Source organism: Brachypodium distachyon, chromosome 2 (assembly GCF_000005505.3).
Source record: "Brachypodium distachyon strain Bd21 chromosome 2, Brachypodium_distachyon_v3.0, whole genome shotgun sequence".
Taxonomy (NCBI): Eukaryota; Viridiplantae; Streptophyta; class Magnoliopsida; order Poales; family Poaceae; genus Brachypodium; species Brachypodium distachyon.
Genome location: NC_016132.3, coordinates 42,060,345 through 42,129,857, shown reverse-complemented (window position 1 = coordinate 42,129,857; position 69,513 = coordinate 42,060,345). Strand labels below are relative to the sequence as shown.

At 47.7% G+C, this 69,513-nt stretch overlaps 4 protein-coding genes, 2 long non-coding RNA genes and 1 pseudogene across 11 annotated transcripts in view; 4 read left to right on the top strand and 3 right to left on the bottom strand.

Moving 5' to 3' along the window:
- Positions 1-2,426, bottom strand: part of LOC104582799 — a 6,351-nt gene extending 3,925 nt beyond the window's left edge. For 4 of the 5 annotated variants that reach the window (XR_002964157.1, XR_730811.3, XR_001405972.2 and 1 more), the window contains exons 1-3: positions 1,983-2,426; positions 760-805; positions 397-673 (exon numbers count right to left, since the gene is read on the bottom strand). This is a non-coding gene — a long non-coding RNA (uncharacterized LOC104582799). Of the gene's footprint in view, positions 1-194; positions 674-759; positions 806-1,982 lie in introns of those variants that run through there. The other variant, XR_730810.3, reaches the window with a different exon arrangement.
- A 4,911-nt stretch (positions 2,427-7,337) lies between these two features.
- Positions 7,338-14,310, top strand: LOC100840304 (annotated as a pseudogene).
- Positions 14,311-14,634: 324 nt separating this feature from the next.
- On the top strand, positions 14,635-16,062 carry LOC112270990. Of its 2 annotated transcripts, XR_002963741.1 has the most exons (4): positions 14,635-14,750; positions 14,834-15,023; positions 15,289-15,636; positions 15,726-16,062. It is a non-coding gene; the product is annotated as an uncharacterized LOC112270990 (long non-coding RNA). The 2 variants fall into 2 exon arrangements; XR_002963740.1 differs by lacking the exon at positions 14,635-14,750 and having other exon boundaries at positions 14,816-15,023.
- Positions 16,063-18,507: 2,445 nt separating this feature from the next.
- On the top strand, positions 18,508-22,835 carry LOC100822540 (peptidyl-prolyl cis-trans isomerase CYP57). Its single transcript, XM_003569211.4, has 11 exons — positions 18,508-18,848; positions 19,089-19,267; positions 19,361-19,459; positions 19,598-19,701; positions 19,786-19,930; positions 20,287-20,506; positions 20,717-20,756; positions 21,450-21,657; positions 21,808-21,945; positions 22,037-22,201; positions 22,386-22,835. The coding sequence occupies exons 1-10, from the start codon at positions 18,629-18,631 to the stop codon at positions 22,175-22,177; spliced, it is 1,494 nt and encodes a 497-aa protein (XP_003569259.1). The 5' UTR covers positions 18,508-18,628; the 3' UTR covers positions 22,178-22,201; positions 22,386-22,835.
- A 26,593-nt stretch (positions 22,836-49,428) lies between these two features.
- On the bottom strand, positions 49,429-52,445 carry LOC100822230 (U-box domain-containing protein 35). The gene is made up of 4 exons (XM_003569210.4): positions 51,983-52,445; positions 51,762-51,856; positions 51,059-51,670; positions 49,429-50,985 (listed from the first exon to the last, which is right to left on the bottom strand). Exons 1-4 carry the CDS (start codon positions 52,188-52,190, stop codon positions 49,642-49,644), a joined length of 2,259 nt encoding a protein of 752 aa, XP_003569258.2. The 5' UTR covers positions 52,191-52,445; the 3' UTR covers positions 49,429-49,641.
- A 157-nt stretch (positions 52,446-52,602) lies between these two features.
- On the bottom strand, positions 52,603-56,452 carry LOC100821922 (lycopene epsilon cyclase, chloroplastic). The gene is made up of 10 exons (XM_003569209.4): positions 55,930-56,452; positions 54,816-54,987; positions 54,581-54,716; positions 54,266-54,479; positions 53,972-54,115; positions 53,781-53,888; positions 53,599-53,695; positions 53,392-53,523; positions 53,129-53,261; positions 52,603-53,032 (listed from the first exon to the last, which is right to left on the bottom strand). Exons 1-10 carry the CDS (start codon positions 56,260-56,262, stop codon positions 52,867-52,869), a joined length of 1,635 nt encoding a protein of 544 aa, XP_003569257.1. The 5' UTR covers positions 56,263-56,452; the 3' UTR covers positions 52,603-52,866.
- A 5,668-nt stretch (positions 56,453-62,120) lies between these two features.
- LOC100839996 lies at positions 62,121-67,576 on the top strand. The gene is made up of 4 exons (XM_010233648.3): positions 62,121-62,763; positions 62,872-62,930; positions 63,033-63,695; positions 66,326-67,576. Exons 1-4 carry the CDS (start codon positions 62,409-62,411, stop codon positions 67,244-67,246), a joined length of 1,998 nt encoding a protein of 665 aa, XP_010231950.1. The 5' UTR covers positions 62,121-62,408; the 3' UTR covers positions 67,247-67,576.
- The last annotated feature ends 1,937 nt before the right edge of the window (positions 67,577-69,513 follow it).

Below are 69,513 nucleotides of genomic sequence, written 5' to 3'. Positions count from 1 at the left end.
AATGTTTTTTTCCGAAACCTCTCTTCGATCCATAGAATTTGGTACAAATACTTAAATGATTAGATCAAGGGAAAAATAACATAATAGAAGACATGTTGTAAGAAACATATTTTTGTTAACTAATACTTAAATGATTAGTTCAAAGAAATATATTTCTGTTAACTAATACTTAAATGATTAGTTCAAGGGAAAAATAACATAATATCTGTATAGTATCACGTAGATTTCCTTTATAATATCAGATATACATGATTTTTCCTTAGAATTTGGTACAAAGTGAGCATCTCAAATAAAAATAATGACTACAGTATCTAAGAATAAAGTTTATGGACAATTAAAAGCTACTATTATTTAAAGTGGCCAGCTACTTGCATCCCCGAATAAAAAAATACATACCTCCAGCAGGACCACCAGTCCACCACTGTCCATAGCCCCTGTGCCGGTCGTCGATGCATCTACAGCCCTTTGCAAGACTCCAAGCAACAATCAGTTACCAAAATGCCATCATGAATATCACAATCCAGAGAAGTATGGCTGGAATTAGGATAGCTAGCTTAAACGTACCATCTTGCTATCATTTTATGAGCTCGTAAGAGTAGGCATACTTACGCTCAGTGCTTCCAAATAAGTAAATTGTCTTCCCATAAAGCTTCCTCTGTTTTTCTAAAGCTTTCTGTTCATCAACAATAAACCATGTACTATGATGTAAGAAAACTTAATATTAAAAGGAGGACTATGAAGCATATATGTCCATCATACCTCTCAATTTTTGAAGTTCCAACTGAACTCCTTCCTAGTGTAGTACCTAATGAACTCAGTTAAAAAAGCCAAATCATTACACAGCTACTAAAAATTGTCACCGCAGTAAACAAATGAAATGTAGAAAGTTGCAGTAAAAAATCTGCTTATCATTGACCAATTTATTTGTCTCAACAGCACGTGATCCAGGAGATAAGCATTCTGTAGTGAAATTAATATATCCTACTACTTCACCCCTCTCGCAGTTTCTCTCTTATCCCGAAATTAACAAACCGAAGTTGCACAAGCATTACCAGTATCATTTGGAAGATACAGATCTAAGCAGTTCTATGTAGCCAAAATCAGGCCCGACACTATTCATAGCTAGGAAAATGTTTGAAGAAACACAAAATTACTCCATTCCTGTTTGTTTGATGTAAACATGAACTGATCCAAGCATGAGCTTGTTCCAGAATGTTAGACTGAAGCTTTTCTTTTAGACATGTAAGAACCGAAAATAACAAAGAACCTCTAGAAAATATAACAAAAAACCTGAACTGGAGATGTATATTGAAAAAGATGATAACAAATTAAAATGTCATACCACACTAAAAGGCTACCTCTCCTTGTCAATAACCCTAAACCACAATATTCATAGGAGCAAGAACTATGAAAGGAAAAGTAATAGAAGTGGATGACAGCAATCAAAGGAAACAAAAACAAGACAGCTGTTTTGTACTTGAGCAGCCATTTTTTTCAGGCAGGAAGGGGATTACACATGTACAGACGAAAACTACAAGGGAAGATTAATTAAGGAACACTAATTGATTCATTCATACCAGAAGGTTATGTAAAGGAGACTCCAGCAGTCAATAGGCAACAGAATATCATGGTCTTATACAAATATAGGTACTCCCTCCGGCCGGAATTACTTGTCAAAATATTACATGTAGACGCTTTTTAAACATAGATACATCCATATTTGGGCATATTTGAGACAAATAATATGGGCCGGAGGGAGTAACATAATATCATGGTTTTATACAAATAAAATGGTGCAGGGGTGTAAGGCAAAATAATCTCAGTTCACCACAAGGCATATAGATCAAGTGGGGGAAGACGACTGACTACCATGACTCGTTATGGGCATTTCATCAAACACATGACTTGCACACATAGATGCGGCTGGCACTCAACCTTATAAGCAGAACATGGCGACAAATGGGGGGTTCATCATCACCTACCACGGTTTGCGAAAGCCCTAGTTGTCGGCCATGCGTGGATGTTGACGGTACACGGCGGCGCCGGCGCGCGGTGGTGGCTTCGCGAGAGAGCGGAGGATATGATGGCGGCGACGGACGGACGGTGCGCGACGGCGGCGTCATCCGCGATGGAACGCGGGGGCGGCATCCGGAACGACGTCGTCGGTGGCGAGGGAGGGCGGTGGCGTCCCAGGCTGCGACGGACGGCAGCGGCCGCGGGTGAGGGAGGCGGATGCAGCGTCTGTTGGAGGCTTCGTACGCGGCTAAGGAGGGCGACGGGCGTGGGAGACGTCATCTGCGAAGAGGAAGGGCGGCGGCGTCCGCAGCTGTGGAAGGCGGGGTCGGAGTCGGCATGGCGGCGCTGGAGGTGGGAACGACGAGACAGGGAAATCAGGAAGGTGTAGATATTTTTTGCCAGTCTCCGCCCGATCGTGCCGGTGGGAGGCAACGGCTGGTTTTTTAGCGCGGGAGCAACCTAGAGTAACGGAGTACTCCTGCATCCTAAATTTTGTTGTCCAAATATTACACACACTTTTTAAAAATAGATACATTCAAATTTGGGCAATTTGAGACAAGAATTTAGGATCGGAGCGAGTAACATATACTCCCTCCGTCTCATATTAAGTGACTTTTTATTACATGTATCTGGATGCTTTTTAGTCATAGATATATTCATATTTGGCAAATTTGAGACAATTAATATGGATCGGAGTGAGTAACATATTTAGTTACCACCTCTCTCTTTATTCATTTATTACCATGCCATGTCACCAAAATGCTTAGTTGGCACTTATGTTACTACCTAAGTTACTCCCACTATGAGTAGCCTTAGCGAGCGTGCGTGGGTGTACCAGGGACATACGCAACTCTAACAGTTACCGAACCTGAGTGAACCAAACTTGGTTTTCAGTTTTGGGCCGAAAAATGGGCCAGACCAGATACCGAATCAAGGATGTTTAATGCAAACCCAATTCAGGTCACCGAATCGCCTCGCTTCCACGCAGTATATGTAGGGCTCGGAGGGGGCTTTTCAGTTTGCTCTCCGAACAACCCGCCGCCGCAATCCACCCAACTCCGCCGCCGCCGCCACCAACTCCATTTCCGGCGAGCTTCCTAGGCAAAATGCAGCCCCCGATCCCCTCCGACGCTCGAGGCGTGTGTCTGGCCGTCTGTCCCAGCGGTCGTGAAAATCCTAGCGGCGTCCGGGTCACCATCGCCGAGGAAGAAACCCGGCGCCGCGACTCCGAGGCCAGCCGCAATCGTGGAGCCCGCATTTGGGTGAGGTGGCCCGGCCGCAGCGCCCGCCGGGGAGTGGATGGGGACCGCCGCTTCAGCTATTCCTTCACCGGGGAGGGGAGCTCGAGCGGTGTCCACCCCAAGCCGACGAGTGATTGGCTTTGGTTGGCTCCGCCGTCCTCTTCTTCCTCCTCCGATTCGTCGGTGGAGATAGTCGGGGAGGCGCCGACGGTTGCGGTTGGGAAGGTGGATGCGAAGGGGGAGGAGGATGAGGAAGGGGAGGGATGCGGCGAAGGCGGAGGCAGGGTTCGACCCCGAGGACATCGCGCGTGCAAAGGAGGCGTCGAAGCACTCCATCGCCGATGACGATGTGCACCGCCTCGCTATCGAGGAGAGGATGCTCGCAGAGGCCTTCGACCTCTTCAACGTGGCTCTCATGCCTCTGGTGACGACTGCTCCGAGTAAGTAAGCATTCCGGCGAGGGGACCGGAAGCCGGCGGGGCAGGCGAGTAGCAATTTTGTTTTTGGGTGTTTGCTGCTCTAATTCAGCTAACTATTCGTAAATGTCAAACTAGTAGATGTAGTAGAACTTAAGTATGTGGCCAAATGACGAATTCCAATGATCTGCGAGATGAATCGCGAAGAACCAACCCCTATTTATATGAATTTCACGTGGAGTTTCAAATTTTTGTGTTTTTCGGTTTTCGTATTCATTATCTGTTCTGCCGAAACTCTGACGGTACTGAAATCTGGAATTCGGTTGGTCCGAACTCGGTTAGTTCGGATTGGTCGGGTTCGGTAACTGCTAGAGTTGCTCTTAACCGTGGCTTAAAAAGCGGTAAAGATAAAGATTTGGCCTCGTGGGTAGAGGCGGCTAAGGGATGGGAGAGGCAGGGAGTTATGTACGGGGAGAGTTGCACCTACGGTTGAGTTGTTGAAGTAAATGGGCTGGGCCATAATTTTCTTAATGGTGAGTATGGGTCTAGATCTACGTGTGTGAAAAACTGAACCGGGTACACGGTGGATTCGGGTAAGGCAGTACCAGACCCTGACCCGCCAGACCTGACGGGTCGCAAATTTCCCCATTTAGAGACCTAGGGGTCCGATTTTTCCTCAGACCCGCATATAATCGGGTCTAGACCCGTTGGGTAATCAGGTTTCGAGTACCCTTGCCATCTGGACCTCCAGGGTTCAGCCGACCCCTCATGAACTATCATATCAATATGATCCTGTGAATAATGAATGAAATTCATTGAAATATCATCATTCCAATACATAGCAATGCCACCACTTGTACCACTGGAGCTAACAACAAAACTATTCTGAAAACCTAAATAGGAGTACTCCATACAAGATTTGAGGGCTGTTTGGTTTGATCCCATACTAGCCTTGCCAAAAAAATGGTTGAGGTTTTCCTTGTCCGTGAGTTGCCCAACTTTGATCAAAATAATAAATTAGAATTGATAGTGGAAATTTGGCTTGCCAAATAGTTGGCTCTCATCAAACAATAACCAAATCTTGGTTAATTACAAAAAATTTGATAGGGTAAAGTTTGGTCGATCATCCAACTGCCGACCTGAGTCGCGTGAAGACAGAGCACAGACGGAGCAAACGGTCGCACGACGCACATATAGCGCCAGAGAAGAAGATGGCTGACTGGACTGGACTGCGGTGCCCTGCGTGGGCCTGAGGCGGCCTAGTCCCAGTTTAGCTGAAGATTATTCCCATTTCCCTGCCGGATCGGGATTGGTGCTAGTGCTATAGCTGGATTGGTAGCCCGAAGGCGATTGCTCCCGCATGTGGAATTCCGTGATTAGTGGGAATAAGATACAGTATAGGTTCCGCAGAGCCAACCGTGGAGGTAGATGCTCAATTTTGCATTTAGTTCTATCTTTTTTTTTTCCGGAGCACTCTCGTGTCAAGTGAGTCAAATTTGCCTAAATATAAATGTATTTATGTCTAAAAGACGTCTAAATGAGACGGAGGGAGTACTTATTTATACATCAGCAAATTTGTTTAGCAGCATGAGTCTTCGTAGTGTTGATGTATATATACATATTCTCATTCCAGTCAGAGTAATTGGTGCTGGCAACTCGCAATATAATAGGACCATGTATCCATTGGCAACTGGCAAACTGGAGTATTGTGTATTTATAGTTGTTACTTGTTAGGTCGTATCTCTCATCGATATTAGGTTCTGCATCTTCATAATGTTGCTGTATATGTACATATTCCCGTTCCAGTCATATAGGTGCTGGCAGCTCGTAATATATAGAAAAAGGATGCATGATGCATCCATTAGCAAGCAACTGACAAGCTGGGGTACTGTGTATTTTGTATAGTTCTTAGGTCGTACCTCTCATCGATGGAACTTCCATCATGGTCGGCTGGTTCCAAGAGTTGACTTAATATATGAGCTCTTCTACGGTACTCTGAAATTTAGATGAGTTGTTACTCGTTGACACTCCGATTTGGAAGTGTGGAGTATCATGTGAAAGTTGGATGGAGTATTCGTCCACTAGGGTAAAAATGTAAACTCACAAAGACGAGGAAATAAAACGAAACAGTTTTCTTCCCCATCCCACCCTCTCTCGCCGTCGCATGAGAAGCTCTCCTCCGGCGCCCACTGCAGACCTCCTCCACTCCCTCCGCCCCTGCAGACCTCCTCCCGGAGCTCGCCTCGACATGGAGGCACGGCCCGTCGGTGGCGGCCCTCTCGGACCATGGCCCCGTTGTCCGATGAGTTCGGCCAGCGCTGTTCCGCTGCTGCAGAGTGCCAGAGTACCCAAACATCCGCCAACCTTCTCTGTGCTATGGCTACCTCGTGTAGGAGTGGGGTTTCCTAGATGAGATGAACTCAATCCTCCTTCCACTCCTCTGCGGATCTTCCATGTGCTCGTGTACGAATTTGGCTTGATTTATTTTGGTAGAAATTACTTTGCTGCTCAGATCTTCCCATTTCCCTGTCTAGATTTTATTGCTGATGTAAAATTTGATGGGAGATTGCTGAAGAATATGCAGTATAAAGCACACAGAAATGAGCAACTAAAAGCAAATGCAACCCGAAATTCAATTCTCAGCAGCTCTGTCCGAGGATGTGGGATCGCCCTCTGTCCGCAGCTTTGTGGGAGAGCGGTGCAGGTTGGGAGAAGGGCGGCGGCGCGGCGGGCTGGGAATAGGTCAGGATGGAGCGGAGCGGCCGCCCGCTGTGAGGAGGGGTAGGGCGGTGGTGCTCTGTGAGTAGGGAGACGGCGGTGGATGCCTGTAGAAAGGGAGGACGGCAGGGCGCGGGCTGGGAGAAGGGCGGTGGCTCGCTGTGATTAGGAAGAAGGCATCGGGGAAAGCTTAGGGAAAGGATCTGTGATATTTTTTAATTTTTTACTAAGGCGAAAATATGAAAAGACGGAAGTGCCCTTCCCCAATACTCCATCGAAGCCAGGTGGAGTATTGGGTACGGTAGAATTTGCCTAATATATAGGTTAGTACCGAAAAAGAAAAGATACTTTGCGTAAAAAAGAAATGAAAAAAGAAAAGATAAGACTCGAGCAAGTCTAGATCAACACAAATTCTTAATCAACCTTATACAGTTTTGATGACCATACACATTACTGCAGAAATGGCAGTTAAATTCTTATTGATTAATCTCATGCTGAATTGATGATGATGGTGATGTATATAAATTCCAGTCAGATATAGTTTTGATCACCATACACATTACTAATACATGATGGTGCCACAACAAGTGAAGTACTTGTAAGGTCATAAAAAAAAGAATGATGCATCCGTTGGCAGGCTGGACTAGTTATTAAGTACTTGTAACTTGTAAGGTCGCATTTCTCAACAATGAGTGAAGCAGTGGTGGCTACTGGTTCCCAAGAGTTGAAAACAGAAGAAGACCCGAGCGGGTCCAATTAAAAATGAGAGATAATAGTTGTAAGCAAAGCATGCTGATCCAGGCCTGTGCTGATCCATTATAAACGCAGGGAGTCACAAGGCAGCGGCTCCCTACCGCTCTGCTTTCACAATCAGGACAATATACGTACCAGTTTGTGAGAGAGGGAGCAAGAGCTTACCTCCCTGCCTCGCTCTGCGCAGCCTGCCATGGCGGAGCTTGGGGGCATGATTGCAAGTGCCGTAGGGGAACAAATCGATAGCAAGCTTAGCGAGCTCGTGAAAGAGGAAGTCGCTCTGCTGTGGGGGTTCCGGGACGATGTGGAAGCCATGGAGGAGAAAATGAAAGATCTGGAGGCCCTGATGCATGACGCCGATGACAGGCTGCGGCGAGGAGAAAGAGATGGAAAAGCTTTTGGGCGGTGGCTCATGAAATTCAAGGATGTCGTCTACGACGTAGAGGACGTGTTGGATGAGCTGGACGCCAACGAGCTCATCAGCAAAACCCAATCGAAGGTACTCACAGTCACACTTCAAACTCAAAGTTCTTGTAAAAATGTCATTTCAGATGTTGTATCAAATTCTTAAATAGCCATCTTCTCTTATACTTTTGAAATGACTTATCGTATCATTTTTCTTGTATACATTTTCCTCTAGCTGGCCACTTCAAACTTTTTAGAAAAAAAGGAAAAGTTTTGAAAAATGTGTGGAGGAGGGTGGAAGCTAATATATTAAGATTCATATTGCAAATGTTCAATCCTAAAAGTTGACTGTGTCAAAATAACTTCCAACAAGGATTGAGACATTTTTTCTGAAGATCTAGGGTGTTTTCAGAAGATTTTGCACTCTGAAATAATTCTCATGATCACTAAACACTCTGAAGTCTAGTTCACTAACATGCGAGTGTGAGACTTGAAATGAAAAGACAATGGCAAATGATTGTTGTCTTCATTTTTTTACAGTTCAAGTTATTCTTTTCCCGGAACAATCAACTCCTCCAACGAATCAGCATTGCCCACAATATGAAGAGCCTGAAGGGGAAAATAGGCAAAATTGAAATCGAGGGTTGCCAGACTCTCAATCTTGTGCCTCGTGAAACACGGGCAGAGAGGAGCAGAATTGAAGTAACTTTTGCAGCCATCAATGATCAAGGCATGAAAACTGGAATGGTGGGGAGGGATGTTGAGAAGGAAAAATAGTCAACCTGCTACTGAAAAGCGAAGCTAGTGAGAATATCTCTGTCATTCCAATTGTTGGGCTTGGTGGTCTAGGAAAATCAACAATGGCAGAATCAGTTTTGGCGGATGAGAGGGTGAACATCTTCAATTTCCAAGCCTGGGTTCATGTGTCTGAGCAGTTTGATTTGCGCAAAATTGCGAGTTCCATCATGAAAAGCATAAATAGCAGTATCAATGTTGACAATTGCACTTTGCAGTTTCTGCATGATAAATTAAAAATTGAACTTGCTACCACAAGATACTTAATTGTTCTGGATGATCTCTAGGAAGAAGATGGAAATAAACTGGAAGAGTTGAAACGGGTGTTACAATACGGATGCAAGGGTAGCAAGATTATAGTTACTACGTGTAACCAAAGCGTGGTGGCAAAAATGAGCACTGGTGTTCTTGCAAACCATAGGATAGTCCGCCCCGTGCCAGAGTCTAAGCAAGTCAAGCTGGGTATTTTATCAAGTGAGGACTGCTGGCAAGTAATGAAGCAAATGATATTTGGGCCTGATGAGGATCAAAGTGGCTTGGAAGAAGTTGGAAGGGAAATTGCAGCAAAGTGTGGAGGAGTACCACTCATAGCAAATTCTCTCGGAAGAGTGTTGTCCGAGTTAAGAACAGTCAAAGAATGGGAAGATATAAGAGACACAAAGATCGATTTGGGTTCGCGAGACCAAAAGGACACACTAGAACGCCTCATGCTCAGCTATTACTACATGAAGCTGGAATTCAAACTGTGTTTTACATATTTAGCAGCCTTCCCAAAGGGCTTCGTTATGGATGGTGATCGTCTAATCCAGCAATGGATCGCTCTTGGTTATATTCATGCAAAGGATGACGGTGAAAGGTGTATCAAGTACCTTCTAGGGATGTCATTCCTACAAATTTCACGGTCGTCCTCGGTACGTACCAAGCTCTCTCTCTCTCTCTCTCTCATGAAGTAAACTCAACTTATACTTTCTTTCAGACACATGTGATGGTTATTATCATTCTACTCTTTGGAATAAACTCTTTCCATTTAGTATTTCATATGGTATAAATTTTTATTTCAGATATGTGATTAAATATTTTATATCTAAATTTAAATTTCAAATTGCGTTTTTGTAATGGCAGTTTTCAGTTGGTAAAATTTAAATAATTTTACTTATTTTACTTTAGTCGAATTTGCAAAAAATCGAGAAGCATTTAGCTAGTATTTTTCACCTAATGAACATACATTAATATATACAATGATGGTACTTACCAATTATTTGTGCATATTATATTGATTGGAGTAGACATAACTATTTCTTTTAGTCACCCAGCTGTACCAAGGTGAAAATGTTTTTTCAAGCTTGGACTCATTTATTTTTGAAAAAATGAAATCATAGTTCCGAGTTTCAAAAACTTCTGAATTTTTAGTCCAGGTAAATATAGATGAATTCAACATACCTATAAATTTTCATCAAGAAATACTTTAATTTGTGATGTGTGCAAAAATCACAAATTTGTAGATTTCAAATAGATCAACACTTTACTAGTCTAGATCTACAAATTTGTGATTTTTGCACAGAGAAAAAAATCTACGTATCTTTTGACAAAAATGTATAGGCAAATATATCTATATTCACAATGAAAAAAAAATCAAAACCTTTAAGAGTAAAATACACCACTAGTACATGAACTCGGCAAAAATGAACACTTTAGTCCACGAACTCGGAAAACGCACACTTAAACCCCTAAACCGGGACTACTGTGTCACTTTAGTCCAAAAACCGTTAGGCGAGGCTTAAACACGCCACGTGACCGCCACGTCGGCTTCGGCGACCCCTTCATCGGCGTCCTCTCGTCAAAATTGAGCGTTGTGGGCTTGATAGCAACCTCAGGCGAGGCGGCGGTGGCAACGGTGTGGTTCTTAGGGCCCCAGGATCCCCGCCTGGGCGCAGCCGCATGCCCCTCGCGGCGGCTCGAGCAAGGTGATTTTGCAAAAAAATCCTAGAAAATCGAGTAGTAGCCTGTGGTCCTAGCCGAAGCTGACGTGGTGGCCACATGGCATGTTTAAGCCTCGTCAAACCGTTTTTTGGACTGAAGTGACATAGTAGTCCTAGTTTAAGGGTTTAAGTGTGCGTTTTCCGAGTTCGTGGACTAAAATGTTCATTTTTGCCTAGTTCATGGACTAGTGGTGTAGTTTACTCAACCTTTAAATATTATTTTTGTTATTTTAAATAAAGGGTTCCCTTCAGCTCGGGAGGCAAAAGTTCTTGTCCGTTCCAAGGGCCTTATCATTAAATTGATAATCATATTTGATATTTTCATAGCGCTATTGAAATTAACATATGTGCTAATGACATCACGGTTGCCATTTTAATAATAGTGATAAGTCCCCGTGGAAAATTCTAGTATAAATGTAAGACAAACAGTAAACATGGTTAGCAGTATACGATTAATCACTTGAACTAAAACCATGACAAGAATTATGGAACGGAGGGAGTATGTTTATTGGATTCTGCATTTTATCTTGCGATCCTGTTTTAATAGTAGCTATTTCTTCACGTTAGTCCAAGTCCAGTGCATGCAAAAGCTCCTCAGGAGCTCACCACACATGATTTGGTTCATGATCTCGCTTCAACAATTACTACCGGTGAATTTGTTGTTCTGGATGCTAATGAACCTGAACCTAGTACTTGGAGCAAAGCTCGTTATTGCCGACACGCACAACTGTTCAACTACCAGAATCAATCAAAGGTTTTCAGAGATCTGCCAGCTAAAGTTAGATCCCTCCATTTTAGGGATTCAAGTAAACAACAACTTCCCCGAATGGCATTTTCTCGATCCAAGCACTTGCGTGTCTTGGACTTAAATGGGAACTCGGTTAGAGGGCAATCTATTCCAAGCAACTTGGAACATGGTGGATGTTCAGTTGAAGGTCAATCCACTCCAAGCAACATAATGCTGTCATCTTCCATTCATCAATCAAAGCTACTTAGGTACCTTGATGCTACTGCCTTGCCAATTTCATCCCTTCCAATGTCTTTCCACACACTTCAATACATGCAAACTCTAATTCTGTCCAAATGCTTACTTGAAACCTTGCCTGACAAAATCTGTAGCCTGCACAAACTTTGCTATTTGGACCTATCTGGTAATAGCAGCCTCAGTAAGCTACCTGTATCATTGGAGAAACTCTCTAAACTTTCTTTCTTCAACTTATTGGGATGTTATAAACTCCAAGAGTTGCCCGAGTCAATCTGTGAGCTGATATGTTTACGGCACCTGGACATGTCAGAGTGCCGTGCCATTCAAAAGCTCCCTGATGAATTTGGTAGCCTTCCAAAACTCGTATTCCTAAACTTGTCAGGTTGTTCGAAGCTAACCAAATTACCTGACAATGTTAAACTTGACTCCTTAGAGTATCTGAACCTATCAAATTGCCATAAGCTAGAAAACCTGCCACAAGATTTTGGGAACCTTCAAAAGCTTGGGTTCTTGAATCTCTCTGATTGCTACAAGGTGACCATGCTCCCAGAATCATTTTGCCAGCTTATTCGTTTGAAAGAACTTGATCTTTCAGACTGCCATGACCTTAGTAAACTCCCTGACTCGTTTGGAAACCTTTCAGAGCTTGAATCTTTGAACCTAACAAGTTGTTGCAAGCTGCAACAACTGCCCGATTCGTTGTGCAACATGTTTAAGCTAAATCATCTCAATTTTGCATATTGTATGAGGCTCGAAAAGCTCCCCTCCTTGTTAGGTGACCTTAAGCTTCAATCATTGGACATCTCTTCTACTTCGTCTCTCATTGACTTGCCAGATATCATCAGTAGAATGACTAGTCTTACTCAGCTTAAGGTCACATCAGCACAACCTAAAGTGTTTGACAAGGCTCAAGAGATTAGAGATAATCTAAATTTGCCAGAAAGTACACTACATACTGTACATGAGATAGAACATAAAGGCTGTAGCAGTATAGTCGAGCTTGCGCAGCTGACTTGTCGTGAGCTGTATGTTGAAGAACTTCAGAATGTCAGGCATCCAGCGGATGCCGAGAGAGCCAAGCTGCGTGATAAATCAGATCTGAGAATGCTAATTCTTGGATGGGGATCTCAAGGAGATCAGGATAGATCTGTGTTAGAGAGACTTGTACCTCCTCGGACCATTGAAAAATTTATGCTGACTGGGTATATGTGCAAGGATTTCCCAAACTGGATGTCCGAGATCTCCTCCTACCTCCCTTCACTCACCTACCTTGGACTTTCTGATTTTGGAACATGCGATGCTCTTCCTCCATTTGCGCGGCTCCCAAATTTAAGAAGCCTGAAAATGGAAAACATTCCTAACATCAGGAAAATTGGCAGGGAATTCTACGGAGAAGGTGGAACTTGCATGAAATTAAGAGCTGTGACATTGATGTCAATGGAGAATTTAGTGGAATGGTGGACAACACGGTCAGGTGAAGAAAATGAAGAATTTTTAATCCCAAATTTGCATAGCGTGGAATTAGTAGACTGCCCAAAGTTGAAGTTCCTACCATATCCCCCAAGATGTATGTTGTGGTCCATAACAAACAGCGACGAGGTATTGCCACAAGGAGGATTTGGGATGCTTCTGTCCTCCACTCTTCCCTTTGAAATGGTAATAAGAAACTGCAACTTTTCGCTGGACAAATGGGATGGACTTCAGCACCTCCCCACCCTTGAGATACTTCAAGTTGCATCATGCTGCGGATTTAGGGTCTTGCCAGAGGCCATTCGATGCTTCATGTCTCTGAGAAATCTATATTTGGGATCGTTGAAGGACTTGGAGTTACTGCCGGAATGGTTGGGGCAACTCGAAACATTTCCATCGTTGATTGCCCCAATTTGACATCTTTGCCTGAAAGCATGAAGAACCTTACTTCTGTCAGAGCACTACTGTTGGATCAGTGCAAAGTCCTAGATGTATTACCAGAAGGGCTGGGACAGGTCACTTCCCTACAAGAATTTTCGATCATCTGTTGCCCCAATTTGACATCTTTGCCTGAAAGCATGAACAAGCTTACCAGTCTCAGATTACTTTCGTTGAATGAGTGCAAAGGTCTAGATATATTGCCAGAATGGCTGGGACAGCTCATTTCCCTTCAAGAATTTTACATCGCAGATTGCCCCAATTTTACATCTTTGCCTGAGAGCTTCCGCAACCTGACCGCCTTGAAGGATCTCTCCATTTGGGGCTGCCCAACTCTGGTTGATAGGTGCCAAGGGGAGGATGCCGACATGGTTTCTCACATACCAGAAGTCATATTAATTAAAGGTGCGAAACTCCCAAAGGCCCAGTAAATCTTCTCTTCTCTTAGTTACTTATGGCATCATTTGCACATGCTTTTGCAATAATTTGTAATGATCTCGGAATTCAAAGTATTCATTCTTCGGTATATGTTAATGTGTCGCTCTTTGGCCTTATGTCCTTATATGAGCCATGCTTTACCATCATGTAGCTTACTGATTAAACCGATACGCTGTAATCTGGATCAATGCATTCTTGCTGTACTTTTTTATTACTAATCGTTTTCAGTTTGTTCTTTTTCCTACACAAGGGCTGTGGTTAAGTGATTACACTGATTCGGAAGCTTAACCGAAGGAAATAATAGCTTGAAATTGTTTGCTGATCTGTTGTACAAAACTCTTGGTCTTTTTCAGAGCCTTGGTCGACTTTTCTAGACAGGTCAAAAGAAGAGGTGGGTTCGAATTCTGAAGATGCAAGTGAGGAAGAAGAGGCGGGCTCGACTTCTGAAGACCCAGGAGAGGAAGAAGAGCTGCTATTGCAACAGGCTTAGAAGGAGAAATATGCAATGCTTTACTCGTTATTGGTTGTAGCCTGTAAGTTGTTTCCTTTCCGTTTATTTTTTTGTGACGGCTGTCAGTTGTTTTCCTGGTGTGAGTAAAAACCTGATGGTGGCTTATTTTTTTTATCCTTTCTCTGCAGTATAAATGTTGTGCAGCATAATTCCCGCAGCAAAAGCGAGTTCATATGTAAGCTTTCTTCCTCAGCAACTTACCTTTCCAATGCAGTGATTTGCTCGACTATGTTCAGTGCATAAAATTTGGATTGACCGGAGTATAGCAGCTCTGATATGAAGTGCTATTACGTGTGCTTGTTAAACTTTATCTTACTTCTGGAAATTATCCATTATTCTGTGTGAAAGTATGCACTGATGGATGCTGTAGATCCTTGCTAACATGTGTCCAGTCTCCCAGCAGATAGGACAGTACTAGTACTGTTGCCACTGCTGCTGCACTACGCCGACCTGAACTTAAGTAGGGTATCTGTTTTCAACCATCTTGTGTCACCCTCCTGTGGTCTGCTTACACTTCGGCAATTATCACTCAAGCAATTTTGCAGATTCCAAAGCATCGAGTTCCTGGAAGAAAAAAAGGATTAGGTTCGCTCTGCATTATAAACCACTTTGCTGCGTGCTGGAGATGAGATTAGATGCTTATGGTTTTAGTCGATTTGATCTTGCAGTGCAGTGGAGAGAGCGCATCAGCACAGTCGACCATGGCCCTTCAGCATCACTACAGCCCGAAGCCTCTACCGGACTTAGACTGCCAGATCTTCTAGCTGATTGATAAGACCTGAGGTCTAATGAGGCTTCTGCAGCAGCCATGTGACCTTCCTGCAGCATCTACAGGTCAGGACGTCGTCGAGATCACTTGTAAGTCTGCAGAGTTCAGAATTTTGTTTTGCTTCTAATATCGTTGCCAATTCAGTTTCTTTATTTGCTTCTGCCATGTTTTTCCCCATGGTCAACTGTTTTACAGAGTTCAGAACTTTGTTTTGAATTCTATCTTCTAGAAATCATCTATTCAAAAGTATGTACCGATGGACGATGTAGGGAGGTTCCTGAGGAACTGTAACTGATAGCCCGTTGATGTATAATCGTTGATGTATAATAATTAACACGTTCATTCTCCCTGCAGTTAGACCAAACAACTACTGTTGCTACCGCTGCTGCTTTGCCACCAACCTGAATTTAACTGCAGTGTATGTACGTCCTCAATCAACTTTTTTTTTTGGAGTAAAGAGAGTTTCGTTAATCAACGAAACAGGGGATTACACATTGTTCTAGCTGTCTAGAGCCGATGATACACAAGGGATGAGATGATCCAACCGTCATTTTGATCTTGCGCAGCATGCTGCACACGAGATGATATGGTTTTTGGTCGATTTGATCTTGTGTTGCACTGAAGTCAGCCATGGTGAGTCCGTCATGATTTGATGGCATGGTCCAGCCTGGCAGTATCACTTCGAGATCGATGATCGTCAGAGTAAGTGCATAACTACAGCCTCCAGTTGCTCGTATGTGTGATTTCAATGGGTTCTAATGAGAGTTCTGTTTGCTTGTATATGGTTCTAGAAGTTGCTCTTGACTGCATTCCGGCATGATGTCGGTATTCCAGGCTGTGTCAGTGATCATAGAATCACACTTGTACTTGTTCTTCACTTCTTCCAAACAACATCAGCTAGGCGTAGTGCCTGCCTGGAGGCTTCCTACTGATGGCATCTCTTCCCTTAGCTCACTATTGCAGGCTCGTGTGCCCCCTACAAGTAAATTACAGAAGAAACTCTAGAAAGAATGTTTAATCCGATTGTAAAGAGCGATCTGAAGCACAATGTACTGTAGATATTGTCGAATGTGTATGTTATTTGGGTCGGGTAATCAAGCCAATACGTCCTGCGGTCTCCATTTTTTTTCTCACGACGTAGGCATTGTCGAGTCCGATCATTCACACTTTCTGGAACGGGCTCTATGATCAGTAGATGAGCGTCGTCTTGAGAAATCTGTAGCCAAGGTACACAAATGATCAAGAGAGAGGCAAGGTTTTGGCTGTGGATTGGACTGGGCACGTGCGTCGGCCAGAACCAGTCCACTAGTTTGTATCTGTACTACTTATAAATACGTATCTGTATTTGTATATGTACTGGCACCAACTTGGCAAGAAAATAAAATCCGATCCATACGCGCAGATCAAACGGCCCACGTACGTTCCTCTGTTCTCCCCACCTCCTCACTTGCTAATTATGGCAAGCTAGGGTTCTCTCTTTCCCTCTCTCAACTAGGGTTTCGCGCTTGCCTCCCCTCCACCGGCAGGCCCCGTCTCCGCCGCCATCTCTGGCGCTCTCATGGTCGCAGCCCACATATACACTGCCCTCCCCGATGCTGGCCTTCCCAGCGCCGCTAACCGCACCTCCGTTGCCCCGCTGCGCTGTCACCGCAGTCCCTCGTCTTCCCTTGTTGTGACAATAGGTCCTCATGAACGTCAAGCACAATTTTATAAAGGCAGAGTAAGCTTAGTTTTGGTCACTTTCTCCCTTCTAATTTGTAGAAACATGCCTTGTTCTTCTATGGAAGTAAAAATGAATTGCTTGGAAGCCCAACTTAGTTAGTGGTTATTGGTGTACTGAATGATTGGTCCGGTGTGCCAGTTTTTTTTTGAGAGATCGGGGAGGGGGGGGGGGGAGAATCCCCACCTAAATATATTCCCAGAAGGAAACCTGAGGGGCAAAGCAAGAACATAAGAAAACAAAAAAACTCAGTTCATGATTACAACACAACGCCAATGAACCCATTAAGGAGCTAAGCTATGTAGGTGTGCCAATTTTATTTAAGATATGTATGAGTTTCTAACCTAGGGGCATCTTCATTTAGGGATGAAGATTAAAACAGACGCCGACCCCAAAAAAGGCAAGGGAGAGTCATGGACATCTTGTTGATGAACCATCCACTAGATTGCCATATCTGTGGTCAGGCCCTTAGGGAGGGTAGTGTGACCTCCGGGACCAACTGGAGCTGGCATGGTCAAATATGAAGTGGTTAGTTGTGGATAAAAATTTAGGCCCCTTGTAAAGACTGTGACAACCCGTTGGGAGAATGCACTTTTTGCAGAAATAAATAGTTGAATGTTCATTCCATTGTTTATATTGCTTGTTGCTTGTTTGGCGACATTCATTTTAGTTCAAATTTGAACTAAACCACGACAAGAATTTAGAATACTTACACAAAGAGAAATGAAACTTGAAATAGATGTTAAATATTATGGGACATCACGTACACACTTAGAACATCTTCAATGCAAGGTGCTTGTACACGGTGCTTAAAGAAAAAGAGCCTTGCCATATCACTAAACACCTATCTAAAATTAATTTACTTCAATGTTGAGAAGTCTAGACAGATGATTAATTAGTGCGAGCATTTTTGTAGCATTCACTCGGACACCTTTGTTGTACAATGCACAAGTGCTCCATTAAAAAAAATTTGGCTCGGCCTGCATCTTCTAGCTCGTCTTTGGCATGGACCTCACAGGCTAGATGCACCTCCGCCCCCAACTCGTCCGGGATTCGAGCTCGCCGGCTTGCTGTGCCTCCGCCCCCAGCTCGCCGAATAGCTGCGCCTTCACCCCTGCTCGTCCCAGACGCAGCTCACCCGCTCGTCCAAGGTGTGCAGCTTGCTGCGCCTCCACCTCCAGCTCGTTCGAGGCGTCTAGCTGCGCCTCCGGCTCCTAGTCGCTTCCTCTGCTCCCCTCTGCGACTGCTGCTGCCACTCACGCCGCCGCCGCTGGTCTCCTCCGTGACTACTGCTGCCGCTCGCGCCGCCGCGGCTCCCCTCCGCGCCTGGTGCTGCGCCGCCGCTCCCCTCCGTGCCTGCTGCTCTCGCGCCGCCGCCGCAGCTCCACTCAAGGCTGCTGCTGCTCGTGGAGTCGTGGTCTCGGTCCCCATGGACAAGGAGAGGAAAGAAGAAAGCAGGTCGTCGGGCCGCAGGAGCAAGCAGCGAAGCCAGGGGCAGAGCACCGTGTGGAGCACTCGACGGCAGTTTTTTTCGAAGGCACCGGGTAAGAGTCGAAGCAAAAGCTAGCACATCGAGCCTCCTTCAAGCACTCCGTCCAGCTGACGTGACAAAATAAACTGAAATAAACCTGGGTTTTTTCTTAAGCACTGCCTTTAAGCGCCTGCGTCGGTGATGCTCTTATTAGTAGTATTAATAAATCAGAGCACTAAAGGTGCTACCGCTAGCAGGCAGCAGGCTAGCAGCAGACCCTCAAATTACGTTTTCCGCACACGTAAACAAGTCCGACGCCTTTCTGCTGGAAGCGGAGACGTACACCAGAGGACCCACATGTCGCCGGTTCCGGAACGACGGGTTCGACCCAACCACGACCAGACGAACCGGACCAACCGAACCACAAACGTCGAGAGAGGCCGACCTGCCGGAGCGCGAGCGTCTCGGCGGCGGGCGGCGGCGGCGAAAAGGAGGCCGGCAAGATGTCGTCGGTGTACGTGCTGGAACCGCCGACGAAGGGGAAGGTGGTGGTGCAGACGACTGCCGGCCCGATCGACATCGAGCTGTGGGCCAAGGAGGCTCCCAAGGCCACGCGCAACTTCGTTCAGCTCTGCCTCGAGGGCTACTACGACGGGACTCTCTTCCACCGCGTCATCAAGTCCTTCCTCATCCAAGGCGGCGACCCCACCGGCTCCGGCACCGGTGAGACCCTAAACCCTAAGCAGACCTATCTAGGGTTTCTAATTCCAGATTTCACTGCCGGCTTTTGCCCAAACTGAATCGTGGATTCTGGATGAAATTACTGATTGGTGACTCAAAATTTAGAATCTTGTGTCTGGTTAACTCGAGGTCGGTTAACTCTCGTATTGAGCCATAAGCCTGACTGGTGGATTTGCTGTGCTTTGAATTGAAAGCTGATGATTGTTTGATATCAAACTGCAGGAGGTGAGAGCATCTATGGGGCCCCATTTGCTGACGAGTTCCATTCACGTTTGAGGTTTAATCACAGGGGTTTACTGGCGTGCGCCAATGCTGGCTCTCCTCATTCAAACGGAAGCCAGTTCTTTATTACCCTTGACCGCTGTGACTGGCTTGATAAGAAGAATACTATTTTCGGGAAGGTACATTGTCTTGCTTGACTGTCGTAATTGTGCATCTCTTCATGTAACAAATTTGTTCGTTCTGATTGTCTGTGTGAATATGTGCTCGTCCAGGTCACTGGTGATTCTATTTTCAACCTTCTGGCCTTGGCTGATATTGAGACTGATAAGGATGATCGACCTGTGCACCCACAGAAAATTCTTTCAGTCGAGGTAGCTTTTCCCTCATTTATTTGATGATCATCCATTTGTTCCGGTACTTATGTGATGACATTTTTTTTTCTTTCTTTCTTATATTGTCTGTGAAGCCCAACTAGTTGCTGACTTGTTACATGTGTTGTGCTTCTATAGGTACTCTGGAACCCATTCGATGATATTGTTCCGAGGCAACTCAAGAAAATACAGCCTGCTGCCAAGGCTGATGCTGAGGGAAAACCAAAGAAGAAAGCTGTTAAGTATGTGAGCTGCATGTTGGGACCTATTTAAAAGATAGGGTAGTGATGTTGTATTTATTTCTACGTGTTCCATGCATCCTACAGGCAACTTAATGTGCTCTCATTTGGAGATGAAGTAGAAGAGGAGGAGAATGAGGCAGGTTCTTTTGTGAAGGACAAAATAAAGAGTATCCATGATGTGCTGGATGATCCCCGTTTTCTTAAAGTGGAACCACAGGTTGAACAACTGGTTAGTTTTCTCACAGGTTAACCAATCCTTCTCTAGCAAACATATCACACTAACAACAGGAAGAGGCCTTATCCAGCTGGCAGCCATGACATTCTGCCGTATTAGTGTGTCTACCATCTGACCTGGAATCCGTGGTGCCATCGTTCCTACTTTGTCAAGCTTATTTGTTTTAGTTCTAACGGCATGTTTCCGTCATACACAGCTTATTAGTCAAATACACTTTTCCGCCTTGATTTGGTATAGGATGTGTACTCTAGTCAGGTTCCTTATACTCTGGCAAGCACTGCTTGCATAGTATTGGATAATTTTAGACCCTGTCAAATGCTAACACCGTTGTGCTTGGTGCAACCTTGCAGTCCAAGGAGCAAGAGGAAAAAAAAAATGAAACTGTTCTATCTATCAGGGAGGCTTTAATCTCGAAGAAAGTGGACTCGAGAGAGGTAGAGCATGATTCAGAAAATGATCTTTCTCCTGATGACGAGAACGAGGAGGATTTTGACAACAGGATGCGTTCACGGATTTTGAAAAAACGTAGAGAGCTTGGAGATATCCGGCATAGTGAAACTTCCAAGACAGGTAACGTGTTGTTCCTATTTCTTTCAAGACAATCATTCTCCAAATTCGGAACTCTTCTGTTCAGCCATATACTCTACTATGGACAGACTTAATGAGGGACACGATTATGTAATTTCCTGCAGCTACTTTTATAGTTTTGGACTGACGACACATGATTGTGTCATATAAGTTGGAGAACTGACTTGTTTATTTCCCCCCTCTTTTGTACAGATAAATCACGTCGGAAGGATAAGGAGTTACCAGCTCGCAGGTCCTGTCCAACATGTCTATATGTTCCTTATCATTGTTCCCTAAGTGCCATGACCGTCTTTTGCAACATTTATTAGTGACGATAGATTTTTTTTTTGTTTCAAAGGTTTTTTGGCTTTCATGTGATGTGCTCAATGTCCATAATATATCTATTCTTGTGAACAACATCCAGTAGCATTCCTGTCTGGTCTTTTAGTTCCGACCTCTTTATTTATCCATTGTTAAGTGATGATTGTCTGAAAACTCAGTTGGTAATTCTGGTACCACTTGCCTCTATACATATTTGGTAATTGGCAATAAGCTATTATTCAGGAACAGAACATCAGCATTCTGAATGACAGAGTTATGCAAGTGTTTTTTTATCTTGTAAAATTCTCTTAATTATAATTAGAAATGGTCTCTTTAATTTTCAATACATTGCCATTATTATAACTTACAAGTACTTTATGTTTGCACACTGTGCAACTATATGCACTTGGTCAGAGCAGGGGTACAATGTATTGAATATAGAAAATGCTAATTTAAACTTGCAGTATCTTTCTTATATCTATATCATGTGGACACTAGAAGACTGAGTCCCTCACTCCCTTGTTTGTTAGCATGTCTGAAACACACTGAACTTTTAAACAGTACCGTGTAGATAATTTAACCCAACAGTTCTTCCTGAAGCTATTAACAATTTAATGGCCCACAGGAGTGATGACGACGACGGCGATGATGATCAGGACAATGAGCTATCAAAGTCGAGGAAACTATCCTTGAAGAAAAAAGGTATTGGCTCTGAAGCCAGTACTGAAAGGAGGTCCAGGGGAGATGCTAATTTGCAGCTGCTAAATCCAGCTGAGCAAGAGAAACATTTGAAGAAACAGAGAAAGCGCAGCCTCCAAGGCCGTGAAGAGGAGGTATTATTTTTTCTATTTTGTTATGATTTCCACTGTGCCATGCCAAGATAGATCCTACGCATTCGTATTCCAACTGGCATCCCAGCTGCCTATTTTAGTTCTTCAAGCTGAGTGCCCAAGAGTTTCTTACAGAATGATTTTTCTTGTTAGACTTTAGCAAAGCTACAGAAGTTCAAGGCATCCTTTCTTAAGAATACACCTGCTGACATGGAATCAAAGTCTGAAGACGGTGAGGACTACAAAGGGTGGCATACCAACCGTCTGGCTTTCGAACCTGAATCTTCGAAGGTAGGCTCACACTCTCCCTTGTCCTTACTCTTCCTTTCTCTGCACACATACAGGGGAAATAGATGCATGAAATGAAATATGATCTTTACAGGACGGAATGACTAGGAGAGATGATCCAAATGATTATGTAGTGGTCGATCCTCTTCTGGAGAAAGGAAAAGAAAAGTTCAACAAGATGCAAGCAAAGCTAAAGCGGAGAGATCGCGAATGGGCAGGCAGATCTCTCACATGACCACTAGGCTGCCTGAGCCCTGAGGTGTGCTACTGCTTCCATCTTTTTCCCTGGCTTGGTACTGAACAGATAGTTCCAAGTTTGTCTAGCATATCCTCAGTGTACCATTGCAATATCTGTAATTCATCGTGTTTCAAATCTCACTGTTAGTATATCCTTCTGAATTTCCATTTGCTCACCTTTAACTAATACCCTCCTTTTACCCCAGAAGCGCAGTGTGCAAATAATTGAACCGGTATTACCACACCATGCTGCTGCTGCAATTTGTGTGCTGGATTTGAATGGAGGCTACTGATGGTAGATCGACCACATTTGGACTATTCGTATCAAGGTCAATGAAACTGTAAATAGGAACTGTAGAACATTTTTGTTTGTCTTATCATGTATACTTGTCCTCAGAAAGCAACTTTGCTGTGCCTGTAACATTTGAGAACCGTCTTGTCATGGAGGAGATACAGTAAACCGTCTCTGAATTCCCACAAGCATTGCAATGTAACATGCGTGTAGGCCTAGTAGCTAGTAGGACGGGGAAATCAAGTTAAACAAAGTTGCATTATTATTGTCCAGCTTTTTTAGGTAAACATAATTGTTGCCCACTTTTTTGTTTAGCAGATTTTATTGTCCAGGTTTTTTTTAGGGGAACATTATAATTTGCCCAGTGTTTTGTTTACCTGATTTTATTGTCCAGCTGGGTGCTCCAATTTTGGACTGGATCTTATTGCCTTGTCTTGTGGTATTGGCTTATTTTCTTCTTTTTTGGAATGCAAACTTGCATTAACTAGTATACGAAGCTAAGTCGCTCGCCGCTAAGAACATTACATCAGCATGAGTACCCTCTACATGCAGAGGTTCCCAGGGGTAAGGATCTGCCCAGCGATGCCAGTCCATGGGCAACAGAATTACAGGATCTATTACAGGAAGAAACTTTGACAGAGATAAAATGTCACACAAAAAGCAGCTTAATTTCTTCAATAATCATAGCTGCAGCAAAGAGATTTGGAGTAGTAGAGGGGTCTCCAGGATCACACGCTGGAGCCCTTTTGAAATTGCCATCTCAATACCCCTGATTGCAGCCACAGCTTCCGCCTGGAAGGGATTCAACACACAAGGCAGATTACCCGCCCCACTCGCCAGCATTGTGCCATCACAACCCTGCACTGCAGAATCGCGTCCCAACCACCACTGCCTAAATCCTCCAGAAACGATCCGTCGCAATTTACTTTTATCCATCCCCCATGGCATAACCTTGTGGTATTGGCTTTGCTAGACGAAGAACATGAATTGTCACTGTGGAATGAAATCACCTCTCGAATCGATCAAGAAATGACTATTTCTTTTCTAATAGCGACTTATCACAGAGGCCTCCTTGTTGTGGTCAGGTGTGATCATTAATGAATCACGCGGACTTCTCCGGATAACCTTCGGCACAGCTAGAACTATTTTACCAGAGCTTGCGATTGTTTGTTTTCCTCCAATTTAGGCGGATGCTGATAGCAATAGCACCTTTTATGGTCCGATGGTTGGTTGGCGTTGGGGAATAGGGAAGGCACCAAGCAATCTCGACACCACGCTCGAAGCAATGCCATCCTGGTAACTTTGTTTCACTTGTTAGTCGTTAGACTTTGCTACATCCGGAACAAGCGATGCTCACTAACCGAGTGAATATCAGCTCTGACCTGCACTCTAACACACAACGAAAATACTAAAGTTCTTCCGGAAGGAAAAAAGAAAGAGAGCGAGTGACGTGGTTATGACTAACCACATATTCGAGTCGAGTATACCCGGTACAGCCCAGCTGGGGCCCCACAAGAAATCCTACTTCGATTTCAGGAGTCTACATGTCAAATCTTGCGACTCAAGATAAGAAAGGTTAATTAGAGTATATCTCCTCATTGTAACCGACTTGGACACTACCTGAGACCTGAGTTCCTGCATATATAAAGGATCAGGAGGGGGAGCCAAGAGGAGACTCCCAATTTAGATACAAGTCGCCTAGACTCCCTCGAGACTCCCCCCGAGGTCGAAGCCAATTCGCCTTGTTGCGCAGAAAGCCCCGTCCCAAGCAACGCTGGCGACTGCCCAGAACAAGAAGGCTGCCATGACAGCAGCGACCTTGCGCCCAAGTGCGCCATTGCCCAAGTCTTCATGACAAACCCTGTCACCTCAACTCCTTCGACTGGGGATATGATCGTAAACCCGCAAAGTGGGAATCCGGCAGCGGAGAAGTCGCGGGTTCATGCAGCCCTTGACTCGGGAGTCCTCATGGACGATCCAACTCCTGCAGAGTTGGAATTATATGCGAACTCCTTGGCCAGTAACTGCTTCAACTTGGTTAAAGAAAAAGAAGAGTTTGTTAAGCAACAAAAGCTCGAAGCTGACAAACTTACGAAGATAGAGGAGAATCTTCAAGCGTCCATAAAGGTTCGGCCGGAGTCATCTGACACTTTGGGCAGAAGCGCTCCCTTCTTCGAAACGCCCATCGCGGGTCCCGTTTCCATAAACTACCCAAGGAAGACAGAACACACGCGGTTCACGATCTCTCCTCAAGCTTCCTATCAGCTGATGATCGCAGCGAGGCGACACTTGGGATTACTGAAGAGGCACTCCGAGCTGCGAGTACTTATTTACAGTCAATCCCACTGCCCGACAATGACCTGCGCTGGCGCGTCCGCGAGCAAATCCTTAAGGGATTAGCTAAAGCGGGAGCTTCGTGTATCAAGCAAAATCTGACCACCCTGCCTCACGAGGATGGGGAGCCTCAGCATGATCGCCGATTGCCCGACTCGGATCAAAACGAGCGCGAGCAAAACCCTCACAGAAGGAGTCAATCTCCTTGGCGAGTCGATAGCCGCCTAGCTAGCTGCAGGGAGGACTCTCCTGATTCAGACCACGAAGCGTGTGGAGCGCCATGCTTCAGTCGTCGGATTCGCCGAACTAGGATGCCAAGAAATGTCAGGCCACCTTCTGACCTAGTCAAATATGATGGAACGCAGGAGCCCAGATCCTGTTGGAGGACTACCTCACCGGGGTTCAATGCCAAGGTGGAACTCGAACCACCGCTATGCAGTATCTTCAACTCTAGCTCAGGGGTCCGCCTCGCACCTGGTTAAACAGCTTGCGCGATGGCGAGCTCACTTCGTGGGACGAGCTGGTACGAGCTTTTACGCGCAATTTCAAAGCCACGTATAAACGACCAATGTCCCTCGCACAACTCCGGTCGTTCGTTCAGTACGAGGGAGAGTCTATCCGCTCCTATATCTAGCGATGGACCAACTCGAAGCACACCTCCGAAGAAATCTCATATGAAAGCGCCATACACGCATTCAAACGAGGTCTTTGTCGAGTCGAGCTCAAAGAAGAATTGGGTCGCATTCGACCCTCTACCATCGGATATCTGACGGAAATTGCCAATTGATGGGCGGATGGAGAGGACTCAGTTCGCAATGAACGAGGTCGATCCCCAATTAGCAGTACCGATCGTGCCTCGAGAGACGAAGGAAACGAAAGGGTCGCACGCACGAAGAACTAGCCTCACCTGATTTCATCGCAGCCACTTCCCACGTGGAGGGTGACCGCAGCGGCAAAATCCGCGAGCCTAAACCTCAGTGGCGACGCAAGGGAGGCCAACCTACGCTTTCTCAGCAGTTGATGGCCTCTTGCCCGTTCCATGTTTACAAAGACGAACAGGTCAACATCAAGCCTAGCCATCCCCTGCGGGAGTGCAGACGATTCAAGGAGTTACACCTTGAGCTCACCAGAGCATAGCAAACAAACTCACAAATGAGTTATCCCCATTACCCCGGTAATAGGGCCGTCATGATGACACCGGCGACTCTGGCCACTGGAGCCTCATAGGCCCACGTACTACAAAATAACCTGGTGTCGCACCAGTGGCACCCGGGGTACCACCGTTGCGCGACGCGTGGGCCTCGTCTCCGAGTTCCCGGGAGGGTCACATCCCGGGCTGTAGCCACGAGCAGCCCGGCAAGCTGCCAGCCTGGAAGGGCTAGCGGGACTTCGGGGAATATTCCCGCCGGAACACCTCCCGGGAAGCCGCTTGCCGGGAGGGGGTTCCCGGATGTGATCAGGCCTGGGCGCCTCCCGGGAAGCCACTTGCCGGGAGGAGGGGTTCCCGGGCACAGGCTCCCGCCACAAGGGTGGGGCCCAGCGGTCAGAGCAGCAGCGCGACGCAGGCGCGTGCTAGGCGTCGAGTGCGCAGTCTCACCCGGGCGAGGAGTGAGGCGCACGGCGCATTAAATGAGCCGACAGGAGGGGCGTTACCCGTCTAAGTCAAGTGAACAGTGGCTGACCAATCCTACCTTTAGGGTTTTAGACCCCTAGCAGCAGAGGTGGTGCTCATGCATGCCACCAGCGCACCGAGGGGGAGTTGCCCAGCCCCCCTGCTCGCCACTTGTAATCCATGCACCGTGGCACCTGTGGTATCCCCTTGGTTATAAAAGGAGGACCCCCGCTGACGGTCAAGAGGGTTGGTTGGACTAGTTCACAGTTCACTACTAGCAATAGCCCAAAGTAGCAAGCGGTACTTAGCCGAAAAGAGAGAGCACTCGGGGACTCCCCCCGGCAACCTGTAAAAACCCCAGTTCTTCGGCTAATAACAAACTCAGAAGCAGGATGTAGAGTTTTACACCTCAGGGTGGCCCAAACCTGGGTAAAAACGTGCATGCATGTGTCCTTAGCTTGCATGCATTCTGGGTACATTAGTTTGCAGTTCGTGTACGCCATCAGCCACGCCGGCGATCGCCGGAGCGATCCCCGACGCCCCTGCCGAACCTAAAAGGGGGGTGTGCCCGCACGACTCCGGTGTCTCGCGCGGGGCTCCGACACAATCATGGCACGCTGAACGGGGGCGGGGCCGGCGATGGTACGGCTCCTTCGCTCCTCCTTCGCTGCATTTTTTAGTTGTCAGTTAACCATACAAACGTACCTTCTTTTTCAGCAAGCGGCAGCTCGCCCGCGGCAAGCCTCTCGGAGGCTCCCGCCGGCACTGGTGAGGCGGGGGAAGCCTCCCTCGCAAGTCCACCTGCCTTGCAAGGTAACTGCCCCGGCTACCTTGTCCGCTTCCGATAGCTCTTTTACTTGTTGATCCTCACACTCCTTGTTGCTGTAGGCATAAGTGCGCATGCACCGGGAGCGGGCGCTACCGTGGTTGATCTTGACCCTGACGTCGAGATCACGGGGGCGGCGGAGGAGCCGGCGTCGGTTCCCGCACCAAGCCCTATTGCGCCGGCCACAGCGGCAGCGGTGGCCACCGTCACCACCGGGACGGCACTTGGCGACACGCCAGCAGCCGCAGCCGCGGCTGGCGCGGATTCGCCTGTCGCCCAGCAGGGAACGGCTCCTGCCGGGGCATGGGGGCTTCTCCAGCCCCGGGGTCCTCGGGCGCGGGTGAAGGGGAGGCTGCCGGGGACGGGCGACAGAATCCCCCAGAGCAGGCAGACGACCCCCCGCATGCTGCCTTCCCCAACACCGACCTCGGCACCCTTGCCGGGGTGGTTTGGAATCCCATCACTTGGGATCCGAGCATTTTCGAGTGAGGGCACCGGTTCCTGGACGCCGTCAGGGACCAACAGCAAGCCTTCGTCACCTCTTTCAACAAGGTGAGGGAGCACCACGCCATCGCCAAAAGCCAACTTGACGAGGTGCGGGAAGCTGTGGAGAGGGAGCGGCAAGAGCTTTCCTGGCTGCGTGAGGAGACTCGCCTCACCAGAGAAGAGGAGCGCCTTGCCCGGCAAGCCCTGGAGGACGCCGAAGAACGGGCCGTCCCGGAGGCTGAGCTCTATCGACGGCTGGAGGCTCAGCGTGCCGAACTTCAGGGGGAGCTGGACACGCTGGCGGCGACCCTTGAGGCGACCAAGAAGGAGCACGCCGGGGTGCTCGCAGCAGCCCAGGCCCGGCTGGACGAGAAGAGCGACCTGATCGCCAATTACCGCGGCGAGATCCAGGGGCTGCGGGTCAAGCTGGAGGTGCAGATCAAGGCCACTGAGAGCGCGGTGGAGGCGGCGGCCCGGCATGAGATCCAGCTCGGCACCGCCAAGGACAGAGCGGCCAGGCTTGAGACCGAACTGGCCACCGTTCGGGAGGAGCTCACCAAGGTTGGCAACGACATCGCGGTCAAGACCGCGGAGCTTGCGGCGCTGGAGGGCAGCCTCCGCAAGACCAAGAAGGCCACGCACGACGCTCGGCTCCATCATGGCACGCTGATCGGGCAGCGGCAATTAGAAACCGAGAAGCTGCTGAAGATCGCCCAGGCGCTGCGCGACTTGCTGCCCCGGTTTGAGCTGCAGGCTATGGCAGTGGACGGCACAGACGTCTCAACCTTGATCCCCTTCTTCTCCGACCTGGTAGGGAAGCTTGGGGCTCTCGACGTCTGGATCGCCCAATATGGCGCCATCGAAGTCGCCAACTGCGCCCAGGAGGTTGCCGGGACAATCCTCCCAAGGATACACCTCCGGGACATGGGGTTTCCCTTCGAGTCCCTACTGGACGCCTGGTCGGACAGCGAGGACGAGCCCACGAATACCCAAGCGGTGCGCGGGTTCGTCGACGAGGGGTCTCCAGGATCACACGCTGGAGCCCTTTTGAAATTGCCATCTCAATACCCCTGATTGCAGCCACAGCTTCCGCCTGGAAGGGATTCAACACACAAGGCAGATTACCCGCCCCACTCGCCAGCATTGTGCCATCACAACCCTGCACTGCAGAATCGCGTCCCAACCACCACTGCCTAAATCCTCCAGAAACGATCCGTCGCAATTTACTTTTATCCATCCCCCATGGCATAACCTTGTGGTATTGGCTTTGCTAGACGAAGAACATGAATTGTCACTGTGGAATGAAATCACCTCTCGAATCGATCAAGAAATGACTATTTCTTTTCTAATAGCGACTTATCACAGAGGCCTCCTTGTTGTGGTCAGGTGTGATCATTAATGAATCACGCGGACTTCTCCGGATAACCTTCGGCACAGCTAGAACTATTTTACCAGAGCTTGCGATTGTTTGTTTTCCTCCAATTTAGGCGGATGCTGATAGCAATAGCACCTTTTATGGTCCGATGGTTGGTTGGCGTTGGGGAATAGGGAAGGCACCAAGCAATCTCGACACCACGCTCGAAGCAATGCCATCCTGGTAACTTTGTTTCACTTGTTAGTCGTTAGACTTTGCTACATCCGGAACAAGCGATGCTCACTAACCGAGTGAATATCAGCTCTGACCTGCACTCTAACACACAACGAAAATACTAAAGTTCTTCCGGAAGGAAAAAAGAAAGAGAGCGAGTGACGTGGTTATGACTAACCACATATTCGAGTCGAGTATACCCGGTACAGCCCAGCTGGGGCCCCACAAGAAATCCTACTTCGATTTCAGGAGTCTACATGTCAAATCTTGCGACTCAAGATAAGAAAGGTTAATTAGAGTATATCTCCTCATTGTAACCGACTTGGACACTACCTGAGACCTGAGTTCCTGCATATATAAAGGATCAGGAGGGGGAGCCAAGAGGAGACTCCCAATTTAGATACAAGTCGCCTAGACTCCCTCGAGACTCCCCCCGAGGTCGAAGCCAATTCGCCTTGTTGCGCAGAAAGCCCCGTCCCAAGCAACGCTGGCGACTGCCCAGAACAAGAAGGCTGCCATGACAGCAGCGACCTTGCGCCCAAGTGCGCCATTGCCCAAGTCTTCATGACAAACCCTGTCACCTCAACTCCTTCGACTGGGGATATGATCGTAAACCCGCAAAGTGGGAATCCGGCAGCGGAGAAGTCGCGGGTTCATGCAGCCCTTGACTCGGGAGTCCTCATGGACGATCCAACTCCTGCAGAGTTGGAATTATATGCGAACTCCTTGGCCAGTAACTGCTTCAACTTGGTTAAAGAAAAAGAAGAGTTTGTTAAGCAACAAAAGCTCGAAGCTGACAAACTTACGAAGATAGAGGAGAATCTTCAAGCGTCCATAAAGGTTCGGCCGGAGTCATCTGACACTTTGGGCAGAAGCGCTCCCTTCTTCGAAACGCCCATCGCGGGTCCCGTTTCCATAAACTACCCAAGGAAGACAGAACACACGCGGTTCACGATCTCTCCTCAAGCTTCCTATCAGCTGATGATCGCAGCGAGGCGACACTTGGGATTACTGAAGAGGCACTCCGAGCTGCGAGTACTTATTTACAGTCAATCCCACTGCCCGACAATGACCTGCGCTGGCGCGTCCGCGAGCAAATCCTTAAGGGATTAGCTAAAGCGGAAGCTTGGGGCTCTCGACGTCTGGATCGCCCAGTATGGCGCCATCGAAGTCGCCAACTGCGCCCAGGAGGTTGCCGGGACAATCCTCCCAAGGATACACCTCCGGGACATGGGGTTTCCCTTCGAGTCCCTACTGGACGCCTGGTCGGACAGCGAGGACGAGCCCACGAATACCCAAGCGGTGCGCGGGTTCGTCGACGAGGTGGTCGAGTGGATGCAGCGGAAGCCGGACCCCGAGCCGTCCCCGGTGCCCCCGGCAGAAGGCGCCGGCAACTTGTTGTCGTAGCCCCCAGCCGTCCTTGCTGCTTTCCGATGTATCTCCTTTCATTTTTTGTCCCTGCAAGTGTGGCGCTTGGCGCCGTTTAAACAATTACACTCCCATTAGTTCGTGTAATCGTCCAGTACTTAGTTAATCAAGCTCTTTAATTTGCTCGATTCTTGTTCTTTGCTCCCGGGGCTGCCTCACGGGGCGGCTCCCTTAGCCTTTGCGTGCTGCGCGTTGTGTTGCCGGGGACTCGCGCGCCTCACCCTTGACCGGACCAGGGACCCGGGACGGACCCGCGGTGCCGACCTGGGGCGAAGTGGTAGCGGTGAGTCACTGCACTTGCGGGGTAACTACTCCAAGCCATGCCCTCCCGGGACAGACCCGGGAGCCACACGGGGAGCGCACTCCCCCCGCAAGCGTCCTTCCAACACTCCGGCCACGCGCGGGTTCCGGGGCCACACTTGGCGAAGCACCGTTCAATTATGTTCAGTTCTTAGTGGATTTGCCATTTAGGTGCTAGCACTTAGCTTTTCGTTCAGTCTTACGCTCGAAGCGTTCGTCGGAGGCGCACTCCTGGTTCGCCGCCTTTGCAGATGCCTGATAGAGGGATGCGGCGGGGAAGCTGCGGCAGGATCGCCGCCGGCGTCTAGCGCCGACAACGATGCTGCTGCCGCGCCGCCGCGGCAACCTTTGCCTCCGGAAGAGCTCATTCCGAGGGATGCGGCATGGGGTTCCCAAAATTTAACCGTTATGCACTAAGTCTGCCAGGGGAGGAAGTTCCGGTCATACCCCGGAAGTTCCAGTACCCGGGAACTTCCACCCTTGTTCCGGTCCAACCTCCGCCAAACACAAATGAATTCCAGTAGCATCACAGAGGTGGCCGGACGATGGGCGGAAGTTCCGCCCTACCGAAGGTTGGCCGGAAGTTCCTGGCCTGGAACAGACCTGGCAACACAGTTAAACTTTGGGTGGCTCTCTCTCGCACGGGTAGGTTTTATGTGGGTGCAAATATGATAGTTTGTGTACGTGAAGTTGATTCACCCATTACCTTCCCATATGGACTCCCTCTTAATAGTACGGAATTCCTACGACTCAATATAAATAAAAAGCCGCTAAACACCGCTATGCTTCTTTCCTTTTTGAGGGAAACGAACCGTCTTTCCTTTCATCGAGGCATCGAGGCAAACCCAACAAAAATCCAGCAGCTCACCGGTCGACTCGCGGCCCTGAGCCGATTCATCGGTAGGCTAGGAGAGAAAGCCTTGCCTTTCTACAATCTTCGGAAAAAGAAGAAAGACGACTTCACGTGGACGCCAGAGGCCAGTGCTGCTTTCGCAGAATTGAAGCGCCTATTGTCAACCTCGCCGATCCTCGTCGCTCCACAAGAAGATGAGCAGCTCCTATTATACATCGCAGCCACCACTTAGGTGGTCAGCACATCGATTGTAGTTGAGCGAGATGAAGATGGCAAGACCCACGATGTTCAGTGCCCAGTCTATGACATCAGTGAGGTCCTCTTGCCTACAAAGCAACGCTACCCACACTATCAAAAGCTTGTGTATGGAGTCTTTCTAACAGCACACAAGTTAAGACACTATTTCCAGCAACACATAGTTGTGGTTGTCAGCGAGGCTCCTCTCGCCAACATTTTGAACAACTTTGAAGCGACGGGACGAGTCGTCGAGTGGGGAATCGAGCTCTCAGCTCGCAACATAACCTACGAACGGCGGAAGTCGATCAAATCACAAGTGCTCCCTGACTTCATTGCCGAGTGGACAGAGGCTCAGACTCCGGGCCCGCCCGACATGTCGAGCTCATGGATGATGTATTTCGATGGGTCGAAGCGACATGAAGGTGCAGGCGCGGGTGTCGTGCTTATTTCACCCAAAGGTGATAGACTCCGCTACGTGCTTCAGATGCATTTTCAAAGCCCTTCAAACAATGAAGCCGATTACGAGGCCCTCTTGCATGGCATGCGCATGGCCAAAGCTTGCGGGGCCACAAGGCTCATGATTTACGGCGACTCATACCTCATCATTCAGCAAACGATGAAGTCGTGTGACGCCATCTCCGATTCCATGATTGCTTATCGCAATCTCTACAACATACTGGAAGGCCAGTTTGACGGATGCGAGCTACGTCACATTGGCCGAAACAGCAATGATGAAGCATATAGTTTGGCCAACATCGGCTCGACTCGTTCCCCAATCCCGTCCGGAGTATTCCTAGAGATCATCCACCAGAGATCCATCAAAGAAAAGAATACTTCGAGTCCCAAGAAATCAACACTAATCGACGGTGAGCAAAAACCTATCAACGCTGACTCACCGGACAACCCTGCAGTCGCAACCGCTGAAGAAGAAACTGATGAGGTGCTCATGGTCGAGCCGATGTGGATGCAACCCTTTCTTGCGTACATGATACGACAAGAGCTACCTGCAGACGTCGCAGAAGCACGTCGAATTTCTAGACAGTCTAAAGCTTTTACCGTCAATGAAGGCGAGCTCTACAAACAAAGCGTCTCCGGTGTCCTGCAATGGTGCATTCCACCTGACGAAGGACAGGAGATTTTGATCGACATACATCAGGGCAAACGCGGTCACCATGCGAGCAGCCGTGCTATCGTGGCAAAGGCTTTTCGAGCCGGCTTCTACTGGCCAACAGTGATGCAACACGCCGCCGACATCGTCACCCGATGCGTGGCCCGTCAGATGTTCGCAACTAAGCCGCATGCCCCGGCTTCCGAACTCAAAACAATACCATTGGCTTGGCCTTTCGCTCAATGGGGACTCGACATGGTCGAGCCACTTCAACGATCAAAAGAAGGGGGTCATACTTTCCTGCTTGTCGCTATCGACAAGTTCACCAAATGGATCGAGGCAATGCCCATCACAAACGCCACGGGAACGACTGCCGTCGCATTCATTCGCTCCATCGTATTCCGCTTCGGAGTCCCTCACAGCATTATCACCGACAACGGGTCGAACTTCCTTTCTAACGAGTTCCAGGACTTTTGCGAATAGATGGGAATCCACCTCAATTATGCAGCATTTGCGCATCCACAGACTAACGGGCAGGTCAAAAAGGCGAACGGCCTGCTCACAGTCGGCATAAAAAAACGACTCATTACTCCCTTGCATCGCGCAGCCGGGGCATGGGTCGAAGAACTGCCCTCCGTACTCTGGAGCCTGCGGACAACTCCAAATGGTTGTACCAAGTTCACACCGTTCTTCATGGTATACGGAGCCGAAGCAGTGCTACCAACCGACGTCCGGTTCAACGCTCCTAGAGTCACGGCGTACTCTGGACCGGAAGTCTACATGCCAATGGAAGACGCACTCGATACAGTCGACGAAGCTCACGACGTTGCGCTCGCACGAGCAGCCGTCTATCAACAGAGCCTGCGTAACTACCACAGCCGACGGTTGCACACCCGCTCCTTCGTCGAAGGTGACCTCGTACTACGACTTAAGCAAAAGGGTCATCACAAGCTCCAATCGCCTTGGGAGGGACCATATGTGTTCACCAAGGTGATTCCGGGAGGCGCTTAGTATCTCAAAGATATGAAGACTGGAGTCACATACAACAGGCCTTGGAACGTCGCACAACTGCGACGATTCTACGCTTAAAATCTTTTTCCATCGTTTTCTCCCCCTGCTTTTCCCCTACAAATTTTATTAGCATCCTTAGGTCACAATTGTTTTAGTTTCACTCATGTACTCCGGTACTCAATAAAGTTTTCAATAATTCTCTGCACAGAGATCTCTCATTTACGTTTTGGGCTCGCTACCTACTCGGTGGCTCCGCCCAAGCTTGCCGTAACATTTTACCGCAAGTCAAACAACGCTCGATTCGCAGCTCTGACCCATTCAAAAGGATGGACTGAAGGAATACCTGTCTTGGACGCACTCGACACTCGGGGACTGCGTCCAATCGACTCTAACGCATGTCTTGGACGCACCCGACATTCGGGGGGTGCGTCCAATCGACTCTAAATGTATGTCTTGGACGCATCCAACACTCGGGGGCTGCGTCCAATCGACTCTCATTCATGTCTTGGACGCACCCGACACTCGGGGGCTGCGTCCAATCGACTCTAAATGTATGTCTTGGACACACCCGACACTCGGGGGTTGTGTCCAATCGATTCTCATTCATGTCTTGGACGCACCCGACACTCGGGGGCTGCGTCCAATCGACTCTAAATGTATGTCTTGGACGCACCCGACACTCGGGGGCTGCATCCAATCGATTCTCATTCATGTCTTAGACGCACCCGACACTCGGGGGCTGCGTCCAATCGACTCTAAATGTATGTCTTGGACGCACCCGACACTCGGGGGCTGCATCCAATCGATTCTCATTCATGTCTTAGACGCACCCGACACACTCGGGGGCTACGTCCAGTCGACCCTAATACATGTCTTGGACGCACCTGACACTCAGGGGCTGCGTCCAATTGACTCTAATACTTGTCTTGGACGCACACGACACTAGGAAGTTGCGTCCAGTTAGCAAGTAACCAACGTACTACCAATCAAATAAAGCTCACTTGGGTCCACGCCCGACTACTCGTAGTTGACCATGGACCCAGGGGCTACTCCCACTGGGAGCGCTAGTCGCGCACCTGGTAAACACCACTCGCGTTCCCGCACTTTTCAGATTCACGGGAGGATAAAGGATCTCAGCGTCACTCACACCGGGAGTCTCCAAGATGAAATTCACATTAAAATTCAATTATAATACAAAAAACTCTTTCTACAAGAACGACCCCTGGTCAAGATACAATCTTTGAGTACATAACTTGAGTCCGGTCACCACAACAAACAGTCGTCACCAGACTCGGGGGCGACTCTCACCGGGAGCGCTGGTTGTGCACCCGATAGAATCTATACTATTACCATTTACTGAGGACTCGGCAGTCGACGTTGCCACACCATAAGATCTTCTTCCTTCCAGTAACGCCAGCCGATGATCCTCGCCGCCTGCTCGTAAACAACGTTGAAATGAGGTCGTAGATCGATTTCATCGCCCGACTCACCAGGAAGCTCCGATATTCGGCTGAGATCGAGTCGAGGGTACTGGACCCGCACAAACGCCAGGGCTATCTTCGCCCCCCGGACCTACTGATGGTGCATCAGATCCCGGAAGACGCTATCTTGCCCAAGCTTTCGGGTCAGCTTGCTCAGCTCTTGGGCCACCTCCTCCAAGGGCCAGAATGCCTGATGAATCGCCTTCAAAGTCTCTAAGTGGGAGTTGAAAAAGCTTTTATTCTGATCTATGCGGTCTCGCAAAAGCATCAGGTCATGACCCCTCGCTCGGTCAGACCAGAACGATGATCGATCGATCGTCTGACGAGCATTCAGGGCACTATTTACCCGATCTTGCTCGGCTCGCGGATCGGCCTGCACATCTGCAAACAACTTATGTTTATAAAGCATAAGTCGAAAAGAAGAAGATCCAAGCAAAAAGGAGGCAGCGGCTCACATTGAAGCTGAGAACTTAGCCCGCGAAGCTCCTTGAAGATAAACTCTTCCCGGGCAGCAGCCGCCTTCAACTTGGTCTTGGCAATCTGCAACTCGCTCACGGCTCTCTGACTCTCCACCGTTGAGTTTTTGGCTCGGGTTTCGGCTTCTTGGAGGCACCGACGGAGGAACTCTAGTTCGCTTCGAGTCTTGTCCATGGAAGGAACTTCCTTTGGAGCCGTCGACTCCGCGGTTTTCGAAGGGAGCATCTCAGCCGAGACCGCGGCACTCGCGATATTCGACTCAAGTGTCACAACCTTCTCTGTGTCTACCTCCACTATCGAAGTCACGGGCTCTTTCTGCCACTGCAGAAAAGAAATACCCCCCCCCCTTTTTAGTCCCGAAAAGGATTCAAAGACACGAGTCTTAACTAAAAGCAAGGAGTCTGACTCATATCAGTGCAAGGGAACAAGGATGTTTCTTTATTAATAATGCTCACATTCGAGCAAGAACGATACAAAAAAAAGGGGGAAAATAGAAAGAGGACAGGAGAAAGCCTAAAGAAGTCTAAGCCTCAAGCTTGGCCCACCTCCTGGCTCGGCGCAGGAGTCGACGATGGCTGAGCCGCCTCTCCCTCAGATTCCATGCTCCTCAGCTCAGCCGCCAGTTGCGCCGCCAGTTCTTTTTCGAGCTGGAAGTAAGGCGTCAAAGCCGCCTCCTCCCCGCTGGGTAACAAGGGAGGGCCCGAGGCCACCTTCCGCAGCACGTCCTCGCCGATGCCGTCAGCTAACGCTAACACGAATGTCGACTCCACACCGAAGTTGGTCTGAACTCGACTAAACTCGTCCAAAGGATCCGACTCAGCGCTGAAAAACTCTACGAGTTTCCCTAGCGATTCAGGCACCGGCTCGTTCGGAAACATCTTCCCGAACAAACCGGTGAGCACCCTGGAAGCTCCTTGGACTCCAGTTGCCACTCCAGAGCAGACGCTTACCGCGGCGTCGATCACCCTGTCGAGTGAACTTTCACTCAAAGGCAGGAGACAGGACAAGGAAAGCAGGCCTGCAAAAGAGCCAAAGCATTAACAATATGTCCAAATGAGTGGATTCAACTACGATATTCTTACCTGCGAGGGGACCAATGACTCCTTGGAGTCGGACGGCTCTCGTCTTCTCCTTCTCGGCCTCCTTGGCGAGAAGGGCGCCCGAAGCTTCTTGGGCGAGGCGCTTTTCAGCCTCCAGCTTCTCTGCCGACTCCCTGGCCAGATTAGCAAGCTTCTTCTCCAAGCTCTTGGATTGAAGCTCGGCAGCATCTTTGAGGGAGTTAAGCTGAGAAAGGAGATCTAAACGACAAACAGTAAGACACAATAATTTTTTAAACTCAAGGAAAGACTAAGCTGGAAGCATTACCTTGAGCAGACCTCAGCTCTTGCTGGCTTCGCTCCAAATCTCGGCGAAGCTGATCTCGCTCAGCCTTCACCGCATCATGGCGATCAACAAACTCGGATGATTGGCTGCAACAGTGATTACGTCACCATCTGACTCATACTCCCACCGGGAGAGTAAAATTCTTTAAACTCAAAACTTACGGGACAAGCCGGAGTTGAGGGATCCGTTTTGGCTCCGTGCCTCTCCAAGTGAGTCGACGAGTGGGGCAACCTTTGGGATTGATGCTCCCCACTCGCTGGAGAAGACGCCTCAGGCATCGTTACCTGAGGCTCAAACGTCTCAACGACGATTGAGGGACCCGAAGCTTTCGGGTCCAACCCAGTGGGCTCAATAGCCTGGGTCGTTGGTTGGTCACCCGAGACCACAGAGCTGGCAAAGGAAAACAGCTAGTTGAGTATTCAAATTGCACTATTTGGAGAGCTGCTGCATGAAGAATCACCTACCTGGTCTGGGTGAATCGGCCAAGAAGGCCAAATCGGCGAACAGGCACTGGGCCGCCTGTCTTGGTCTTTTTGGCTGCAGGAGGAGGAGACGAGGTCGCAGCGGGTGGACCCACGACACCCGTCGACTGATCATCATACTTGGGGTTCGACTCTCTGCTGCGCTTCCTCCTCGTCTCCGGAGCAACCTCTTCAGCCAGCTTGCTGTGGCGACTCTGAGGACTCGTCGGCCAGCTCCTCCTCCCCTGCTGGAGGAGGTTGACTCAAGGGATCTTCGAGTCCCTACAACCAGCAAGCGGATCAGTAGCTTACAAATACAAGCTCAAAATGGCAGAAATATAAATTACCTCTTCCCTCGGCCTGTCAGGGCCATAAGGGACTACTGGTGAGTCAATCTTGCCTGGAGTCGCGTCGATCAGGGTCGTTAACCCGAGTGGGATCCTCGGGTCCTTCGAAGGACCACATCGGGTGAACGCGAGCCTGCAACGGCTGGATCCTCATCCTGAGGAATAGGGCTATTAGGTGAACACCTGTCAACCCCTGTCCCATAAGGGAGTGCATCTTAGCCATCAGGGGAGTCGCCTCCGACTCCTCTGCAGGCGTCAGTTCGTGGGTCCATGCCGCCATCTTCTTTGTCTTCTTCTTAATTGAGAAGGCAGGAAGACTTGGATCGGCACCCGGGGCATCAGATCGGACATAGAACCACTTCGACCTCCAGCCTTGCACAGATTCGTGCTGTTGGAGGGAGAAGTACTTGGCGTCGGGCCGTACCTGGAAGTTGACCTTCCCAACGGCGTCCGCCTTCTGGCCTTTGATCATAAAGATCCTCTTCCAGAGCCCCCAATGAGGGCTCACCCTCAAGAAGCATTCGCACATCATGATGAAGCATGCAACGTGCAAATAAGAATTGGGGGGCAGATCGTGAAGCTGCAGCCCATACGCTAACAGCATAGCACGGAAAAAGGCATGAAGGGGAAAAGAGAGCCCTCGCAGCACATAATCGAGGAAGACAACCCGCTCACCTAGCAACGGTCGCGGGTACTCCTGCTTTGCCGGGAAGCGAACCCCGTCAGGGCCCCCAGGCAGCAATCCCTCGTCCTGGAGTTCCAGGATCTTGATGCGGTTGTCGGCCACCACGGGCCAGGGAACGACTCCCTTGCCGGCATCGGTCCCATGGTCTTGGTCTTGCCCATCTCCGGATGGTGTGGGATTCTTGGTCGCTGAAGGAACTCGCAAGAGTGTTTGGGCTATGGAAGCAGGGAGCTCTAGCGCCTGAACTGATGTCGCAAGGAAGAAGAAGGGTAAAAGGCATCCCCTTTTCACCTTCCTCCTTTTGTAGGCTGAATCCGGCCGAAGAATCCGGGCCGCAAAATCCTTATCTTGGCCACGTGTCCCATATTGATCGGGAAGTGAAGCGGTGAAAACAGAAACGGCCACCCATGTTTCGGGCGCAAGAATCGATGAAATCATTATGCCTTATTTACTGCACAAAGTGTAACCGTTTTTCCACTGACGCACGCCAACAGTACACCTAGCTGTCAGGCTAGACTGTGCACCCGGTCACATCTGTTGACCCAACGGCTCTTCACCTTCAACGGGTACGTCATCAGTGACGGAGTCTGACTCAAATATCATGACTCAAGAGCTATCTCTCATATAGGGAGGTTGAGTTTTATCATAAGAATGTTGAGACTCGTCTTGAGTCTCGATTATGAATACTAAAGACTCTCATTAGAGTCGTGAATTAATCAGTTGTCGCTTTATATTAAAGACTTCATACAGTCATCTATTGTTTATTCTTTATTAACAACAGTAAAAATAGGGTAATGACGCTGGCACAAGACAGTCGATATCATATAGTCGACTCAATTGAGTCGCACAAGCTGCGACACCTCAATTTTTTCTGCTCATTCGCATAATAGTAAGCCTCTTGAATTTCGTCCAAAGAGCCTGGAGCCGCACCAACTGCACTGCTCTAGTAAACCCCATGCTCATTGCATGAAGATAAGCCTCATGGGTCATTCCATCGAGCCTGAAATCGTAACAGCTGCGTATTTCAGTAAATTCATGCTCATAGCATGAAGATAAGACCCGCAAGTTCTCTTACGGGTCTGGAATCGTACTGAAGCGATCCTCCCCCTTACTAGGGTTCGATCTCTGTGCTTATTTGTCTAGTCCCTGGATCGACTCACTAGCACACACAGTTCAAGATGTAATACCAAGATACAAAGATCAAAAGTACTTTATTACATCGTATCATCCAGAACTTAAATTGTACTTACAAACTTGTATGACCTCTTAGGCCAGCATAAACAAATAATGTTCAAAACCATGATAACATTGTATCATAAAGCTGCAGTGGAAAGGTAGAGCAAAAAGGGGCTCATCTACTCCCAGAGGAGAGAGCATGTTGGAATGTAAGCACATGACCCAAAGAACATCGACGGACCTCACTCTTCATTAGATTCACCTGCATTATTGATTGCAGCCACTACGTGGTCAATACATTGAATGTATTGGCAAGTTCACCTGGAAGTTATAACAGATCCTACCAAGTATATGCAATTGAGGTATAGTGGGGTTCAGGCTTTATGGCGTGGTAGCAAAACATAGTTTATTCTACTACAATTGAATGTTACAATATTGTTAACTAGTGGACACGGAGTAGAAACACCCATGCTCCTATTAACCTAGAGCACATTGAGTAGATACATCAAGTGCCCCTACCCAAGTTCAAACCATACATTTTATTTTGAAATTGGAGTGAGTGAGACCTTCCTTACAGCCCAAGAATCTAGTTGCTCATAATTGTCCGTAACCGGGGACACGGCTGAGTACTTACTTTGACACTCTCGAGAGGTGGTACACTTTACCCACAAGAAATCGACGTGTTAATCCCTTACTGTCCTCAGGGTAGAGTAGCAACATCATCGATTACAGGAATTTTCAGAACATATTCCCCCAAACCACCTGAGGGACGCGTTCCAACCTACACTGCTACATACCGATGTCACCTCGGATCCAAGTTCATATTTCTTACATCCATCCTGGCAGAGCCCATAATACCATGTGGTTGTACTGGAAGCTACTAAACAGGAAACTAGTCCAGTCTCTGGTTACCCCGAGTGGCATTCCTCAGTTGCAACGCAGGCGCTCCCATAGAAATGGCGAGACGACCCATAGAAATGGACCCATAGAAATGTACCTGACGTCGCATACATCTCCACTTCCTCAAAGCAGCCCACCCAGGACGGTTCATTAAAGTTGTTTTTGCCGGGTTTCCAAAATACTTTATAATAACACTTTCATGGTAATTGAGATTCCCTCCCACGTATACTAACATAGCGTAGCAAATCAACTACTTACGATGGCAATTGGTGGAAGGGTAATGGCAAAGGTGATCCTATCACTAATAGGTCAAGTCATAGCTAGCATAAGTACGAGTAATAGTCCTATCAATGCATTTTTACAAACAACTCTAATGCATAAGTATTTTAAAAACAACAGTAATAGGATATGATCAAAGTGAACTTGCCTTGATAGCAGTTGGTATTCAAACACTCTTCGCAATCACACAGATCGCTCTCCGAGAAAACTAAATCATACAAACAATACATACATAAACATACAACACAATCAAAAGGAAAAGAGTACACCATGATGCAATGCAAAACATGTGACATGAGCTTGGTTTATTTTATTTGGGTGATCTACTGATCCTAAGCATAAGTAATTAAAATCAATGCATTAGGGTCTTAAATAGAAAAGGCAAAGGCTAGGGTTTAAACCCTAAAATAAGGTTTTATTTGCATCTGCAAAACAATTTAATTCAAAATATTTATTTCTTTGTCCTAATGGACAGAGGATAATAAAACAAATTTTTGGGCACTGGTTTCATTCAAAAAGGTCTTCTAAATAATTAGTTATGATTTAAATGGTATTAAAACTTATTCTGTAATTTGAATGTGATTCAAAAATCCAAATTTGAAAATGGATAGTGCCAAAAGATTCTACACTTCCTAAGGATTCCAAAAAGGTGTGGATTACTAAATTTGGCCAAACAGATTAAAAGATATGATCATTTGAAGTTACAGGGGCTTTTCTGCAAAAGTACCATTTAATTATTCTGGGGGATTAAAATTAGATTTTCATTTTTCTATGAAAGTGCCACGTGGCAACTCCTGATTGGTTGGTACCGGTTCGATTAAAATTAAAAACAGAGATCTAATCTTGACCGTTGATTGAGATCCAACGGCCTGGGAGCATCGGGTTCACCTCTGGCCGGCTAGGGTTTCGGCGGACGGCGTCCGGCGGCGGCGCGGCGCGGGCGGGGGCGGCGGCGGGGTCTCCGGTGGCATGGGCGCGACGGGGAGGTCACGGGGAGGCGCAGCGCGTCGTGGCGAAGTCGGGGGCGAGGTCGGTTCGCTTCGGTGCGGTCGGACGCCTCGTCTAGAACGGAGACGAGCGCGGCGGCGACCGGCGACGGGCGGCGGAGCTTCGAGCTCGGGCGTCGGGGCGCTGCAGTGCACGAAAACGAAGACGGCACGGGTCATGGTGTGCGCGAGAGAGAGAGAGGAAGACGAAGGCGCAGGCGGCGACGAAGATGACTCACCGAGCTCGTCGGCGCGACGCGAAAATGGCGGCGGGCGTTGAGCTTCTCCGGCGAGCGATTCCGGCGGCCTGGGGGCGTGCGAGTGTGGGCGAACAGAGGGGAAAGAGGCGGGGAGTTCCGGGCTTTATAAGGACGCGGGCGGGGCGGCGAAATATGAACGGAGCGAGGAGATTGCGGCGGTGAGCGCGTGGCGGCGAAGAAGGCAGGCGACGCGGGGATCGCGGGCGCTTTCCATCGGGGAAGAAAGCCCTGACAGGTGGGCCCCACCTATCAGTGGAAGCGGGCGCGCGCGCGGGGCGGCTGGGCCGTCTTGGTCGGGCTGGCTTGGTCGGTTCTGGGCTGGTTCGGCCCAAGCGGTCGGACCGGTCCGGTTCACCCCCTTTTTTTTCTTTCCTTTTTCCCTTTTTCTTATTTCTTTGATATCTTTGGATTTTGAACTCCAAATTGGTCCAAATAAATTCCAGAAAATTTGTAAAATCATCTTCTACCATGATAAAACTTTTGGGAGGTGTTTCCCCTCAATATAAATTATATAAAAATACATTTTCCCTATAAATGCCTTTAGGGCTATATATATATTTAAATAAAATACTTTTTCAACTCCAAATAATTATCCAAAAATTATGGGATAGCTTATATATGCAATAAACCCCTTTTATATATAAACATTAATGGTTTGAAAATCCAAAGATCAAATGGGTGTAAACCCTAGGGTTTAAATTTTTAAAGCCTTCTGAGATTCAAATTTGAATTCAAATGTGCAAAAGTGGCATGATGCTTATGGATGCAATGCTCATGTAAAAGTTTGAAATTTTTGGGATGTTACACGTACCAGCTACGTTATTTCCAGTCAAATCCATACTCATTGTATGAAGATAAGTCCTAAAGTTTAGGCCTAGATATGCATCAACTGCATCCCTCCAGTGATAATTTTCGTTTAAGGGTCGCTCCCCGCAACCATGTTCATTACATGAAGATAAGAGCCGTAGGCTTCCTATAGGGCCTGGAAACGTACCAGCTGCGTATTTCCAGTTCAAGCAATCTTGACAAACGAGTCGACTACTTAAAAACTGGAATTTGACTCTATAAGACCCCAACAGGCTAAGTCAAAATTCGCCAGTCGCCAGGTTCGAGCCCAGGGACTCGAATGCTAATGAAAGCTAGTGTTGTTTTCGCCCTAGAGCGATTAACTGGACTCGACTTCCCGAGTATCTAGGCGCATTAAGCATATATCCCTATGACTCCTACTCACTGCATTGATCCACTATCAGATCATATTTTGAAACTGTCATTTAAACAGTCAAGCACTAAAGCATCGGCTCAGACACTCTCTGAGTCGAAAATACTTTTCATTCGAAGTACAAATCAATGAAACTCCAAGTTTGCGGCATTATGCAACTGGCTCAACGGCAGAATAAGCTCATTCTTTACGGGAAAAGTCCCTAGTTGAATCTTTGACTCAACCAGGCACTTGGGGGCTGCTGGCGTGGTTATGACTAACCACGTACTCGACTCGAGTATACCCGGTACAGCCCAGCTGGGGGCCCACAAGGAAGCCTATTTCGACTCCAGGAGTCTACATGCCAAATCTTGCGACTCAAGACAAGGAAGGTTAATTAGAGTATATCTCCTCATTGTAACCGACTTGGACTCTACCTGATACCTGAGTTCCTGCATATATAAAGGACCAGGAGGGGGAGCCAAGAGGAGACTCCCAATTTAGATACAAGTCGCCTAGACGCACTCGACGACTCGGTGCATCTAGACTCTGCGGCACCCCATTGTAATCGACTCATCAATACATATCCGACAAGCAGGACGTAGGGGTATTACCTCATCGAGGGTCCTGAACCTGGGTAAATCGTGTCCCCTGTGTCCTTGTTAGCCGACGAGTTCGCCAACACACACTCGAAATTTTTCCTTGATACAAGTCCATCAATATGGACATTGTCGAAGTTACATCTTCGTCAGCGAGTTCCTGCCTTCTCAGGAAATACGGTCTATCAGAATATGACATGTAGGGCGAAAACCTGATAGCACTAGAGCAGCCAGGAGTTTCAAAAGATTGCTTACAGACCATCAGGCACTTGGAAGAAAAAGAACTTTCGAATGAACTCCTGGATCGAACAAATGCAGCTGTGCAGCCTAAAGCTCAGCCCCCCCCCCACCCCATCCTATGTACCCTCACCTTCCTGGCCACACGTTTGCTCTTTTCTTTCTCTCTCTCTTAGTTAATCTATTATTCTTTAAAGTAGAGGTGGGGATTAACAGTGTGCTCCCTGACAACCTTTACTCCTCTCTCTCTCTCTCTCTCTCTCAAAATCCTCGCTTTTTACAAGATGGACATTTCTTCAATACTTAGAACCTCGTCAATTTTTAGTACTCCCTCCGATCCTTAAAAAGTGTCTTGAGTTTAGTACAACTTTGTACTAAGTCAGTACAAAACCTGAGACACTTATTATGGATCGGAGGGAGTACAATATGGTACATGACATGTACCTTATCATTTCTTAAGTACCTCGTGTACGTGAACTTACGAGACAACTACATCGTATGTTACATCACATTTATTATGAAAAAACACAGTATGAGCATCTGTCAAAACTTGTTACATCTTATGAGACGAGTACATCGTATGGTATGTCACATGTACATTAACAGTTTTTAAGTACCTCGTTATTCAAGGCTGTGTTCATCAAGTCATAGCAGTACATCATGTACCAAGACAAAATCACAGTACGAACAATCATCAAAACATAGTACCTCATGGATCTAAGATTAAAAAATTAGGAACTTTTATGCATCGTACCTTATCAGTTAAGTACCTAAGTAGCTCATCAATCCTCAATCATAAGAATCAGCAATCGATGGATGAAAGATAGAACAAAGGAATCGAAGAGGAGGACTCAAATTCATCAGAGCCAAGTACCCAAGTACCTAAGCAACAAGAGTACTACTCAGGCTGCGGATGCATCTGCTGTCGTCTTGGGCATGGACCCTGCCGCCGCCGATCTCAGGCCGGCCTCCATCTTCAGGAGTACCTAGGAGTACGTAAGTACCTAAGTACATATCCTGGACTCGAATCCCCCTTGGTGCGGATCATGGTAGCACCCTCCCGGATCTGGCGAAGTGCCTCGCCGAGGTCGCGGCCATGCGCCCTCGCCCTTAGCTTGTCCAAGGGTGGTCGGATCCAGCCCCATCCATGGCGTGGGGAGACAGACTTCGCGTCATGGATGGCAGGTTGAGGCCAGGAGGCACCGAGGACGAAGCAGGGGGGCCGCCGGCGCGAGGAGGGAGCATGCGGCGTGGAGGACCGGCACTAGGAGGGAGGCTGGGCGGCCCCATGGCGCAGGAGATCGTGAGGGAGAGGAAGAGATCGAGAGTAGAGGGAGGAGAGAGAGAAAGGAGAGGGAGGAGGTGAGAGGACCGACACTGTTAATCACAAGGCCCCAGAGATTAAAAGAAAGGAAGTTAACATGTCTGTGGTGAAGAAGGTGGGGGTTAGATAGCGTGGGGGGTACCGGGAGGTTTGGCCCGTGCAGCCCAAAAGTATTGATATGAAACAGATGCATGCCCACACAACCACAAAGCCTAGGCCAACTCGCCTCCCGACGAGCTCGCCATCGGTCCACCTCGCGTCGATGACTAGGAAGTACTCCAGAAGAGAACATTTTCAAAGAGATATAGATTTTACAAGTGGACCAAAAACGTCAGTGACCCTGGGATACTTTCTAGAATATAACCCGAGAGGGGATATTTTATAGAACAGACACTAGGCGGTATATCAAATTGCATAGAAGTGCCGAGCGGTAAAAGAAAGCATAGCCGGCTGCAAGCAACACTAGGCCGATCTTAGCAACCCTAAACTAAAACAAAAAGAAATAGTTACTCCAAGTCTCCATGAAATAGCGACAGGGATTACGTTCTTCCTGGTGTGACAAACACAAATCAGGATCGAGATTGTTGGAAAATGCAAAATGTTTTTTTTCCTGTTCAATCATGAATGCATTCGATTTGTGGCGTGTGATTTCTTTCTTGCAGCTGCGTAGAAAATCCTTGTTTGGACACACAATTGTGTATTTTCATGGTTTGGACACACAATTTTGTATTTTCGGTGCAATATATGTCGCGAGAAAAAGGCACTCAATGTTCCCAGAGTATTGCTTTGTCATTTTAGGAATATCATCCCCCCCCCCCCCACCCACCTCGAGAGGCAATACCAATGAACTCTAGTGCACTACCTCCTCTAGTCCCCTCGTCGAGCCATCTCTCCATAGCCACCAGCCCACCACCACCACTTCGCGATGGTGTCAGTCTCCATGTCACAACTCATAAGTGGCAATTGATTTCTTTGGTACGGAGCTTATCTGCACTGACGTAGATAGGTTTTCAAGCCAGGTGCTCCAATTGACACAAAAATAGTTTTTGCTACAAATATATCATTGTTAATATGCTAGTATAGAGTTTACCATGCTAGACTATAATGCACAGAGTTCCCACCATGGGATCAAAATTTACCATGACATGCCACTGAGCTCTTCCCTTGGGTTCGAGAATTAACAACATAAAACGTGTAACGGCCTAGCGTCACTCCTGGCAGCTCTCTAGGCTTTAAGACTGGCCTCACAGGAGGCCAACACATGTCTTTCCAGCGCACTTTGTCCTCACTCATGCGCTCCCGGAAAAAACTTCCCTGTCAGTCACGCATCCGCAAATTGCTCCAAACCAAGCACGCTTAACTTTGAGGTTCTTTTCTAATGGGCTTCCAAAAAAGAAGATGCACATTATTGGTATAGGTAGTCTATCAATCCTATTAAGCCGTATGCCAGTATGTCACAGAACGCATGTCTTCAAGGAGTCGACTCAGAAAAGGGTGTGATCAGGATCAACAATCATATGACTCGTACCAAGAAACAGAAAAGTTAGTACTAGGAAGAGGCCAAGGACTCGAGAAAATACCAGGGTAGTCCTATCACCTATGGCTGCGCCACTACTCGTCTGGCCATGTGAATAGAGTGAATAATATTGTAGTGCAAAGTGTTGTTTTTCATTTATTTTTATTTTGCGAGCAAGTAGTGTAAGACTTTAACTCTTGTTTTTGTGTGTTGGCCATAGGTGTTACTCTTTGTTTTCTCAACGAATTTGTTGTAGCTCGGTCGGCTGAGAAATTAAATTTCTCGGTCGACGGTGTCAGACCGTCAACCCTTGATCGAGACGTAGAGATAGGTAGGTTCGTGAGTAGGTTGTACGATACGTTTGTAGCACACGAGTAGATCGTGAGGTGGTGGTATGGCTGTACGGGTTGGCTTGGGAGACCTTTTCTCTTTTCTTGTTGTGTTTAGGTTCTTGGGCCTCCCGTCACTTTTGTCTTTAGGCTTTTATTTTATTCTGCCCTGGTGTTTTCTCTAGGCTTCTTTGTATTGGAAGATGAGGGCAATGGGCTTTTTTCTTTGCAATCGAAGATGTGGGCTTCGCACATTATTTTTGTATTTTCCTTTTTAAAAAAGCATTTCAAGTTTGGACTGAGAACATAATTTTAAGGCCCGGGCGCGGTTGAAAATTCATTTGGATTTATTTATTTTGCATATGGTGTTATCCAGTTCTGTTATTTTGTTTGTGTAAATTTAACCTTTGGTAAGTTTGACTGTATATTTAAGAATTGTTTACTATTACATTCCAAACATGCAATCGAGCAGTTGCACATTGTCATACTAAAACTTACAAGTGTTGCTTTATGTTCACAATTTTATAGTCAAGTACCTATAAATTATGAAGCGTATAAGTGCATGTCAGTTTTGGTGAGAAACTTTGGGGGTTAGAAATTGGCAGATATGGTAATTACATATGTTTTTCGTGTGCAAATTTGAATTTTGAGTAGCGCAATTGGATATTGCACCTTCATACAGTTAATATTGCACATGCTTTTTGTGCAAATTTGGATTTTGAAATGCGCAATTGGATATTGCACCTTCGAACGGCTAAAAGTGCACATGTTTTTTGTGTGCAAATTTGGATTTTGAAATGTGCAATTGAATATTGCACCTTTGGATGGCTAAATTGCACATGTTTTTGTATGTGCAAATTTAGGTTTTGAAATATGCCATTGGATATTGCACCTTGGACACCTAAAATTGCACACGTTGTTTGCGTGGAAATTTGGCTTTTGAGGCAATTGGATATTGAACCTTCGGGCGGCTAAAACTGCAAATGTTTTTTGTGTGTGCAAATTTGAATTTTGAAAATGTGCAGTTGGACATTGCATCTTCGTACGACTAAAATTGCACATATAAACTCCTCAGGTGCAATATTTAAAATTGCACATCACGTGCAATTTATAAAATTTGAAGTAAAATTGCACATAAAATTAAAGTTAATTTTTTAAAGTTAACATTTAACTTAAGTATTACTAAGTGAAACTGATGTCAATTTTATAGGACCAAGTCCCAAATATAAGCTACAAATACTCTCATAAAACGGGAAGCACCTTTTGATGTGGTGGTGGTGTTGTGGGTGTATGACACATACACCAAGGTTCAAATCCTGGTCTCTGAACCCCGACGAAATCAGAAGGATCCGTTGAGGAGAATTGACGTCTTAGTTTTTGTAAGACAACTTAACCAGTAATTACTTTGTTAATATGTAATTTTTGCGACTAAAATTCATATAACGAAATTTGTCATTGTTTATTGATTAGTTCGGTTTCAAATCTTATGAAAAGAGATATTTTGGACAAGAAAAGGTATTTTCGGTGGAGCGGATGTACAAAATTTGTCATCAAAATTAAAAATTAAGAGTCAGGACTGCAAACTTGTTACTGTTGAGCATGCGACAAACTACATACACCAAGTTTAATTACTTTAACACCAAAATTGACGTGGACAGCGACAATGCCCCTCTCCTCTCGTGATTTAAGCTCACTCTCTAACTGAGGGGGGACACGGCGTATAGACGGAGCGCCGTTCGCGCGCCAACGCTAGCTCTGAGCCGTTCTCCACGCCCCGTCCACCGTGTGCGAGCTGATGATCTCCTGGGCGTGCGCGCTGCTGTCGCTGACGTTGGCGGTGGCCGCGGCGGCGGCACGGACCTGGTCGTAGGCAATGCCGAGGTTCCTGAGGCGGTTGAGCTCCGGCAGTATGACGGTGCCGAGGTCCGGGCGGTCCCTCCTCCGCATCTCCGTGCACTTGAGCGCGAGCTTGGCGAAGCCAAGCGCGTCCTCGACGGGCCAGTCCTTGACGGTGATGTCGAGCATCTGGGCGAAGGTGTCGGACTCGATGGCCTTCTCGACGTGGTGTGTGAGCCCCATCGGCGGCCTGGCCGTGATGACCTGCAGCAGCAGCACGCCGAGGGAGTAGATGTCGGACTTGACGCCGAGCTTGCCCGTCTGCTGGTACTCCGGGTCGATGTAGCAGAAGGTGCCGGCCGTGGCCGTGAGCCTGTACCGCGTGACGCTATCGGCCACGGCGGGCGGCACGAGGCGCGCCAGCCCGACGTCGCTGATCTTGCTGACGTAGTTGCGGTCCAGCAGGATGTTGGCGGGCTTCAGGTCCCGGTGCACCAGCGGCTCGGGCCTGGTCTGGTGGAGGAAGAGCAGCGCCGTGGCGATCTCTGCCGAGATCCTGAACCGCTGGCTCCAGGGCATCGGGGGCGTGCCGCCGCGGCGGAACAGGCGGTCCTCCAGGCTGCCGTTCTCCATGTACTCGTACACGAGGCAGCCGTACTCGGGGCAGGCGCCCAGGAGGAGCACCATGTTTGGGTGGCGGATGCAGCTGAGCACCTCCACCTCCTGCTGGAACTGCTTCCGTCCTTGCTGTGCGTCAGGGCGGAGCACCTTGATGGCCACGGGCGTGTGGTCGAGGCTGGCGCTGTAGACCGGGCCGTAGCCGCCCTCGCCGATCTTGAGCTTCTCGTCGAAGCGCTCCGTGGCGAGCTCGATCTCGTCGATGGTGTACTTGCGGCAGCGGAAGTCGTGGCTGGAGATGGCGTCCAAGGCGCGCACCTTCTCGTCGGACTCCCGGCGCGCGCGCACCTCGGCGTTGCGCCTGCGCTGTGCCTCCAGGTCGGCCAGGCGCTGCGCCGCCTCGGCGGCCTCCATGGCGGCCCGGCACTTGAGCTTCTCCATCTCGGCCTGATGCAGCGCGGCCTCCTCGGCCTGCCTTGACTCCTCAAGCAGCCGCGCCTCCTCCATGCTAAGCAGGTGCATCTCCCTGGCCCGCTGCTTCGCGCTGATGGCCTCCTTGCACGCCGCGTTGTACATGTCCATGGTCTGCTTCAGCTCGAGCCGCAGGCGCCGCATCTCCCCCTCCACCTCGCGCTGGGCCTGCACGCCATTTCGTAAGCCTTATTGGCCCAAGCAAACAACGGCAATTCATAGGAAGAAGCTGGGAAGTTACGCCGGAGAGAGGCGAGCAGGACTCCCGTGGGCTGAGGTTGAGCGCGTCGAGGTTCTCGCTGAAATCCATGGAGGAGGAGTGCACCGCCTGCGCAAAGTCGGGGTCGACATCGACGGAGTCGTGCGAGGCGGAGCGCCTCGTGGAGCGGTAGGTCCCGTCGGTGCTGTCGACCCTCCCGCAGAGGAGGAGTGGCTTGGTGACGGACGCCGGCAACGAGCGCTCACGGAACGGCGGCCGCGTGGTGAGCTCAGGGATGTTTCTGTCGATGGAGCGCCTGCAGGAGAGGGACTCTGGCATGGGCGGCGGCAGGTGGTTCCTGGAGCTCCTCCTGGAGTAGGTCGGGCCGAGGGCGAAGTCGCTGTCGTCGGTGGACACGCCACACTTGGCGAGCCTGACGTTGACGGGCTTGCCCTTGGCCACCACGTAGATGTTGCAGTAGTCCGGCGCGCCCTTCATCAGGCTGGACGGCACGTCAGGGTTCTTCCATTTCTTGGTGAACGCGTTCCTGTTGGATGCGCCGAGCGCGATGCTCTGGATCTTGTTTGCAGTGATGTACTCTAGGATGGCCTTGGAGACGTCTGCCTCTTCCAGGATCACCTCCGATTGTTCCACCTGCATTGCATTGCAGGAAATCCATATATTCAGCCCTGTCTCATTTCTCTCTTTGATGCTCTGGAAGAATTTCGCAGGATGGATGGATTACCCCATTCTTATCGCAGAATCCTCTGAAGGGCACAAAGATCTCCTTCATTTCAGCCTCCAGCGCGCCCGGTGTCGGCTCAGCCATGGCAAAGCCATCTACCGCAACAACAAATCTGCATCAGTTCTTGCATATATATGGAGTACTTTTTTATTGTCTCAGAGTTCTTTGTGCAAGACAGAAGCATCGCAGAACTACAGACGCCAGGGAAGAGAGCTACGTACGGTTGGCTGCAGGATGGTGGGCGGCGACGTGGAGGAGAATGATGTGAGCGGCGCTGTTGAGGAGGTGATCGACGACCCATTTCATGGCCAGCTGGCTGTTCCGGTCCCGGTCGATGGCGACAACGATGGTCGATGACGCCTGGTGCAGGCTCGGCGGCGAGGTGAGCCGGGGCTCCTCGGGGCTCAGGGGAGCTCCGAACATCATCATTTCCTGCAGACTGATGTATAGTCCGGCCGGGGGTTGAGCACGTACGCCTGTCGCGACTACCGGAATCAACTCCGGGCGATGCACCGACCAGTTGGATGGTGCAGGGTATGCTGAGGGGCCAAGAAAAACAAGAGACGCAGAGAGGTTGAGGGAGCGAGAGAGCCTCTCCTCTTCCTCCTGCTCCCTTCCTTCCTTGACTCCAACCTTTTTGTATCTCCTTCTGGTCTCCTCTCCTCCCTCCTCTACTTGTTGCAGATAAAATGTCACAGCGATGGGACAAGAATAAACTGCCTCATGCTATTCTTGCACCATTCCTTCTCCACCTGAAAACACTTAGAAAAAGGCAGGCATGGAGAAAACCAGGGAAGAGCGAGAATGGAGGCAAAAAACATGGCAGAATACCAGGAAAAAGTAAAATTGGAGGCGAGAAACATGGCCTAAAAATGGCCAGTTCAACTGTGCATGATCCATGATCCACACTTTACTCCACTAGTTGTTTTTTGACACGCATCATATGTGTTCCCCTTTGTGCGAGATTGATCTGCCCGATGGACATTGTCAACAAAGGAGAATTGCTGCTATAACATGCTTAGTGACACCTGACTCCTCTAACTATGTTATGTACAACTACAAAACTGTACACTTTCTAGAATTCCTGTGGACCCTTGAAATGGTTTCACAAGGCCAGGTAGGTCTTGATCATTGCCGAGCCTGTTGGATCAGAGAGCAGGTGTCTAACGAGGTTCATCCGCAAAGTATTTGGCGCAATTGCAAACATGTAGAGCGCAAAGAGCATGAGATCCACTGAAGAAAGAGTTGAACCAAGGAATCCTCGCCACATCCTGTTGAAGAAATTAAAGGTGATTCGAAATTACTGAAGGTAATACTGTGCAATAAATAGTATCTGATAAAAAGCAACAAATGAGTATATTAATTACCATTTGGGTAAACGGAAAAAGGTTTCAAAGAATGTTTGGATGCCTTCATTATCCAGTTGTATAATCAAAGCTAACCCAAAGAGAAAGAATGAGCGTTGACGTTTCCGTTCTGGAGGCCATAGTGTTCTCCATGCTGAAATATCACATAATGATTAGCAGCATATAAATTTTCTCGTTTCTCTGATTTGGCAGGAAAAAACTGTGTTCATCTTAAAGTGATTTAATTTTGTCAGTTAAATTCATTGAAGACCAGAACAATGTACCAAGCATTGATGGACTGGAGTCTTGAGAACTTCCAGGCAAATATTGTCCAGAATAGACACGATTCCGTAAGATATCCGATATCACAGAAGCATATCTTGGAGCTTCAGACAAAGATCTGACCACCGAGTACCCTATGAATTTCTAAAGTTTTGTTAATATGTATGTAAATTATGAATGGCGAGTTCAAACCATGGATTTGTTTGTACCAGTTGCAGGATGCACCATACTCGCAGCTGCACCGAATGCAAGATTTTTCTGGTCGGTGTTAGGTAAGGACCCTCCAACAGGAATATAGGACCATTCCTGGATTCAGAGCTCAGCATTTCAACCTAAATTCAGTAGAAATATGCAAGAGAAATCAGTAGGGGATCAACGCATAACTCGTTACCTCCTCATATACTTTTAGGATACGAACTCCCATTGCATCCAACCGAAACATCATCCTTTTCTTAAGAAGTTCAAAGGGCACTGCCTCTTTTGAAGCTAAGCATGTTTCCTGTGAAGTTACTTTGTTCAGTAAACTAAAAGCATCAAAACATATCCATTACAGAAGCACCCTGCTAAAATTTTCATGGAGACCTCGAAGAAAACTCGTGTGGATGACATGGGCATGGCATAGAGAAAAGTCGGATTTGCTTCCTCAGGGTGTGAGAAATTCTCTTTGAAACAATCTCTGTAGTCCATGAAAACCATTAAGCTGGGATCATACGGGAATTGTTCAACCTGAAAATTTGAAATAATTCTGAAAAAACGAACTAGTACACAAACAACAAATTGAAAATTTCAGCTCAAGTGACATGAAATAAATTTCATCTTAAATAATGAAATGAATGATGCATAACCAGGAGCACTTTCTGCAAGGCTAGTATGTACCTCGACTTCTACACCATATGCAGTCTGCACGCAAACACGTGGACCTCCAACCTCATACTCTAGAAGCTTACCAGATGCTGCTCCAGATGCAACAATGGCAAGCCTGCAAAGTATCTTGTGGCCCCTTTCACAATATACTACTCGATGTCCATCTGGAGATTCTATTATCTTGTCCACCTTTGAGTTAAGGTATGTAACACCAGCTTCATTACATCTGGCAAGAATTGAATTGTTGTTACTTGTTAGTGATCAACAATCATATTCTATCATGTTGCCTGATGCCTCTGAATCCCAAGATCGTTACGAGCGATTTACCTTCTCAGCAACTCCTCGTGTAGCAAGTCTCGGTGCACCCGGCCATACGCTCGGCCAATCATTATTGGCTCATTATGGTCTAGGTAAACAATAGTGTCCTTCCAGACATGCTCGATACAGCTCTCCAGACCAAGATCTGGACAGAAAAGGAGGTGCATGTATCATATTGTTAAATTATGTTGGTAAAGATTTTATCAAAACACAATGCATTTCACTGTGGTAAATTATACGCTACCTTTAAATTCGTCCTCCCACACACCGTAGTTGTTTGTGAACGGAAGATCAGGGCCAATGAGACCGACAGTGAGTCCTTTCTTTGCTGATTCTGCAGCCAGAGATAGGCCAGCCGGACCACAGCCAATGACAACCAAATCAAGCACTGAAGTTTCATCAGCTATGGGGGACAGCTGCAAAGAAATATTCAGAACACAAAAAAAACTACATCAGGTATGCTACTTAAACACAAATTTTGTTTACGCAATGCCATCTAAATTTAAACCTTAGACTTTAGATAAGGATAAACTGAACAAAGTTTCAGTAAAGAAGGACCGACGCCGAACATCTTTTTTTTTTTACAAACGTGCAGCAGCTCTACGATCATCCTCACTGCAGTAGTACAGTAAAGATATTTACTGTGCAAACAGTTCACTTAAAAGTTGTAGATTCTAGGAGCTTCGTAACTATTAGAACACAATCCGAGTGTGTCCTAGGCAGGTCGCAGAAAAATGGCATGATTTTGGGGAGATGTATATGTGTTCACTTGATCAGTCAATAAAAGAAAGTCAAAGGCGTGACATTGGGATGGACATGCCCCGAGTGTCTGGTCCAACAAAAATGATTTTTTTTCCAAAGGTGCAATTCATCAGCACACGTCCAAAGACAACCGTGGCCTTGCCCTGCCAGGAAGGCAGGAACTGTTATGACAGCATGGGCAACCTGGGTTCTTGCTTTGATTTGTTAAAAGGACGTAACGCCGTGGTGCCGTGGTATATCATAGATTCATAGTATGACGTGCACTTGCACAATGTTCATGGAATTTTTCTTTGAAACAGACCAATGTAAGCAAATACTCCCTCCCATCCTAAATTGTTGTATTACATGTATATGTATCTAGACGCTTTTAAAAAATAATTCATATTTGGACATATGTGAGTCAAAAATTTAGGTTCAGATATAGTACAACGTACCAATAAATTAAGCAAAATGCTAATAAGGGAAGGAATCTTTGGTATACTGAAGATCACCGAAACATGCATAGAAATCAACAATTAAATAAAGGAAGAAAACAAAGAACCGGATACTACTGGTAGTACCGAAAAGGATAAGAGTCATAGAGAGGAGCACAGCACCTTCGAGGCGATCTTAGACTGGCTTTCCATGGCTTTGGTGGCCTGCATTTGCACGTAGAGCAGCTCGCCGCCGCCGCCCTTGACGTAGTCCTCCTCGTCGGCGAACTCCACCCCCAGCCCCGCCGCCGCCGCCTTGTTGTCCTTGTGCTTCTCCGTCGCCACGCACCTCACCTTCCTGTTGTTCCTCCACTGCTGCGCCCCGGGCTTCGACCCCGCTGCCCGCCTCCTCCTGCCATCGGCGGCCAGGCCGGCCGCCCGCAGCGGCCGCTGCCCGCCGCCGCGCAACGCTCGGCAGCCGAACGGCGCCGAGACAGTCGCGCCCGTGAACTCCATTGCCCCCTGAAGCGGCGGCGGTGTGCCGCCGGTTGCGGAATTGCGAGGGAGGTGGAAGGAAGGGGAAGAGGCGGGGACTACCTACCCAGGGAAGAGCGGAGGAGGAGGGGGCTTGCTGGCTGCTGCTGCTGCCTCCGTGGAGGAGGAGAGGTTTTGGAGAGGGTATCCGGGATATGCAACGTGGCCGACGGCGATTAGCTGCGGCCACATGGAACAAGGATATGGTTCTGCTTTTAGGGAGGTGCCGATGGCGTGGCGTGACTCCTACCCCGCGGCCGGCCGGTTCCTCGTGCGATCGTGCCAGGGGCGTCGAATCGGTTAGCGAGATGGGCTGCTGGGCTTGGGTTTAGTTTGGAACTGCTTAGCATAGCAGGCCGACACCGTTCCCGATCAAGAGATCATCAAACGAACGAAAATGAGCGCGCTGTTCTGCGCCTCTATGGCCACTACAGTGCCCCGTGCGTTGTCACGGCCTCTTAAACACATGCACGTGAAAATTCATGTTTATTAGAAAAACATAATGCAACGGCCTCTTAAGCATATGCACGTGAAAATTCACGTTTATTAAAAAGACAACAACATAACTTGACATTCAATCGAAATGAGCGAAACAATGGGTGTTAATCAATCAACAATTCAAAGAAGATGTGATGTCATGGAATTATAGTTGTTGTCTTTTGGGACATTGGGGAGTAATATCATTCTCAGTGCCTATCTGGCTTGTAGCCGAGGCCCGGGGAGGAACACCAATTTGTACAAAATCAGAAGAGTTGCCGGAGTCGGCTTTTCTCGGGTTTGTGGTAACTCAAATTATGTCTGTTCAGCTTCACCTAAAGCAGGAAGGTCAGGAAAATATTGTTCCTCTCTACAAAATTAAGAGATGAGAAAGAATTTTCCTCAAAAAAAAGAGAGATGAGAGAGAATTTCTCTATGAAAAGCAGGCACTAATTTGAAAATTATGTACTCCATTATGGATCGGAAGAAGTAGACAAGTTCCTTGCTTGCCTAAGGTGTTTGAAAAATATGTAGGACTGATAGCAGCCAGCATGCATTTGCTCTGCAGTAATTGTCTTAAGATATATAGCATCACAGGAATTCTTCATTCTGACTGACAAACATGTTCAAATAGGTTCTCATCATTTTCTTTACAAAACATAGATAAGGTAGTAAGGTACACAATCCCTCGGTATGGTTTCACCTCAATCTGGTGCAAAGAACTAAGGAACCCTGTGGCAAACAATTAATAAACGGGAAGAAATCCCACCTTTTGTTTTCCTTTTTCTCTAACTAAGATGTTTCTGAAGCTGTCATCACTCACTAATTGATCCAAAAATCATTGGTCAGCACTTCTGCCATATGTTGCAAGAATGTTTTGGGTCATCTACTGCCCTTCAAACCACTGTCAATTGAGTTAACTGACTGCATTTTAAGGCCCCTTGTTCGTCCAGGAGCACCTCCTGTGAGGAAGGACAAGTCCAGCGCTAGCCTGTCGAATTATTCAAATGGAAGAGTAAGAATCATATAATCAGTTAGTAGCGTCGCATTATGAGAGAAGGGACGAGATGCCTTACAAGCTTGCAGCTCCTTTTTCGGAAAAGTTTCGATTGCTCCCGAGCTTTTTACTCCTCCTATCACGGACCATCCATCGCGCCCATGTATCAGACGGCAAGATTCGAGCACAACGGCAGGAACGACGGAAAGTCTATAGCCCCCATATCCCTAACCTATTCGTCCCACATCTCAGCCCCATCCTTTCCTTTTTCTCTCTCGATCTGTTCCTCCTGATCTAGATCGAAGGAGCAATCTCTCTCTCTCTCTCTCTCTCTCTCTCTCTCTTTCTCCTGATCAAGATCGAAGGCGCCATATCTCTCTCTCTCTCTTCTTGCCATCGTGGAGAGAATCCAGGAAGCTAAGACGTGGGCTCAATTAGGGGCATGCATGAGACCCGGTAGTGATTAGTTGGAGTAGTTTCCATCTATGCGTAGGTTATTTAAGGCATTGTATTCCCATTTGTATGGTAACAGAAATAGAGAAAAGGAAGGAAACGGGCCACCATATGGGAAAGCCACCATACATGCATGGACCGGAGACTCCATATGGGAAAGCCGCAATACATGGAGCTGGCTGTACCGCCACGCCGGCCCGGACGAGGGGAGACAACTACGGGGGAAGAGCTGGACGAGGGAGACAGCAACCGGGGAATTGAACAGCCATGAGGGAAGAGGAAGAAGGGGGGAAGAAGAAACGGGAGAAAACACAGCAATGGCATGGGCGAGGTGAGAGCGACCGGAAAGAAGAAGAGGAATTGAGGAAAAAAAGATAAACAGTACCCTACGTCCCTACCTAATCCCATCGATCTGAATCACAAACGGAACAATTCTACCTCCGTCCTCTTGCCGTCAGCCGCTTTGGGTACACCCAGATCGAAGGGTCAGAAAACAAATGGTCCGACGGCCTTGATAGGACGTGCAGTATGCTCGAGAGTAGAAAATCCATTCTCTTTTCGGATTTATTGGTGTCAGATTGCAACAAAATTTCCGAATCTGTTTTGGACAGAATAGAATAACATGCAGTTGTTTTGCCATCCTTCATGCCTGAAACAGAGATTTTAATATTAAAATTACAGGACGAAGCATTCGTAATACAGTGCAAATAAGTCCAACGAACTTACAACAATCATCTGAATTTTCATGGCCATCATCCAACAAAAGCAACCTCTGCAGGTTGAGATCATGTTTTATATTACAAAAGTAAAGGGACACATGGCAGTGCCTTGCATTCAGACAACTTAGGCAAGGAAAGCATATATAATATACTGTGCCCCAAGGCGCTTCTCTAGTTCCTCGAACGATGGGAGGGCATCCAAAGATGAATATTGCTTCAAGAGAAGAAGCCTTCACAGATCGAGCTCCTTGAACATAAATGTCAAGAATACACCTCTTCAATGAAAAGCAATGAAAATATGAATAACTCACTTGAAGTCTGTGGCGACGGCCGCAAGTGAGGCCGACGCCGCCTTCGTCGCGCACAACCCAAACGCCGATGCCGCCGCGCTCTACGACTGCCTTCAGCTCCACGTACAGGCCCCCGGCATCTAGCTCGCAGCCGCCTCGTCGATCTGGCCGTTCCAGCCGCCCGCTGCCTCGTTCGTCCGGCCTCCCGCCCCGCCGCACCCCGCAGACCTGCGCTACCTCACCGCGCCCGCCTCCAGTCGCGAGGAATTAGATCACCAAGTGCCGCCTCGTTAGACGAGAGGAGAGCAGGGAGGAGAGAGGATTCAGAGGAGAGGATAACGGATGACGGAAGGGCGTCAATGGGTAGCAGGAGGGAGCAGGCCGAGGAGCGGAGCAGGACGGGGAGGCGCTGGGGGAGAAAAACTTCGATCGGGGAGCGACGGCCGTTTGGGGAGAAACAACCCTGTGGGGACTGTGGACTGCAGGTTGTTTCGTGAAAAACAGAAGGGCCAAAACGCAAAATTGCCGGACAGACGAAAACTTATTCCTTTTATTATTATTATATTTTTTTTGAGCGAATATTATTATTATTAGGTAGAGATTGCCGCCGTACAGTGAATCCACGCTTACTGGGTTACGTGACAAGGGCCGGCCCAATAGCCGTAGGCTTAGCCAACTTGCTCTTTTTTTCTTATTCCGTTTTAGTGGGTTTTTCTGCCTGGATTTTTGCTGGATTTCTTATGGATTTTTTTTCCAGTTACACTGAACATATCTATATCCGATCAGATTTTTGGTAAATCTAGTTAGCATGGTTTTATTACTCCACGTAATAGACGTGGTATAGGGCAATCTTACAATTATGTTGGTCGCCACCTAAAGAAAGCTCAAACTGGGCAGGCTGGTACATCAATTTGGAACTTGGCGGGGTCGCACAGTGACTGGATCAGGAAATGCCGCTACATGTTTTTATTTATATCGTAAACTCCGTACTTTAACACATGGAGAAATGTTAAGATGCAAAAGATAGATTATAGAGATGTTTAATTTGAAGGACCGCTCGTTCGATTGTATCAATTTATTGTAATATCTTTTGTGGATCAATATAACCATATCATTGTTCTAGCATCCCATGAGATAGTATACAAAATACTCCAGTAACCCACATTAATAACTTTAGGTTATTGCATTGTGTGCCTGGTGCCATGCGATAGGTAGCCGTTGATGGCTTCAGGCCATCTCTCTTAAGCTCACGCTTGAAACCCTTAACATGACCTAAAAAGCACAAAACAGAGTACATATTTCATGTTCAATATCAGTAATATTTGTAATGGAAAAATATATACTTTTTAATAGGGCATCGTGAGTCCGTGACTCCGTGAGGGCTGACACCATAGGAAGATCGACCGCCCTGGAACTGACAAATTGGATAATATTTTGGTTTATCTGATCAGTAGTGACAATGTGAAGTTGGACATGTATCGAAGACAAATTATTTTGAAACCGCAATTTCTCATGAATTGTGATAGATTTAGCTATTTAAATATTGATTGGAAACCGAGACCAGTGAATACAAAAATCATCAGCATTGCTCCAAAAGTTGAACTAGCTATGCGACACAAGTGCCCAACTGTGGGTTCCCAACTACTCCTCATCGTAGTCTTGCCTTGACAATCTATCCATAGTCTAGGACGATATTGACACGACAATTAAAACAAACCGAGTGTCAAGTACACGAGGGTCTTCTCATAGGAGTCTTGGGTGTGGTTAGTGAACTGGTTGTATCTTCTGCATTGAGAAACTTCACATTTTAGCATCTTGTTTGTTTCGGTGGAATTTTTAAGTGGTGGATGATGCACCCGTCGTTAGGAAGATGAATGCTGGTGTATGCATGCGTGCCATCCGTGCTATGCACATGAAAGAAGATAACCATTCAAATCAAGCACCAGCTCAAAAGGTGAAAAAAGATACTCCGTATACAGTTGTATGAAATGCTCCAAAAAAAGCATGCATCCCCTGACGTAGAAAAAGAGCGCGGACTTGCAATCCAAACTGTCTGATTGGGTAAGAAAATCCCATCATTCAACCATTACGCGGATCCTTTCCAAAAGCTATGATGACCAAGATAAAACAGCTGAGATAACTTGTTAAATCCGAAGCTTCTTTTCTCTTTGCCTAGTAAAGAGCGCGTGCACGTATCTGCTTTCCGTAGCTTTCATTCCAGTGCCATGGCGCGCAGAAATAATTTGACAAGATGCACCCTCGCACAAAAAGAAAGCGGTGGGAAAAAAGAAACAAAAATCATTGACTGGAGCAAGAGCAACGGCCGTGGATCAACGGTGGCGGCCACGAAAGACGTGCACCCGACCGGGGACGAAGAAAAAAGGACCGTATTCCATTCCATTCTACTTGGGAAAAACGGTGGGAGAATACGGCCAGGAAAGACGCGCGCGATAGCCACAGCAGCTTTGTCGCCCATGGCAAAAGATTATGCGGCGACCCGGCTGATGCACGTGACTGACTTCATCACTTAAAATTCAATACCACGGCACGGCGGCAGATAGAACAAAATCAGCCAAGCGGTGCGCAACCAAGTCGAACCAACAACAAACCGTCGACCGAACAACGGATGACCTGTTTCTCCAGTTCTGTGGGCTTCTGGACTCACTGGTAGCACATAGAATTCCAGCAATATTCGTCCGGTTCTCAACCGACTAAAATACATGTTTCCTTTTCTTATTTCCAAAACCGACTTATCATTTGGGATGGGAAGCTTCTTGATCATTCCACATCGCACGACCAGCCAATTCCATGCACCAAATCTCCGTGCCTTCGGCGTGTGCATAGGGATAGGGTGGTGTACACCCAAGCAAAAGCAGCGCACGCACAATCTCAGTTTCAACCCGAATACAATCAACGGAAATAATCAAGTGTAGAGGCAGAGCCAACCACTGTACATGGGAATGGGAAGGCAAGGCAGAAGAGATCAAGACCAAGACACAACACTGGCCTCTGCTTTTGCCCATTCTCTCTCGTGGGCCTCTTTGATGCTTTCTTTTCTTTAGCCGTCTTCCATCCACTCAACAAGGAATCAAATCTTAAAAATTCTATTCATTTCCTCGCACCAATTCCTTCACCTTTTTTTTTGGGTTCCTTTCTTTGACCCAAATTGGCCTAGCTTGACATATATACCCCATGGGGCCTCCTCCTCGAGGTCGATACTCCGGCGCCCCCTGGCCATGGCGAATTGGGGAGCAAAGGAGCATGTCCAGTATGGCGGAGATGCTGGAGGGAGGAGCTGGCGTCAGATTCTCTCTCCGGTTTGATCCGATGAGAGCGGGCTTTGACCGTACTCTCGTCAGCTTCCCTGTTTCCGCGCTGATTTGTCGCCTTCTTGGTTGGAGCAACAACAGCAGCCAGGGGAGGTCGCCGGAATCCGTGGTGGTGGTCGCCGCCGCCGTTGCTCTTTACTTTTCGGCGCTCTTCTTGCCCGCTCAGCAGCCTCGCCGGCGGCGTCTGACAGCTTCTGCTATGGCTAGGCCAAATTCTGGTATGCAGCTCGTTTTCTTTAATTTTAGTTCTAAACTTCTGATCGTATCAGATATTCATACTCTAATAGATTTGATGCGGTTGTGGGTCTGATTTGATTTCTCTGCAGCTGCTAGGCCCCGTGCTCTGCCTGCACCAGGTGATGGGCTCAGAATTCTGTCATCCAATGTAAGTTGCGATCCTAGTCTAGAAGACTAGAACTGCCGTTCCATGATCATGGAGAATTCGTACTATCGAACTATATCTAATTTCTTGTCCTTGGTGTCAAAGGACGAATCATTGGAAAACGTGATCCACGGCGCGTCGATCGGCGCCGGGGAAGACGAGCCGGTGCTTGTGGCAAGAGTTCAGACCCGGCCACCTCACGCTGCAGTAGCAAGCGCTGACGGCGAAGCGGAGGACGACCAATCAGATAACGAGCCGCCGGAGGAGGAGGTCGAGCTGTTCAAGGAGCTGTGGCTGTCGCTCCAGGAGCGGGAGCAGAGGCTGGAGCTCCGGCTGATGGAGCTCGACAGCCTCCGGGAGCAGGAGGCCGCCATACGGGAGCTCGAGAGCCGCGCCAGCGCCGCCGCCGTGGAGGCGCGGCTCCTGGAGCGCAAGGTCGCCTCGCTGCAGGAGGAGAACGAGACGCTCAGGGCGCAGGCGTCGGAGCTGGACGCCGCCAGGACCGAGCTGGGCCGCGCCAGGGAGAAGCTGCGGGCGCTCGGGGCGCGGGTGGAGGGCGAGCGGGAGGAGGCCCGGCGTGAGGCGGCGGCGCTCCGGGAGATGGTGACGGAGCTCGAGAAGAAGGGCGAGGAGAGGGAGCGGGCGCTGGCGGAGGAGGCGGCGGCGATGCGGAAGGCCAACGTCGGGCTGGTTGAGGAGAACAGGGACCTCGCTCTGAGGCTGCAGGATGCAGAGCAGGCCGCCTCCTCTGTAAATTTGGTTATCGAGGTAATTGCGCTGCCAACTTTGTTTGCTTCAAGCATTAACTTCCACACACTTCCATTGCACTTTAAGATTTCTGCATGTGTAGTATTTCGTTGAAAATGGTTTACAGCACATCTGGTTTCGTGTTTGTTTACAATTTTTGTTGGTAAAATGCCCTTCGTGATCTCCATTGGTTTGGAATAAAGCGGGGGCTTAAATCTCTGCCAAGTGTTTTGGTTACATGTCACTGTCACAGCTCTACTATAACTGCTGTTGCATCAAATTAGCCTGCCATCCCTGACTAGTTATTCTGATGCTAAGGTTATGTTGATCTGCAATTGAATTTGAATTATTAGTTGATGTTTGTTCAGACTTTTGCGTGGTGCATTAAGGTGAACAGAACGGTAAAAAATGCTAACTCTAATCCTTGTTACCATTTTCTTAACTTATCCCTGCAATATTATCTTGCCGGAGATATTATAATAGTCCGCATTTGGTCATCTTATCCTGAAAGAAATATTTAATACGAGTAGAAACCTGTGACAAGTTAGCCTTGTTATTGGGCTTTCAGATATGAATCTAGTGGTATAATTTGTATAATATATAATTCACATTTTGTTAGTCTAGTTGATGGTCAAAGTTGGATCTCGAAATGCGTGGGCGTCTTATAGGAGTATTATGGAAAAGAGTGAGTATGCTAATTCCCTCCTGATATCATAGTCAATGGCTCAATGCTGTGTCCTGACTCCTGACTCCTGAGTACATTAGAGGCCATAATTTTCCCCCTCTTTTGAGAATCATGTGCCAAGTTCTGAACGATTTGCAGCTTTGTCAAGTGAACAAATTTATTTATGCGAAAAAATAATAAATATATAAAACAGTCTGTATTATGAAATAGCTCTCTGGGTATTTTATCTGATGTCCCAAAAGGGACAGTTATCCTGGTTTTTGGATGACTGAAATAAATAATTAGGAATGATGCTAGGCTTGTTTTGTGCCGGTTTGCAGTTTTGTTGGTAAAATGACCTTTGGCATCTCCATGGGTTTGGAACAAACTGGCGGCTGAAGTATTGCCCGAGTTGTTTTTGTTATATGTCACTGTCGCTTTAATTTGACTCTGGTTGCTTTATCAAACTAGCCTTCCATTCCTAATTAGTTATTCTGATGCTATTGCCCAATCTTAGAACCTTCTTCCATTGAATTATAGTTGGATGTTTGATCGGACTGTGCGTGCTGCAACTAAGCAATTAGTTTATGTTTTGATCACAGCTTGCTCATTACTATGATCATGGTTCCAAAAAGCGGTCGCTTAAGCGCCGCTTAGCGCGGGGCGGTGGCAAACCGCTTCGATTAGGGCCTGAGCGTGAGTTCAAGCGCTAAGCGCGATTAAGCGGTATGATTAATTTTAAGCGGACGCTTAGGCGCGCGAAAGCGTCGCGATTCTGAAAAAATCGTGGCCTGAGCGACGAAGGGGCGAGCGGGAGATTGGGAAATTGGGAGGGCCGCGGGCGGGAGGGAATAGAAGTAGAAAAGGGAAATTGGGGGGGGGGGGGGGGGGGGGGCTTTATACCCCTCATGCCATCTGCTCCACGCTAGAGACCACAGAAGAGAGAGGCGGCGGCGCGATTGCAGCTCTCCCGCGCGCCGCCGGTGCAAATCCTCCCCCGCCGCGGGTCCAGATCCTCCCCTGCCGCCGGTCAGACTTCTCCAAAGCCGGCTCCCTCCAGTCAGGTTGATTCCCCTCTCCGTCCGTCCAGAAATCCAGTCCAGATCGAGGATTCCGTCCCCTGTTCGTCCACGACTCGAACAAAACCATACATAATTTCTTTCTTCCTGCACATATCAAGGTATTGATCCACATTTTTTCTTCCTGGATTAAATGCTTAAGATTTATGATAGAAAAACATACAGAATTTTGGATTATATGTGCCAGAAAATCTTCATTTTGAGCTGTTCGTACAAACGCTTAAGCACCGCTTAATCGTGCTTAAGCGTGAGTTCCTCTAATCGGGGCTCACCGATCGTTTAACGCTTACCGCTTTTTGGAACCATGACTATGATCCAAACAACAACATTTGGTCACCTTCACTTTTATGATTTTTCATTACTTAACATTTTTCCGTGATTTCAAACTCAATGGATTAATGCAATGTCCGTGTAATACTATTATACTTTATCCGTCTCAAAATAAGTGACGTGAATTTGTATAAAAATCTATACAGACCCAAGTCACTTGTTTTGGGACGAAGGGAATATGCTATTGTACATGATGGGTCATTTTTTAGTCTTTGTTCAATAATACCTTTCAAACCATCTGAAGCAATTAGGTATTTTGTCTAAATTAAATAATTCTGGAAATATATATTGGCCGATTGACGAACTACCTCGAGCAAAATCAATGGAGTTCAAATTTGTTGCTAAAATCTTGAATAGATGTCACTTTTCCACCCTTCGGAAAAGTAAATACACGGGATGCCACTTTCTTTTATTTTTAGGGCAGATGCCACTTTCTTTTGAGTTTTGAGAAACATTCTCCCTCCCTGCAGATGCAAAGTCTGAATTCTACAAGCAGACAATTCTCCCAGAGCTTTTGTGACGCATACATACCCTTGACTCTTGAGGCTAAACTGGCCATCTTCTTGTTTTTCACGTAGGAGGAGGACATGGCAGAGGAGGCCAACGAGCTGAGGAAGACGAACGAGAGGCTGACGAGGCAGATCGAGCAGCTGCACGGCGACCACTGCAAGCACGTCGAGGAGCTCGTCTACCTCAAGTGGGTCAACGCCTGCCTGCGCCACGAGCTCCGTGGCAATGACGACCAGCACCCATCCTCCGGTCAACAAGATCATGCCGGCGCCGGCGTGCCGTCTTCGGCCGTGGAGCTGAGCAAAAGCATGAGCTACCGCTCGAGCGAGAAGGCCAAGGAGCTCATGCTCCGGTACGGCAACCTCGGCCTCGAAGGCTTCGACCCCGCCCTCTTCTCGCCGCTCAACGAGTCCCTCTACGGCGACGGCCATGACCAAGATCATGCCGTAGCCGTCGCGGCCAGCGCGCCTGAGAAACGGGCTGGCCATGGCAAGCTCAAGTTTCTGAGGAACATCAAGAAGCTACTGGCAAGCGGCAGCAGGAAGGGGCATGGGCACGGCCATGAGCACAAGGGCAAGAAGAAGGCGCCGGCGGCCCACGACGAGCACTTCGAGAAGGCGATCCGGTGGCTGTCCAGCCACGACGCGCTCGGCGCGGGCGACAGCTCGTGCGAGAGCACGCCGCTGTCGTCGTGCCAGCGGACGCCGCTGAGCAGCGTGACGACCGTGGACTCGCACGCTGCCCGTGAGCGCGGCGGCGGGCGGGAGACGGCGGCAGAGCCCGCGGCCGCGTCGAGGCTGCCTGAAGAGGAGGAGGAGGAGGAGGCGAAGCTGGCGAGGTCGAAGAGCGATGCCGGCGCGTCCTACGGGCGGGAGGCGACCAGGTACCACGCTCTTCGCCCGGAGCACCCTGCCGATGTCGGGCCACATCACGCGCTCCACGCGCCGGAGAAGCCCAGAAGGTACTCGGAGGAGTTGAGAAGCTCCTGATCTAAACGTCGGCTGGTCCACTGCGAGACGTGATGCCGCAGAGACGCAGAGTATGTGCTTACTGCTTACACAATTTACAGATTTATACAGGATTAATTTGTAAATTTTCGCCGTATTGTCGTGTGCTGCATGTACAACATGTTGATCGACGCGCTCGATTGAGACGCTGTCATGAATTATGATTAATTAACTAGACCATGATGCAAAGTGCATGTTTTGATGTAAACTAATATTATGATATAGTTGATGTAAAAATTGTATTGGTAAAATAAGTTGATGTAAAAATTGTAATGGTAAAATAATTTGAAATGAGAAATTTATTTTATTGAATAACAAACGCTTATACATGGATTTGATAAGTAACATAAGGACCATGAGTATACAAATCTATCATATTCGGCATGGAGGTAGGTAAAGAAAGAGGCATATCATTCGTTCAGCGCATTGGTTTTCTCATGAAATCAGGCCATTATTCTTTCAAAGATGAGAGAATTGACATAGTACCACTACGTGAAACCAAAGGATCCAAAATACCATTCAAATGACCAGTCATTTCAGAATACCATTACAATTCAAAATACCACTAGAGTCTAACGGGCCCTAACAACCACAAAATCGAAGCTACGAGCTACCATTACAGTCAAGAGCTGCCATTACCATGTTTTGTGCGGAGGACAGTAGCCAAAAACACCAGATCAGCAGGAAGTACACGTTGCAGTGAAGCCCGACAGACCCGACGGGGAGCCGACATCGTGCTGGAACAAAAGGGATCCAGATGTCGCAGTGGAGCAAAGGGGAACCACGGCGGCGCGGGAGCTGGAGGGGCCGGCAGGCGGCGGCGGGGCGCGGGAGTGTAGGCAGGCAGCCGGAGCGGCGAGACCAGGATCCCTCATGGGCAGCGGGGCAAGAACTGCACGGGCGCATCACTGGAGGGTGGAGCTGCCACCATGGCTGGAACCCTGGATGGGGAGTGGAGTTGAGGACTACTTGAGGTCGGGGATAAGAAAGGAGAAGAGCAATGTGACATCTTTTTAACGGGTTGACTAACAGTCAATTGACGGTGGTGCTAGTTTGACATGGAATTACTGGATTTGAGTGGTATTTTGGAATGAGTGGTTATTTTAGTGGTATTTGAGAACTCTTGGTTTTACATAGTGGTGCCATGTCAATTCTCTCTTCAAAGATTGTCCGGTCAATCCATTCGTGTAGAGCATATGTTGCATGGATAATGTATGCATAAGGACCACTGCATAGTTCATGGGATCTAACGTTCTATAAGCTTGAGATGTCAACAATGAATACCATGCATGAAATAGCAAGAAATAAATTAGGCACATCAACAAATAAGGTAAAAAAAGTTGATACAAAGAAGTGTGAAGTAAAAATTTGCAGTGGCAGGGAAATAACCAGGGACAACAAATAAATAAGATATGAAGAAATGTAGATGCAAAGAAGCGTGAACTAACTTGGGCAGAAGTAATATGCAAAGTTGGAAGTCAGGAATATATCATATTTGTGTAAATATTCTTCCGATGATCCCCGTCAAACCAGAAAGTGTGCAACAATTTTGCTCTAAAGATTCCTAGAAAAACAGGTAGAAGGCATTCGGTGACGCGCTTGTCAATCACACCAATCACAGAGTAGGGAATGACAGTGGCAGTGCATACGTACATATATTTTATATTAGTGGTCAAACTTTCAGATTTAGGCCAAGAATTATTTTACTGTACACATTAAAAATGTGGATGTGAACCACTGGAAGGAAGGAGGCAGCAGTGGGAGCAAAGGGATGATCTTCGGATAACCAGACACATGATCATACTTTGGTAAACTGTGTTGGAATTCTCAACAGTAAACCTGAAGTTTAAAAAAAACGGGAACCATATAAAGGAAAAGAAATATGTTTGTCATAGTTCATTCACAACCTACAGAGATCATGGAACTACACAATGCTCAAGTAATTGTTTCTGATAATCGGTCACTTAACCTTGCTATTGGAAAGAAAACACCCATTGAGCTATAGTCTGGTTCTCCTGCGGATTATTCAGATTTAAAAATATTTGGTTGCCCTTCTTATGCTCATGTTAATAATGGTAAATTGGAGTCTAGAGCTGTCAAGTGCATTTTCCTTGGTTTTAAGTCTGGTGTGAAAGGTATAAATTGTGGAATTCTGAAACTAGAAAGGTAGTGGTTAGCGGAAATGTTACTTTTGATGAATCTTCTATGTTACCTGATAAGCCATCTACTAATGTTCCTATTATGAAGCC

What these genes read in the sequence shown, in the direction of transcription:
- LOC100822540 (XM_003569211.4), top strand. Translation starts at nt 18,629, where the DNA reads ATGTCGTCGGTGTACGTGCTGGAACCGCCGACGAAGGGGAAGGTGGTG. An exon ending in AAGGAGTTACCAGCTCGCAG is followed by an intron (nt 20,757 to 21,449) that starts GTCCTGTCCAAC and finishes AATGGCCCACAG; the next exon opens with GAGTGATGACGACGACGGCG. An exon ending in TCGAACCTGAATCTTCGAAG is followed by an intron (nt 21,946 to 22,036) that starts GTAGGCTCACAC and finishes TGATCTTTACAG; the next exon opens with GACGGAATGACTAGGAGAGA.
- LOC100822230 (XM_003569210.4), bottom strand. Translation starts at nt 52,190, where the DNA reads ATGATGATGTTCGGAGCTCCCCTGAGCCCCGAGGAGCCCCGGCTCACC. An exon ending in GATTCTGCGATAAGAATGGG is followed by an intron (nt 51,671 to 51,761) that starts GTAATCCATCCA and finishes AATGCAATGCAG; the next exon opens with GTGGAACAATCGGAGGTGAT. An exon ending in CCTGCTCGCCTCTCTCCGGC is followed by an intron (nt 50,986 to 51,058) that starts GTAACTTCCCAG and finishes AATGGCGTGCAG; the next exon opens with GCCCAGCGCGAGGTGGAGGG.
- LOC100821922 (XM_003569209.4), bottom strand. Translation starts at nt 56,262, where the DNA reads ATGGAGTTCACGGGCGCGACTGTCTCGGCGCCGTTCGGCTGCCGAGCG. An exon ending in TCCTAAAAGTATATGAGGAG is followed by an intron (nt 53,696 to 53,780) that starts GTAACGAGTTAT and finishes CTCTGAATCCAG; the next exon opens with GAATGGTCCTATATTCCTGT. An exon ending in TATGGTGCATCCTGCAACTG is followed by an intron (nt 53,524 to 53,598) that starts GTACAAACAAAT and finishes AGAAATTCATAG; the next exon opens with GGTACTCGGTGGTCAGATCT.
- LOC100839996 (XM_010233648.3), top strand. Translation starts at nt 62,409, where the DNA reads ATGGGGCCTCCTCCTCGAGGTCGATACTCCGGCGCCCCCTGGCCATGG. An exon ending in TATGGCTAGGCCAAATTCTG is followed by an intron (nt 62,764 to 62,871) that starts GTATGCAGCTCG and finishes ATTTCTCTGCAG; the next exon opens with CTGCTAGGCCCCGTGCTCTG. An exon ending in CTGTAAATTTGGTTATCGAG is followed by an intron (nt 63,696 to 66,325) that starts GTAATTGCGCTG and finishes TTTTTCACGTAG; the next exon opens with GAGGAGGACATGGCAGAGGA.